Here is a 72,089-nt window from a genome sequence, read left to right as displayed (position 1 = left end):
CTCCAAATTTTTAGGGCGTGCACAACTGCAGCAAGTTCCAGATCATGTGTTGGATAGTTGACCTCGTGCTTCCTCAATTGACGTGATGCATAAGCTATGACTCTCCTTTCTTGCATAAGTACACAACCCAATCCAGTTTTAGATGCGTCGCAAAACACATCAAATGGTTTCTCGATATCTGGTTGTGCTAGAACAGGAGCAGTGGTCAACAGTTTCCGCAAAGTGTGGAAAGCTGCTTCACACTCCTCTGTCCACACAAACTTGTGATCCTTCTGTAGGAGACTCGTCATCGGTTTGGCGATCTTTGAGAAATCTGGTATAAAGCGACGGTAATAACCCGCTAGTCCTAAGAAACTTCTAATCTCAGGAACTGAGGTCGGTGCTTTCCAATTCATAACTTCTTGCACCTTACTTGGATCGACTGAAACTCCATTCTCTGACAGAATGTGACCAAGGAAAGGAACTTCCTTCAGCCAGAATTCGCATTTGCTAAACTTAGCATACAATTGATGATCTCTAAGTCTGGTCAAGACAGTTCTCAGATGCTCTTCGTGATCTTTCTCATTCTCGGAGTACACCAGAATGTCATCGATGAACACTACCACAAACTTATCCAATTCTGGCATGAAAACTGTATTCATCAAGAACATAAAATATGCGGGAGCATTTGTCAAGCCAAAAGACATGACAAGATACTCATACAACCCGTATCTGGTGGAAAATGCAGTTTTTGGTATATCCTGTGGCCTAATCTTGATCTGATGATAATCGGATCTCAAATCTATTTTTGAGAACACCTTGGCCTTGGATAATTGGTCAAACAGAACATCAATATGTGGCAAGGGATATTTATTCTTGACGGTCACAGCATTGAGTGGCCTATAATCTATGCACATTCTCAACGTGCCCTTTTTCTTTTTCTTCACAAACAAAGCTGGACATCCCCATTCAGACTTGCTTGGCCGAATAAACCCCTTTTTCGACAAATCTTCTAATTGCTTCTTTAGCTCGGCTAACTCGTCGGGAGGCATCCGATAGGGCCTCCTTGAAATCGGAGCTGTTCCGAGGACTAACTCAATTCCAAACTCAATCTCCCTATCTGGCGGAAAACCAGGTAGCTCATCCGGGAATATGTCCGGGAATTCACACACTACCGGAATCTGATGAATAGGAATGACTGTCGTAGCGCATGTAACACTTATAAGGTCTGTTCTTCGAGGCAATGGTACTTGGAAAGTACCCTCACCCAGGGGATCCTTAAGGGTAAGCACTCGACCTCCAGTATCTATGACTGCTCCCCAATCCTTCATCCAATTCATCCCTATAATGACATCCAAGACTAACCCAGGCATAACTATCAAGTTCACTCGGAACTTCCTGCTACCTAATTCAAGGGTTGCCCCTCGAACCATCCGGTTGGTCAAAACATCAGCCCCTGCTGAACTTATACGGTACCCATAACCCAATTCTGTGCATAGTTGTCCATGTTTCTGTGCAAATGCTTGACTCATAAAAGAATGCGATGATCCAGAATCAAATAGAACAACTGCAGGGTTTTCGTTGACAGGAAACTTACCAGCAGTGATGGGCTCTCCCTCTGGAATTTCATCCACTGTTGTACTATGCACTCTAGCATTATAAGTCTGCTGCTTCTTCTTAGGTGGGTACGGACAAAACCTCGAGAAATGACCGGGTTGATCACAGTTATAGCAGGGTCCTCTTACTGTCCCGGCAGATCCCACAGCTCCCTTGGAACTGCCTTGCACCGCAGTTGTGGCTGCTTTGTTGGGCTGTACTGCCATCTTGTACGGCTTTTGAGGTCCACGGAAATTCTGGCTTCTTAGCTGAGGTGGCCGGAATCTAGCGCCAGGTGCCGATGGGCGATAAGGAGGACGACCTCCCATGGGTGCCCTAGCTTGAGACGGCCCACCTTCAAAGGCTCTCTTGCGTGTCTTGGCTGCGGTGCTGGCGTTGTTATTCTTCTCCTGCTTCAGACAGTTGCTGATGAAGTCATTGAATCTGACGCGGTTGTTGGTACCAACATGCTTCATCATTTTTGGATTGAGACCCCTCTTAAAGCTGGCTATTCTCTTAGCATCTGTGTCAACCATGTCGGGAGCATAGCGACATAAGTTGTTGAAAGCATGTAGGTATTGCGTCACGGTCTTGGTGCCCTGGTTCAATGCCAGAAACTCTCCCAATTTCATTTCAGTCAGCCCGGGTGGAATATAGACTCCACGGAAGGCCTCAGCAAACTCTCTCCAAGAAATCTAAGCATTTGGAGGGAAGGTGGTGCGATGGTGCTTCCACCACATTCTCGCCGGTCCTTGCAATTGAAGTGCAGCATATTCCGTTTTCAGCACCTCAGTCATTCTCAACACACGGAATTTATCTTCCATCGTGTTGATCCATTCCTCAGCATCGAGTGGCTCTGTTGCCTCCTTGAATACTGGTGGCCTGGTGTCCATGAAATCTTTGAAGCTGCTATATTGGTTCACTCCTATGCCACCACCTTGATTGTTACCACGTTGAACGTTGTTGGCGATGGTTCTGAGAAGATCCTCCATGTTCTTCTGAGATTGTTCTGTGTTGCGCTGACTCCCGAGCAGCTGTGCGAGGAACATTTCGGGGGTAAACGGGGGAGGAGGTGGTAAATGCGGTTCATGGGGGGGTTCATTGTTGTTGCTGTGGTTTCCACCACCACCACCACCACCGGTCCCTGCACCGTTGGCACCGGGCTTAGCGGCCTCATACGTGGTTCGGCGAGTGTTTGTCATCTGCATATTTCAGCAACAAGTATGATTGAGTGAAGCTGTAATAATTGCGAGTGAAGGAAAAATTATGCCATACTGAATTTACTGGAGAGAATAAATTCATACAATAAAAACAGAGGCACAACAATCGCATTCCAATTACAACGACAGCACTCAATTGAATTACTTAAACGGCAAACATCGCGTCCATACAATCACATTGCCAGCATACATACACTGGACTTTTTATGCGTTCAGATATCGCATTCGAAAATCAAGTTCCAACCATATGCCAAGTCTCATACGTTCGAAGCAACATACGATAGGTTACATGCCAACAAAAGAAAGGTCATCGCGACAAGGCATAGATACTAGCGTGAAGCAACTAGCCTACTCCTCGAGGCCATCATCGGGATCGGAGACGTCACCATCGCCCCCAGGTGAAACTGCAGGCTCGTTCTCGTTGTCGTTGTCAACGTCCATGCCAGCGACGTTCGGTGGAGCATATGGGCCAACCCCATTGTAGAGCGCGTGAAACTCCTTGTGCAAGTAGCCGTTGTATTCCTCTAGCTCATCGACCCTCTGCAGCAGAAGGTTTCTTGCGTTCCAGGCTTCATTCCTTTCTTGAACCAGCTGTCCAATCATGCGGTCTGCATTGTTGTTGGCTTGAGTCAACGTATGCACTCGCTACATAGCTCTATCACCTCTCTCAACCGCTTGATCCCGCTGTAAGTTCATATCAGCCAATTGCTCCTGCAAGCTAGCTATAGCTCGTGCCTGTCTCTTCTTCTGCTTCTTCCCTTTGAGCTTATCCTCACTGCGCAAGCCAGTCAAAGTCCAGTAGGTACTCTCGAGACCCTCATACGCTCTGATGGCGGCGAACATAGCACTCATTGCCTGGTTGTCGCTAGCCTGTCCCTCAGCTGGACCTCTGACCAATGCGCTTCCTTGAGGCTGAACCCAAATGGCATCACGAGGATCATCCCTAGGAAAAGTACCAGCTAGAGCTGCAGCAAGCTCACTGGGAAATCTGCTCATAATGTCCCTGATGACACGGAAGGCTGCTCCCTCTGCACCCTCAGCTGGAGTGCGACCCTCAAACTCCAAATGCCAACCATCCCAATCTGGAGCATCACCAAGAGCAGGAACCGTGATCTCCACCACTGCAAGTCCATCATCTGCTAACTGGCTCTCATTCCAAGAGTACACCGGCTCTTGACCCTCTGGGTACCCCACATCATGGAGCACTCTCCAAAGCAAAGTTGGCATGCCAAACTCGCTCAAGAAGGTGTCCATGGTGCGGTGCTCCCTCAGGGCCAACGGACGTCGAGGTGCTCTTCCTCCGGTGGACTTACGGGCGGTCTGCTTCGTGCGGGCCATCTGTAGCAAAAGTTCTCTTATTACTTCGGGGAAACATATTTTTGGTGATACACTTTTATCAAATGAGATAATCAATTTATAAGGGGAGGTATGCATGGGATGAATGAGATGCACAAGTAACATGATGTATGTACGTGTCGTACGTTCTCACAAACTTATGAAATAAATAATTTCTAACGACGAATTCGGTGGCATAACAACGATCTCTCAATTACGTAGCTAATATGTTCTACACGATAGCGTTGTTATGTACCTGCAGAAGATTCATTTCAGCCCAATTCCCAATGAATGCATAAAAGCAGTAAAATTTTATCTACACGCTCTACACGAATCCCCAGATATGTGTACAACGGTAGTAACTACCCGAATCATCATCCTAATGATGGCATCGCCTCCACAGACGGAAGACCCTCACATGAGATACCTTGGTAAAACATGCGTAGAACATGTAATTACTCCAGCATCATATAAGCATTCACCCTAGATCGGCGGTGTATCCGATCATGCTCTCACAACTCACACTTACCGAGGCGTAGAGGCAATTGATCCATTCATTACCACTCAAACAAGTGGCACTCATACAATAGCACGCCGTATGAGCGACGAAAGAGAAATATGATGCAAGAACCCCAGTCAGTACTTAATTAAGCCACCTAAAGTCCTTAACTGGGCATAAAGGATATGATCACTGGCACACTTTATAGTTTTTAAAAGCACGTTTTCCAAATGCCTTTTTGTTTTAAATACACTTGTGAACAGTAACACGCTAAACCATGCTCTGATACCAGCTGTGACAGAACCGACCAATTATACGAAATTAAGTAAGAAAATCATCCACCAGGGCAGACGATTGAGCAAACTTAAGCCCGTATAACCCGGTAGTCCGTGAAATCACGAAGGATTTCAAACCAACTCGTGTCCCAGCCGTGATCGTAATAAGTTTAGCGGTCACCATCACATATTACATAAAAGTTCACATAACAGATACATCAGAGTTTCAACATAGTTATTACAAACCAGTTCGAATAAAAAGCAGCGGAAGTCTTTTGTTCAAATCACACACACACACAGAGTTGAAATATAGTGCCAGCGGATGATCATCTCCAACAAAAGCATTAGATGAGACGTAAGGAATGACCATGCCCATGGTCCTAAGCATCACCCATCGCAGGATACAGGCAGTTGATACAGTAGCCATAGTACATCTGCCCATCTGCAACAAGTGGGAATAAAACCCTGAGTACGAGAAGGTACTCAGCCAGACTTACCCGACATAACCGAAAATAATGACACCAAGGATTATGAATGGCTTTATAGTAGGGTAGCTGACTCATTGCAAAAAGAAGCATTTTTAGCATTTCAAGAACCTGTCTAAAAGCATTATTGCCAAGTTAATTATTATTAACCTGTCAACTAGGTTTGCACCTATGCTAGAGTAAACATGTGATTAAGCAGATAATGATAACCAATGATCATTAAACAACTTCCATACTGTCATATTCACTATAACTGTCCAAGTGTTCCATAACATTTACTACGATGAAGTAACTCAAGTCAAGTGCTCACTATCCAGGAGCGATGGCGATTCGAATCGATTCCTAACCAGCTGGTGATTTATTCCTTACACAAACCTCACTCACCCGCTAAAGTGAGATATTGATCACCGAGTCAACTTTCCAGGAATCTCGAGTTTGCCAGGAACCACATGTACCCGGGGGCCGACCGACTGCACTTTGGTCTTATCATCCCGCCCCCGTGTCCTACCACACCTGCTCCGGTACAGTGCGTTGCGGGCAATCTACTCGGCCCGAAAAATCTCCCAGCTTCGCGGTCGGAAGGTACTTTATCCGGCCAGCTAAATGTAAGGCATGCGTTCAACATGACTCGAGGCCCAACAACGGTCGGTCCTTAATCGACACAGACGGAAACACTACAGTCCAGAACTCTGCAAGTCTCCGTCCGGTCTCAACTTCATTTAACACTTAGTTATACCATGACTTCATAGTCATCCAAGCAGATCCAGGTAACCACCTATAGCTCGCAGGTGACAGGAAATCACCCGACTTCTACCGGTCTAAGCCAGCTCAGCATTGACTCGACTGCGGATACCAGGGTAACAAGGATATAGTATAACAAAGGTAAACAAGGTATAATGCAGCAACGGTTGCAAACAACTCCTGAACGTAATGCATTAATTAAAGTAAAGCATTTAATTAAATCATTGCAAACCGGGAGAAAAATGCTCCGGGGCTTGCCTCTCTCGAAGGAGCTCGGACGGTGATCGGGGCACTCCGGAAGTTCCTCAACGTCCTCCTCGTCGGCTTCTGGCACTTCCTGCGGCTGCACCTCGAGCTGCTCCTCTGGCTCCTCGGGTATGACGACCGGGTTCTCGGTTTGCGATCCTGTATGATGCAATGCGCGTAAGTGATTATGCAAACGGTGCGTCGAAGGAGATGAATGCAATGGATATGTTGATATGCAAGGTAGTCAACATCATCTAAGAACTATACTACAAGCACATGTCATCTACTGCATTCTCTTCTACTACTAATATGTTAAGTTAACCTATCTTATGAAATGCTTCAAAGATACACCAAAGCTTTACGACTTTCTTAATCACACTTAAAGCGACACTGGCTTAAACCCTAGTTACTAATAGGTTTGAATAGCAACCTATATTTCTGATGCTCCTAAAAATCTGAGAAAATTGCAATAGCATACTACTACCCTAAACAGACTACCATAAAAATTTCATGGCATTTGGATAAGTAAACTATCCTACACAAAAATGACAAGCTATAGCATGAAAATGAGCATGAAATTACTTTGTACTATGAAAAGTGTCAAACAACAGAATTAATATTTTTCCTAGGTTATTCATAGCATACAATGACTGTACAAAAATTACCACATGCATGTTTTATAAAAATTTTGCTCTCTAGCAAAAATAACAAAAATCAGCCATTAAAGGCACTTGAACTACACCTCCAAAGTTTTCCACAGCACATGCATGAAACATATTTTCCTTAGGAAGTACATGACATAAGAAGATGAACAAACTTGAAATCATATTTTTCTGAAGCCTATATATTTTTATACACATTTTTCAAGTTATCAGCAATTTACATGATTAAATAAAATCCTACAGAAAAGTATCCCAAAAATGACATGCAAAAATTTTCCCAAGTAGATCTGATGATAAGGAATCTAGCAAAATTTGTTTCAACAAATTTGGAGCAAGTTTGATCATCCAAACATTTTTCAAACCATTTCTATTTTCAAATAATAAAGAATAAACTGAAAACAATTCTTCAAAACTCTACTGGGCCGGCCCGAAGGGAACAGCTGGCCCATGGCCATCACCGGCCTGCGCGGCCCGAGCGCGAGGGAGGGGGAAACGGCCCAACAGGCGTCAGCCCCCGGCCTGGCTCGGCCTGGCCAGCCGAGGCGAGGCGCCTCGCCGGGGCGCGCGCTGGCGCGGCGGCGCGGCTCGGCCAGCGGCCAGCGGCCGTCTCCGGCCACGGCAACGCCAGCGAGCGAGCGCAGGAGACGTGCGAGGAGAAAGCGAGCTCGGTAGGGTAGCTATGCGAGGCTGGAGAGGGAAAAGAAAACGGATTCCATGGCGGCCGTGCACAGCGGCGCCATGGCCGTCGGCGGCGAGACGCGGGGAGGCCCGACCTGTGCTCGGAAGGCGGAGCAAGCTCGAGCACGACTTCGAGGAAGGCGAGGCGGAGCTCGGGGCACGAGGAATTGGAGAATGGCGCGGTGGTGCGGGAGTTGGACGCCGGCGGAGCTCGAGCGCGGCGATGGCGGAGCTCGAAGCTCGCGGCTTTGGAGGAGAAGGGGAGGAAGTGCGGGCGCGAGTGAGCGAGTGCGCGGGCACCAGCAGGTGAAGGCGGGCGCGTGGGCGCGGTGCCAGGCCACGGCTGCCGCGCGGCGGGCGACGCCGGCGCGGAGTCGCCACGCGGCGGGATTCCTCTGTCGCGGTCGGGACGCGCGGCGCGGCGCGTCAGCGAGCAGGCGCGCGGAGGCAGGCCAGCGCGGCGTTGGGCTGGGCCGGGGCGCGGTGGAAGCGCGAGGCGCGCGGGGGCTTCGCTGGGCCGGCTTGCGGGGCTGGGCCGGAAAGGAGGCAGCGGCCCGCGAAAACAGAAACATTCTTTTCAATTTCCATTTTCAATAAATTTTCAAATAACAGTTTTCACATATTATTTTGAGCAAGAAAATGACCTCTTTTGAAAATGTACCAAAAATGAAAGTTGCTTAGAATTTAATTCCCTACAACTTTGCTTTTATGACCAAAGTCCAATTCTATCTAGATTTTAAATTATAGAATCAAAGTTAAATTTTAACTCAAAACCCTAATTTTGGGAATTTACTTTGGAAGCAAAATTTGGAATTAATTTAAATACAAACCTTGCTCCAAAAATTGTGCTAAACAATTCTAGATGATTTACAAGCATAACCAACAATTTCTACTACTCAACTAGCAAGCAAGAATCAGAGCAAAACAACTCTAATAAGTGTATGCATCATTTTCTTTTCACAAACATGTTTCGTATGTTTTGAAGTAATGTTTCAGTTGTTATATGCAAGATCATGCATGTAGGATTAGGATGCTTGATGATGCATGACATGTATGATTAGCAGTGCCTATATGTAGGCATAACACCGGGGTGTTACAAAGGTCACACAAACCTATGTCACTAGTACTTTAAGCAACAAGGGAGCTCCTACACATGCTCGTAAGCAAAAGCACAAAGCCACCTAATGCTCACTAACAATGCTCAATAACAAGGCAACCAATGCCAAATTGGAGAGCATAATTACTTAGGTACTCAAACTAAGCAATGTGACTAACAAGGTCACACAAACCAAATTAGCCATGCAAGGAAGCTACTTCTATGCTACACAAGCAAGAAGGTAACTAGTAAGCTACACAAGCTAACTAATTACAAGAGCAACTACACAAGCACAATGTATATAAAAGTAATTACAAGCTTGTGTAACGAGGATGCAAACCAACGGGAAGAACAAGATTGACATGATGATTTTTCTCCCGAGGTTCACGTGTGTTGCCAACACTCTAGTCCCCGTTATGTCGACCGCTCACTTGGTGGTTCGGTGGCTAATTGGCATCACCCACCAAGCCCGCGCGTCGGGCACCGCAAGAACCTACCCCGAAAGTGAGGGTAGCTCAATGACACGCTCAACTAGAGTTGCTCTTTGCGGCTCCCGCGGGGCGAGCATAATGCCCCTCACAAAGCTCTTCTTCGGAGCACCGCACAAGCTTCTTGCGGACTTCAACGGAGACCACCACCAAGCCATCTAGGAGGTGGCAACCTCCAAGAGTAACAAGCACCACCAGCTTGCAACTCGATCACCTAGTGCCACTCGATGCAACCTCACGATACAATCGCACTAGAATCGCTCTCTCACACAATCGGATGATCACTATCTAGCATATGTGAGATGGAGGGCTCCTAAGCACTCACAAGCATGGACACAAAATCCCTTTAGGTGCTTAGCCCCAGCCATGGCCGAGGCCACCTTCTATTTATAGCCCCATGGGCTAAACTAGCCGTTACCCCTTCATTGGGCAAAACTCGGGACGACCGGATGCTCTGGTCCGATCGACCGGACGCTGGACCTCAATGTCCGGTCGTGCGATGCATGCCACATGTCCCCTTCTTCAAATGCTGTTCATCCGATATCAACGGTCATCTGATGACCGAACACAGTAGCTTGAACTGACTGGACACAGCAACCCCAGCGTCCGGTCATTTCCAGTAAGATACCAGACATGACCGGACGCGTTCGGTCGGTCGCGATCGGACATAGCACCAATGTCCGGTCACTTCCAGCTACTCTACTCTGCCTGCGTCACCACACGTCACCCTGACCAGACGCACACAGTCAGCGTCCGATCACTTCTAGCACCAGCGTGCGGTCGATGACCGACGCCTGCACGCTGTCTGCCATCACTGACCGAACGCTGAAACCCAGCGTCCGGTCACTGCGTGACCAGAGTCCAATCCACTTTGTGGGACCTCTCTTTTCTGTATAGGGCATCGGTGGTACCGTCGGACTGTCCGCACTCTACGGGCGGACACTCCGTCGGTGGAGTTTCGAACCCTTCTTGCCTTCGTTCCATCGCCAAGTTGATCCACATCAACTCTAACTTCATCTCCTTTATAAATGTGCCAACACCACCAAGTGTACACCACCATGTGTATGTGTGTTAGCATTTTCACAATCATTTTTCAAAGGATTAGCCACTCAACTTGCCACACCACTCAATCCTAGCGATGATGTAAAGTTAGATCACTCAAGTGGCACTAGATGACCGATATGCAAACAAGTTTGCCCCTCTTGATAGTATGGCCATCTATCCTAAACCCGGTCATCAACTTCTCTACACACCTATGACCGGTGAAATGAAATGCCCTAGTTTATACCTTTGCCTTGTGCATTCCATTCCATCTCCTTCAATGTCGATGCAACACATGCACCAACATGATCAATAATGATATGATCCACTTCATATCATCATGTGATCATATTGGTTCATCAATCTTGACTTCACTTGCTTTTCACCGTTGCCTTCATCTATTGGCGCCAAGTCTTGCTCAAGCTTCACTGCCACGCGGTCCATCGCTCCAAAGCCTCTGACTTTCCCTTCATGCTTGCAATCGGTCCATCAAGCCAAGTCTTGTCTTGATCTTCTCTACCTTGATCACATGACTCAATGTCATGTCTCATGTGCAATGAGCACCTTCATCATCACATGTGTGAGCTTTGCAACATCTCCAAGCCATTTTCACCTTCATGGCATATGTTGCTCACACATATGTACTAGTGGACTAATCACCTATGTATCTCACATAAACACAATTAGTCCACCTAGGTTGTCACTCAATTACCAAAGCCACATAAGGACCTTTTAAGAGTCTCCACCACTAGATTGTCACTGGAGAGGGGCTTCCGCCGCACCACTACTTCTGGTACGTCCTTCAGGACCTCTCGTAGGATCTAGAATGTCGTGGTGGTGTTCTAGCTCAAACTGGGGCATCGAGTGAGCAGAGAGACGCCATGTGATGTTGTCCTTTTAGGCACGGTGGGGACCAACGTCTCCTTACTGTTGAAAGCTCTAGTTTGGTTTTGGTGAATTGATAAAACCCTAAGTGCTAATCTAGTTTATCAAGTGATCATGATATAGGTAGCACACTCCAAGTGGTGAAGCAAATGAAGATCATGACATGATAATGGTAATGCCATAGTGATGATCAAGTGCTTGGACTTGAAAAGAAGAAAGAGAAAAACAAAAGACTCAAGGCAAAGGTATAAATAGTAGGAGCTATTTTGTTTTGGTGATCAAGACACTTAGAGAGTGTGATCACATTTATGTTCGATAGCCGTACTATTAAGAGGGGTGAAACTCGTATCGGAATGCGGTTATCAAAGTACCACTAGATACTCTAACTCATTACATATGTATTTAGGATCTAGTGGAGTGCTAACACCCTTGAAAATGTTTGTGAAAATATGCTAACACATGTGCACAAGGTGATACACTTGGTGGTTGGCATATTTGAGCAAGGGTTAGAAACTTCATCGGCGCCCTAGACAGAAAAGACGGAGGTCACTGTAAGTGACCGGACGCTGGTCTCAGTTGGACCGACGTGTCCGGTCAGTGGCAGCAGAGGGCGCGCAGCGTCGGTCTCTAACCGGATGCTGGGTCACTCAGTAACTGGACGTTGATAGGGTGCGTCTAGTCCTACTGACATGGCAGTGGACAGAAGAGTCACCGAGTGACTGGACGTTGGGTGTGTCCGGTCGAGCATGACCGGACACGTCCGATCATGAAAAGTCATCTCTGGATGCTTACTAGAAATGACCGCACGCTGGGGTTCAGCTATAACGTCCCGCCTCTACAAGGCTGGGCCCGCTTACATCTGATAGCTTTTTCTAGGACATAGATTGCCCTCATAGACCCACACAAGTCTTTTCTGCGCACTTTGTCCTCACTCATGCGCACCCGGGAAGGACTTCCCGGTCGATCACCCATCCTGAAATTGCTCTAGACCAAGCACACTTAACCTCAGAGTTCTTTAGAGATGGGCTTCCGGAAAAGAAGTTGTAACTTGTTGGTATGAGTATCCTATTAATCCTGTTAAGCCCTGGGCCGAGGTGTTACATCAGCGTCCGGTCACTTTAAGCTGTTGCGTCCGGTCGTCACTTGACTATTGAGATCGGGCAATCAACATTTGAAGAGAGGGGACATGTGGCACACATTGCGTGACCGTACGTTGAGGTCCAGCATCCAGTCAATATGGCTAGAGCGTCCGGTCACCCCGTGTTGTGCCCAGTGAAGGGGTACAATGACTCTATTTTGTGGGGGCTTCCATTTAAGTCCCATGGCTGGCTCAAGCTCACTCTCTTGGCCATTCATATTGACATAGCAACCTTGTGAGCTTAGCCAAAGCCCTTCCACTCATCTCCATTATTGATTCATCATCTTTGTGAGATTGGGAGAGAATCCAAGTGCATTGCTTGAGTGTTTGCATCTAGAGGCACTTGGTGTTCGTGTTTCGCTGCGTGATTGGCTTGTTACTCTTAGTGGTTGCCGCAACCTAGACGGCTTGGAGCAGCGAGGATCATCGAGCGGAGGGTGGTGATTGTCTTTGGCTCCGATCGTGGTGATTGTGAGGGGTTCTTAACCTTTCCTCGGCGGAGAGCCAAAAGGTACTCTACTGGATTGCTCGTGGCTTGTGTGATCCTCATCTTGTGTTGGTTGCGAGGCACCCTATCGAGGGTTTGGCGTGTGATGCCAATTAGCGCGTGAACCTCCAAGTGAGTGAATCACCACAACGAGGAGTAGCTTGCCGGCAAGCAAGTGAACCTCGGTAAAAATCATTGTGTTCATCATTTGATTCTGAGGTGATTGGTCTTTATTGGTATTCATTCTTGTGATTGTTTGGCTCCTTCTTCGACATGGCGGTATAAACAAATTGCTCACTCTCTTTACATTACCGCAAACTAATTGTCAAGCTCTTTAGTGTAGCTAGTTGTGAGAGCTTGTTAGTTTGGTTAGTGTAGCTCTTTAGTTAGCTTTTGAGAGCACACTGTAATAGAATTAAATTCCCATTTTTGAGCCATTTAAAAGCATTTTCACAAATTGGTGTAAAAATGAAATTTGTTCCATTTTTCAATATCTACAACTTTGATTTTATGACCAAAGCCAAATTCTTGATAGATTTTGAATTATAAAATTAAAGTCAATTTTAACTCAAAACCCTAATTTTTGGGAATTATTTTTAAAGCAAAATTTTGAAATAATTTGAATACAAACTTTACTCCAAAAATTGTGCTAAATAATTCTAGATGATTTACAATCATAACCAAACAAGTTCTACTAACCTAGCAAGCATAATCAGGGCAAAACAACTCTAACAAGTGTATGCATCATTTACGTTTCACAAGCATGTTTTGTATGTTTCGAAGCAGTGTTTCAGTTATTATTTACATGATTAGGCATGTATGATTAGGATGCTTGATGTTGCATGATATGCATGATTTGTAGTGCCTAAATGCTGGCATAACACCGGGGTGTTACAGCCCTCCCCCCTTATAAAAATCTCGTCCCGAGATTTGGATTACGAACCATTTGTTATAAAAATCTTCATAAGCTTTTTGTAGATACTCTCCCGTTTCCCAAATTGCATCTCCCTCATCATGATGATCCCACTATATCTTGTATGTTTTTACCACACTATTCCGAGTAGCACGTTCTTTAGTGTCTAACACCCGGACTAGTTGCTCACGATACACCAAATCTGATTTGAGTTGGATACCTCGAGGTTCTATTCTTTCCTCCGGAACACGCAAACATTTCTTGAGATGTGATACATGGAAAACTGGGAAAATGGTACTCATTGTCTCAGGTAACTCTAACTTGTAGGCTACCAGACCTCTTTGTTCCAAGATCTTGTATGGTCCTACGAATCTCGCGGCAAGCTTTCTTCGGACTTCGAACCTTTTCTTCTTCATTGGCGTGACCTTCAGATAAACATAGTCACCAACTTCAAACACAAGGGGTCTCCTTCTTCTGTCTGCATAACTTTTCTGATGTGATTGGGCCACCTTCATATTCTGCTGAATAATATGAACTTTCTTCTCAGCTTCTTCTACAAAGTCAATGCCATAATACCTTCTATCTCTAGGCTCGACCCAATTCAATGGTGTTCTACATTTTCTGCCATATAAAGCTTCGAATGGAGCCATCTTGATGCTTTCTTGATAATTATTATTATAAGAAAACTCAGCTAATGGTAACCATGACTCCCATGATCCCTTAGAAGACAATACACAGGCTCTTAACATATCCTCCAAAACAGCATTCACTCGTTCAGTCTGACCATCTGTCTGAGGATGATAAGCGGTACTATAAATCAAACTAGTTCCTAAGCCTTTGTGTAAATGTTCCCAAAAGTGTGCCGTGAACTGTGAGCCTCTATCAGATACTATGGTCTTTGGTATACCATGCAACCTCACAATTTCTGTGATATACTTCTCGGCATATTGAGGTGGTCGATAAGTTGTCTTGACAGGTAGGAAATGAGCGGTCTTAGTAAGACGATCCACAATCACCTAAATCGAATCATGTCCTTTTTGAGTAGTGGGCAAACCCGAGATAAAATCCATACTGATATCATCCCACTTCCAACTAGGGACTAACAAGGGTTGTAACATACCGGCAGGTTTCATATGAATGGCTTTCACTCGACAACATGTGTCACATCTGGCAACATATGCTGTAATTTCTTTCTTTATTTTGGTCCACCAATAACGAGACCTTAGTTCTTGATACATCTTACTACTTCCGGGATGGATAGATAGCTTAGAAAGGTGAGCTTCATCCATGAGTTTATTCCTAAGCTCTCGATCCTTGGGAACCACAAGACGATCGTCAAACCACAACATGCCCTGTTCATCCATTTTAAAGTGCTGAGATGACTTTTCTTTTATTTTCTCTTTGATGTGGAATATTTCCTTGTCGGTTTTCTGGCCTTCTATTATCTTACTCTCCAAAGAGCAACTAATCTGAATACTATGTAACACAGCAGGATGCATCAGATCGAACCCATCTTCAAGTAATGGCTCAACATTCAAGTAATGTGACTTTCTGCTCAAAGCATCTGCCACTACATTGGCTTTTCCAGGATGATATTGCACATTCAAGTTGTAATCCTTGATCAATTCCAACCATCTGCGCTGTCTCATGTTCAGCTCTGGTTGGGTAAAGATGTACTTAAGACTCTTATGATCTGTGAAAATGTTGCACACATTACCAAGTAGATAATGTCTCCAAATTTTTAGGGCATGCACAACTACAGCAAGTTCAAGATCATGTGTTGGATAGTTGACCTCGTGCTTCCTCAATTGACGTGAGGCATAGGCAATGACTCTCCTTTCTTGCATAAGAACACAACCCAATCCCATCTTCGATGCGTCGCAAAACACATCAAATAGTTTCTCGATATCTGGTTGTGCTAGAACAGGAGCAGTGGTCAACAGTTTCCGCAAAGTGTGGAAAGCTGCTTCACACTCCTCTGTCCACACAAACTTGTGATCCTTCTGTAGCAGACTTGTCATTGGTTTGGCAATCTTCGAAAAGTCTGGTATAAAGCGATGGTAATAACCGGCTAGTCCTAAGAAACTTCTAATCTCAGGAACTGTGGTCGGTGCTTTCCAATTCATAACTTCTTGCACCTTACTTGGATCGACTGAAACTTTTTCTGACAGAATGTGACCAAGGAAAGGAACTTTCCTCAACCAGAATTCGCATTTGCTAAACTTAGCATACAGTTGATGATCCATAAGTCTGGTCAAGACAATTCTCAGATGCTCTTCATGATCCTTCTCATTCTCGGAGTACACCAAAATGTCATCGATGAACACCACCACAAACTTATCCAATTCTGGCATGAAAACTGTATTCATCAAAAACATAAAGTATGCAGGAGCATTTGTCAAGCCAAAGGACATGACAAGATACTCATACACCCCGTATCTGGTGGAAAATGCAGTTTTCGGTATATCTTGTGGCCTAATCTTGATCTAATGATAATCGGATCTCAAATCTATTTTTGAGAACACCTTGGCCTTGGCTAACTGGTCAAACAGAACATCAATGTGAGGCAAGGGATACTTATTCTTGATGGTTACAGCGTTGAGTGGCCTGTAATCTACACACATTCTCAACGTGCCCTCTTTCTTCTTCTTCACAAACAAGGCGGGACATCCCCATTCAGACTTGCTTGGCCAAATAAACCCCTTTTTTGATAAATCTTCTAATTGCTTCTTCAGCTCAGCTAGTTCATCTAGAGGCATCCGATAGGGTCTCCTTGAAATCGGAGCTGTTCCGGGGATTAACTCAATTCCAAACTCAATCTCCCTATCCGACGGAAGACCAGGTAGCTCATTCGGGAATATATCTGGAAACTCACACACTACCGGAATCTGATGAATAGGAATGACTGCCGTAGCACATGTAACACTTATAAGGTCTGTTCTCTGAGGCAATGGTACTTGGAAAGTACCCTCACCTAGGGGATCCTTAAGGGTAAGTACTCGACTTCCAGTATCTATGACTGCTCCCCAATCCTTCATCCAATTCATCCCTATAATGACATCCAAAACTAGTCCAGGCATAACTATCAAGTTCACTCAGAACTTCCTGCTACCTAATTCAAGGGTTGCCCCTCGAACCATCCGGTTGGTCAAAACATCAGCCCCTGCTGAACTTATACGGTAACCATAACCCAATTATGTGCATAGTTGTTCATGTTTCTATGCAAATGCTTGACTCATAAAAGAATGCGATGATCTAGAATCAAATAGAACAACTGTAAGGTTTTCGTTGACATTAAACTTACCAGCAGTGACGGGCTCTCCCTCAGGAATTTCATCCATAGTCGTACTATGCACCCTAGCATTATAAGTCTACTGCTTCTTCTTGGGCGGATACGGACAAAACCTCGAGAAGTGGCCGGGTTGATCACAGTTATAGTAGGGTCCCCTCACTATCCTAGCAGATCCCACAGCTCCCTTGGAACTACCTTGTACCACAGTTGCGGCTGCCTTGTTGGGCTGTACTACCATCTTGTAAGGCTTCTGGGGTCCACGGAAATTCTGACTTCTCTGCTGAGGTGGCCTAAACCTAGCGCCAGGTGCCAATGGGTGATATGGAGGACGACCTCCCGTAGGTGCTCTAGCTTGGGACGGACCACCTTCAAGGGCTCTCTTGCGTGTCTTGGCTGCGGTGCTGGCATTGTTATTCTTCTCCTGCTTTAGACAGTCGCTGATGAAGTCATTGAATCTGATGCGGTTGTTGGTACCAACATGCTTCATCATTTTTGGATTGAGTCCCCTCTTGAAACTGGCTATTCTCTTAGCATCGGTGTCAACCATGTTGGGAGCATAGCGACATAAGTTGTTGAAGGCATGCAAATATTGCGTCACGGTCTTGGTGCCCTGATTTAACGCCAAGAACTCTCCTAACTTCATCTCGGTCAGCCCGGGTGGAATATAAACTCCACGGAAGGCCTCAGCAAACTCTCTCCATGAAATCTGAGCATTTGGAGGGAAGGTGGTGCGATGGTGCTTCCACCACATTCCCACTGGTCCTTGCAACTAAAGTGCAGCATACTCCGTTTTCAACACCTCAGTCATCCTCAACACACGGAATTTATCTTCCATCGTGTTGATCCATTCCTCAGCATCGAGTGGCTTTGTTGCTTCCTTGAATACTGGCGGCCTGGTGTCCATAAAATCTTTGAAGCTGCTATATTGGTTCACTCTCATGCCACCACCCTGATTGTTACCGCGTTGAACGTTGTTGGCGATGGTGCGCAAAAAATCCTCCATGTTTTTCTGGGATTGTTCTACGTTGCGCTGACTTCCGAGCAACTGTGCGAGGAACATCTCGGGGGTAAACAGGGGAGGAGGTGGCAAATGCGGTTCATGGGGAGGTTCATTGTTGTTGTCGTGGTTTCCACCACCACCACCGGTCCCCACACCGTTAGCACCGGTCTCAGCGATCTCATACGTGGTTCGGCGAGTGTTTGTCATCTGCATATTCCAGCAACAAGTAATGATTGAGTGAAGCTGTATTAATTGCGAGTGAAGGAAAAATTATGCCGTACTGAATTTACTGGAGAGAATAAATTCATACAATAAAACAGAGGCACAACAATCGTATCCCAATTAAAACAACATCACTTAATCAAATTACTTCAATAGCAAACATCGCGTCCATACAACCAAATTGCCAGCATACATACACTGGACTTTTATGCGTTTAGATATCGCAGTCCTAATCAGGTTCCAACCACATGCCAAGTCTCATAAGTTCGAAGCAAAACACATTAGGTTACATGCCAACAAAAGAAAGGTCATCGCGACAGGACCTAGATACTAGCGCAAGGCAACTAGCCTACTCCTCGGGGCCATCATCGGGACCGGAGACGTCACCATCGCCCCTAGGTGAAACTATAGGCTCGTCCTCGTTGTCGTCGTCGATGTCCATGCCAGCGGCGTCTAGTGGAGCATATGGGCCAACCCCATTGTAGAGCGCGTGAAACTCCTCGTGCAGGTTGCCATTGTATTCCTCTAGCTCATCGACCCTCTGCAGCAGAAGGTCCCTCTCGTCCCAGGCTTCGTTCCTTTCCTGAACCAACTGTCCAATCATGCGGTCTGCATTGTTGTTGGCTTGAGTCAACGTATGCACCCGCTGCATAGCTCTATCACCTCTCTCAACCGCCTGGTCTCGCTGTAAATTCATATCAGCCAACTGCTCCTGCAAACTAGCTATAGCACGTGCCTGTCTCTTCTTCTGCTTTCTCCCCTTGAGCTTATCCTGACCATGTAAGCCAGTCAAAGTCCAGTAGGTACTCTCGAGACCCTCATATGCTCTGATGGCGGCGAACATAGCACTTATAGAATGGTTGTCGCTAGCCTGTCCCTCAGCTGGACCTCTGACCAAGGCACTTCCATGAGGCTGAACCCAGATGGCATCACGAGGATCATTCCTAGGAAAAGTGCCAGCTAGAGTTGCTGCAAGCTCACTAGGAAATCTGCTCATAATATCCCTGATAACACGAAAGGCTGCTCCCTCTGCACCCTCAGCAGGAGTACGACCCTCAAACTCCAAGTGCCAACCATCCCAATCTGGAGCATCACCGAGAGCAGGAACCGTGATCTCTACCACTGTAAGTCCATCCTCTGCTAACTGGCTCTCATTCCAAGAGTACACCGGCTCTTGACCCTCTGGGTACCCCACATCATGGAGCACTCTCCAAAGCAAGGTCGGCATGCCAAACTTGCTCAAGAAGGTGTCTATGGTGCGGTGCTCCCTCAGGGCCAACGGATGTCGAGGTGCTCTTCCTCCGGTGGACTTACGGGCAGTCTGCTTCGTGCGGGCCATCTGTAGCAAAAGTTCTTTTATTACCCCGGGGAAAACATATTTTAGGTGATATAACTTTTATCAAAAGGAGATAATCAATTTATAAGGGGAGGAATGCATAACATGAATGAAATGCATAAGTAATATGATGTATGTACGTGCCATACGTTCTCTCAAACTTATGAAATAAATAATTTCTAACGATGAATTCGATGGCATACAAACGATCTCTCAAATACGTAGCTAATACGTTCTACACGATAGCGTTGTTATGTATCTGCAGAAGATTCATTTCAGCCCAATTCCCAATGAATGCATAAAAGCAGTAAATTTTATCTACACGCTCTACACGAATTGCCAGATACGTGTACCACGGTAGTAACTACCTGAACCATCGTCCTATTGACGGCATCACCTCAACAGACGGAATACCCACACATGAGATGCCTTTGTAAAACATGTGTAGAACATGTAATTACTCCAACATCATATAAGCATTCACCCTAGATCGGCGGTGTATCCGATCATGCTCTCACAACTCACACTTACCGAGGCGTAGAGGCAAATGATCCATATATTACCACTCAAACAAGTGGCACTCATACAATAGCACGCCGTATGAGCGATGAAAGAGGAATATGATGCAAGAACCCCAAGTCAGTACTTAATTAAGCCACCTAGAGTCCTTAACTAGGCATAAAGGATATGACCACTGACACACTTTATAGTTTGAAAATCATGTTTTTCAAATGCCTTTTTGTTTTAAATACACTTGTGAATAGTAACACGCTAAACCATGCTCTGATGCCAGCTGTAACAGAATTAAATTCCTATTTTTGAGCCATTTAAAAGCATTTTCACAAATTGGTGTAAAAATGAAATTTGTTCCATTTTTCAATATCTACAACTTTGATTTTATGACCAAAGCCAAATTCTTAATAGATTTTGAATTATAAAATTAAAGTCAATTTTAACTCAAAACCCTCATTTTTGGGAATTATTTTTAAAGCAAAATTTTGAAATAATTTGAATACAAACTTTGCTCCAAAAATTGTGCTAAGTAATTCTAGATGATTTACAATCATAACCAAACAAGTTCTACTAACCTAGCAAGCATAATCAGGGCAAAACAACTCTAACAAGTGTATGCATCATTTACGTTTCACAAGCATGTTTCGTATGTTTCGAAGCAGTGTTTCAGTTATTATTTACATGATTAGGCATGTATGATTAGGATGCTTGATGATGCATGATATGCATGATTTGCAGTGCCTAAATGCTGGCATAACACTGGGGTGTTACACACACTAACTTAGTGTAGTGCCATAGCTATTGTGTGGATAGAAACTATATAAACTAGAATTGTGGTAGGTGGCTTGCATTTTTAGTAGGCTAGCGCAACACTTGCTTCGTCTTATAATTGTCTAACCGGTTTGTTATGTGTTGTTGTAGAAATTTTTAATAGGCTATTCACCCCCCTCTAGCCATTAGGACCTTTCAACTATGCACCTTTCTCAATATACTCTCGGGGGTCAGCTCGGAGTACGACTCCGATGAGGCCGACGGCTATTCCCTGGGGCACGAGTGCTTCCACATCGACGGGGATCAAGTCATCGATGACAAACGTCGAGGTTACGCCACCGGACCTGAGTCCGAGTAGCCATGCTACCTACCTCAAGGAGAAAGCCGAGGGCCTCAAAGCTTGGCAGACCGACCTAGAGGCTGAGCATCCCGAGCTCAAAAGAAGGAAGGAGGAGATTGAGCGCCAGCAGACCATCCAGCGCTAGCCACTGCACTATTGCTCGCCCATGCCCACGACCGCACTAGGCCTACCCTAGCTCGCCAGTCTCTCCTTGTGCTCGCGCCAGGCCCACGCCGCCGTGGTGAGCGAGCATGGCACGAACAAAGAGAGATGGAGAGAGAGGAGATCATCTTCCTGGAAGACTAGTGCCGTTCTAGGGTTCTTCTGTTTGGGTAAAGACCGACAATCGGATTTTTGGGGAGCATCTTTCACGTGACTGCTCGAACTTCTTTCTACTAATTCCAGACGGCTCGACGATTGTGGTGGTGATCGGCACTTCATCCTTTCTGTACGGCAATGAGCGGGACGTCTACCTCAACAAACACTATGTCAACTAGCGGAAACTATTCCGGTGCTGCTAGGTATGCAACTGTAGCAATTTATATTTTTCGTAATTGAATACATGATTAGTATAATGCTTGTTAACTTACTTGCGACTAGATCACACATGCAACTCTCTGATGTCACAAACATGCTATTAGTATTTTTTGAATTAAATTAATACTAAATTTCATTTTCTTATTTTTCTCTTTCCTTATTAACTATCATGCCACATCATGTTTTTGCTCCGATGACACTCTATTTACTTCTTGGAAGCAGGGGCTCGAGCTGCTCTTGTCGGTGTGACTACTAACCAGTGCTAAGTTTGACAGAAATGCCCCTATTATTTCCGCGTAGTAGAATATTTTCAGGCAAGCCAAAGCCGAAGCTACTCCAAATGTGGGTCTCTCGGTCAAGCTCCTTCGGCATTTCCAACGCGTCAGTGCGTCACCCTTTTCCTACGTTGGTCCACGGTTTACTTTGACTCGCCTTTCAATTCCTGCATTTGTGTCAGCAAATCTGGTTCACGTTTCCTACCTGGAACCAGTGATCACCAGTTTTACTAGCTAGGACAACTGGAAAGTCGCTTTCAGAATTAAGAGGATCCTTGTGTAGCTGAGCCAAGAGCACCAAAAACCTCTTTGACCCGGCCCCTGGAGACTGCTAATGGAAACCAAGGTCGATTTGCAGTAGCACACAAAAAAATTTTCAATTTCCACATAAAACCTGGGAGAATTTCAGAATTCTAAAATGTTCTTCTCATTCGCTATGTTGGTTTAAGAAAACTATTTTTCTATCATAAGTTTAGAACATCACAAAACTTTTTTAAAAAAACTCGACCAAACTAAATTCGCTCTCACCGGAAACAAATCCAAAAGTTGTGGATGCTACTAAAGCACTTGTAACCATTAGGCTACAAACTCTTATTACCCATCACAAAGCTTTCATGGGGATGGCTTTACATTTTATGATTTAGTCATCAATTATGCTAAAGTTGTCCTTGGTTTGTGTACAATGTGGCATAGGAATCTCACTTAAACATTGAGGGGCTAGGATGAATGGATGAATAACCATTTTCTAAAAACTGCCATCTGTATTCCCATTTCACTCGGAACAACCTCCATTCCATGACCTTCTCCATGTGCTAGTCTTTTTTGGTTTAGTGTGAAAGTTTGCTCCTTTTTTTATGAACCGTTCTATTTCTAGTGAAACTACAAAATTGCTTAGTCTGTTGCAAATCTTTAAAGTTACTCTATTTTTAAGAGAAACTTTATAGCTGCTTAGTTGCTAGTAGAACGTTAAATATGCTCTATTTTTAGCCATAGTTCAAAACTGCTAATTCTTTAGTGGAACGTTATAGTTTCTACATTCTCAGGTATTTATAAAGTTACTCAATCTTTTTAGTGAGAATTTAAAGTATGCTATGTTTTCATTAGCAATTAAGTGTGAACATTTTTTTCTAGAATTTCGAAGGTACAAAATCTACATCCACAGAAGAATGCAACTATAAAGTTTGTGTTGGTCAAACTAGTGTAAGTTTAATCAGATTTATAATAAATAGTGCTAACATTTGTACCTTCAGTAAGAAATATTAGTTATTTTGTATCATGAATGTTAATACTTTTTTACGTAATTTAGCCCAAAGTTTATACGGATTGATTTCTCCAAAAAAACAAAAATTACATTCTTCCATGGACAAAGCGAATACCAAAATAGCTTTGACCAAATTCCTGCTAAATCTTTATGCTACCTATAGAGCACTGCACAACCTTAAACATTAGTCACTCATAATTAGCAAAGATAAACCACGCAAAACTCAAAGACGAAGAAGACAGCTTTTGCCTGCATTTGTTTAAAAAAAAAGAAGCTTTTGCCTGCAAAACACGAGAGCAGAAAGTGCTGGACCATTTTGCAAAAAAAAACTGCCAAGTTGTCCTCAAATTCTATTCTCTTGCGGGCCCCACGGCCCAGCCTTGCTCGAGGTTTTTCAGGCTTTCCGCTCCCAATAGCGTTTTGGTCTCTCACTCGCTCAAGTCACACAGCAGTAGGTGGTGTTGTACGTTATCGGTCAGTCAACGCTGGACCCAACCCAAACCCAAGAGAAGGGGCACCACCAGAAACGCCTCAACAAAATCGTGAGCAGACTTGGGGTCTCCCTCTCCGAAGCACAACACTTCTCATTCCCAACAAAACCCATGGAGGAAGCCATGGGCGGGCACACCCAGCACTCAAAATCCTAGAGAGGGGAAAAAAGATCTCGTCCTTTTCTTCCTTCCTTCCCCTACTACTGGAGCTGGTGGAGGTCAGCTGGGATTGAGGAGGAGGGAAAGAGGCGAGGCGGTTAATCAAGCGGGAGGCCAACAACTGGGGGGATGGCCATGGTGGAGAGGAGGTATGGTCCCTGTGCCAGCGATGGCTTCTTCCTCCTACGGCTGCTGCTGCCGTTCTTGTTCTTCTTCTCCTTTATTGATGTGCCACCGGCCGCCGCCGCCACCACCACCACCACGCAATCGCCTCCACTGACCGACACGCAAAAGTCCATCATGAATGATATTGCGAGTCTGGTGAACTCTGAATCCGCTTCCGCCAACACCAGGTGGAACGCTGCAGACAATCCATGCAACTGGACAGGAATCAGTTGCAGAAATTCCAGTTCTTTCTCGGCCGTCACTAGCATCAGCTTGTCAAACTATGGCCTATCCGACTCCTCCATCTTTGCCCACCTTTGCCGGCTCGACACCTTGCAGTCCCTTGACCTCTCCCGAAATTCCTTCACAAATTTGTCCGCCCAGTTCTTCGCCAATTCTTCTTGCTCCATGAAAAAAGGGTTGCAGTCACTTAATCTGAGCACCAATCAGTTGGCTAATTCGCTCAGTGATTTATCCCACTTCCCCCAGCTAGAAGTTCTTGATTTGTCCTTCAATTCCTTTGCCAGTAGAAATCTCAGTGCAGACTTGGGTTATTTTCCCAAATTAAAGAGCTTCAACGCTAGTACCAATAAGTTGAGTGGTGATGTTCCTACCAGTATGGTCGGCTCTTTGCTGGAGTTGGTATTGTCTGGTAATCAACTGAGTGGTTCAATCCCTCTGGGTTTGTTTAGATATGAAAATCTTACTCTGCTAGATCTCAGCCAGAATTATCTAACTGGTCCTGTCCCAGATGAGTTCATGAGTCTCCCCAAGCTCGAGACTTTGCTTCTTTCAGGCAATAAACTGATCGGGGAAATACCAGCGAGCCTCTCAAATGTGACAACGCTGTCTAGGTTTGCAGCCAACCAGAACTATTTGACTGGTCCAATAGCCAGCTGGATTACCAAGCACGTAAGGATGTTGGATCTGAGTTACAACAATCTGAGTGGGACGATCCCCTCAGATTTCCTCTTGCATCAGGGGTTGCAGAGTGTTGATCTTACTGGCAACATGCTTCGCGGAGCTATTCCTGGCACCTTATCTCAAAGCCTCTACCGCTTGAGGCTTGGTGGAAACCAGCTTGGTGAGAACATCCCAGTGTCAGTTTGTGATACCTTGAGCATGATTTCTCTTGAGTTGGATGGTAATCAGTTAATAGGAAATATACCTCCAGAGTTTGGCGGATGCAAGAGCTTATCGTTGTTGAATCTGGCATCAAATAATTTGAATGGTTCAGTGCCTGATTCCATAGGGAAGCTTGACAAACTGGTAGTGCTGAAGCTTCAAAAAAACAACCTCAGTGGTCCAATTCCAAGTACATTTTCTGATTTGAAAATCCTGAGCACATTGAATCTTAGTCAGAATTCACTCAGTGGAGAGATACCGAGTGGAATTTTCGAGCTACCAAAGCTTTCGAACTTGTATTTGCAGGGTAACAATATCAGCGGACCTATTCCGATCTCAATCAGTTCATCGAAGTATCTAATCGAGCTCAATCTGGGTGATAATGCTCTGACTGGTACCATCCCAACCATGCCAACAACTTTGACTACATCTCTTCTTAATCTTAGTCATAACCATCTTAACGGGCACATTCCTTCAAACATCAACTCTTTAAGTGAATTGGAGATTCTTGATCTTTCACACAACTACCTGTCTGGTGATGTGCCATCTTCACTAGGGAGCCTGCAAAGCCTGACACTGCTGGAGCTTTCTTATAATAATCTGTCTGGGCATGTTCCTAGATTCCGCCCAAATCAAAATTTGGATATTGATGTTGTCGGAAATCCTGGTCTTGTAAATGGTACAGAAAACAATAATGACACTCCTACTACTGGTAAGAAAAAAAGGCACTATTTTGTCATCATCATCTTCACTATTGCCGGTGCTCTTGTTGGATTATGTGTGCTTGCTGTTATTATTGTGATGTCATTGTCAAAGAGAGTGTATCGTGTTGAAGATGAAGGATTACCAGCTGGAGAATCGGTACCGCAAATAATTAGTGGCCGTCTCATAACTATGAACAGCATCCACACCTCTGCAGTTGACTTCATGAAAGCAATGGAAGCAGTCGCCAACCACCAGAATATCTTTTTGAAGACCAGGTTCTGCACCTACTACAAGGCTGTAATGCCTAACGGCTCAACATACTCTGTAAAAAAGATTAACTCTAGTGACAAGATTTTCCAAATTGGTAGCCAGGAGAAGTTTTATCGTGAAATTGAGGTTCTAGGGAAATTGACCAATTCCAATGTCATGGTTCCATTGGCCTACATCTTGAGTACAGATTGTGCCTACCTAATCTATGAGCATGCACACAATGGCACAGTGTCTGATTTGCTACATGGTGGAAAATCAGAAGTTATAGACTGGCCTTCACGATATAGCATTGCTTTGGGGGTGGCCCAAGGGCTGACATTTCTTCATGGGTGCACTCAGCCAGTTTTGCTTCTTGATTTGTCAACAAGGACCATCCACTTGAAGTCAACAAATGAGCCTCAGATTGGAGATATCGAGCTTTACAAGATTATTGACCCTTCCAGGAGTACTGGAAGCTTTTCAACCATTGCTGGTACAGTTGGTTATATTCCACCAGGTAAGATATACTATTGTGATTCACTGAGTACCTGAATGTTAACTTTAAGCTATAACTGTTGATAATTGAGTAGTTTTGTGCCATTCTTTCTTGATATCATATCATTTTATCTCAGGCTTGAGTATTGCTAAACTTGATGTATTCTTTTGTACTCTTTAGTTTACTGCACTGCAGTGATCTTGTCTGACCGTATTTGTTTGGGCATATATTGTTCCTGTGCTTCAAGAACAATTTTCTAATTACATATTTGGTAATTGTGGCAAAACAATCCAATTTGTGGCAAAGTGATCCAAAATTTGCTTTACTGCCTGTTTGTGTGGCATCTGCACTTCAGTTAGCCCAGAATACCATCCAAAGCTGTTAACACGTAGTTTCCTCTTTTAATCTAGTCAGACATCATTTCTAAATAGAATGTCTTTCTACTTCTGGTCAAGATTATTAAGGATAAGGACTCTGATCAGCTATAGAATGGAAGAAGATTCTAGTATTTATTTTTTCTTTATATAAGCTTGAATAATTTTGTTTAACAATTTTGAAAAACTGTGATTGCCAATACACTATGCTAACACTCACTGAATCATGTTTGCAGAGTATGCTTACACTATGAGGCTGACGATGGCTGGCAATGTCTATAGCTTTGGAGTCATTTTACTGGAGCTGCTGACAGGAAAACCATCGGTCAGTGATGGCACTGAGTTAGCCAAGTGGGCGCTAAGTCTTTCAGGCAGGCCTGATCAAAGGGAGCAAATCCTTGATACCAGGATCTCAGGAACCTCAATTGCTGTTCATAGCCAGATGCTGTCGGTCCTGAACATTGCTCTCTCTTGTGTTGCATTCTCTCCAGATGCTCGGCCAAAGATGCGCAACGTCTTAAGGATGCTCTTCAATGCAAAGTGAATCAGCAGCAGCCTGTAATCATATCATAGATAAATTTTGGGTGGAGTTTCAGGCTTTCAGCTTGGTTTAGTTTATGGATGTCAGTAATCAGTATACCGGCTGCCCTTGTATAGTTCTATAGAAGATAGAACCCTAGCTTATGGTAGATCATTATATGTTTGATGAATTAGGTAATTATAGGTATCTGCTTTGAAGTGAGTGGCAATATGGTTTCTATGCTGTAACATGCAGAGATGGTTATAAGCAAAGCTTAAAGGTTATGGGTATGTGTTTTCATAAGAGATCATCCATCTTTTTGCAATGTAGACTAGTTCAACCAATCTTTTGCATTAATCATAGGTAGTTTATTTAACTAAAAGAGAAGAACTCCTCGTCCTGAAAAACTGGACAGTAAATCATAAGCTAATGCTGCTGTCTAATGTGAGAAAATTGTGCGACATTTAATCTTCATTGTGTAAAAAAGTTTTATATTGTTTTCTGGTTTGGATGAAAGACCTCCTCATGCATCCTAGTTCATCTCAGGTTGAGCCATCTTCAGCTCAAAGTTGGGTGCATATTTTCTTCCTAATGAAAACCCTCCTAATTCCTCTCAGGTTGGAACCCGCTTTTTTTTGTCAAAACTATTTTGCTCTTGTGCTTCAATTTGCATTAATTTATAATAATGTGCATATCTCAACATTTCCATATTGTTTTGCTTATTTAAAGGTTTATTTGTCACATAATAATTAATATATGAGGTGTATCAATTTTTTAAGAAAAACAGGTTACATTTGTAATGCTTTAGTCTACGGGGCCGTTTAGATCCTTTTATTTGGAGAAATTAAAATCTACTTAATAAAGTATGCTATTTGGCTTGAAATTTGACATTTCAACACTTTCCTAAAGTTCACATATAAGACTATCTCAAATTCATAGGGTGAGAGATGAAAATTGATTCTATAAATAACCTATGCTATGTTTCTATTTTGCAACTTATAACACGCTCTTTAATTCGCTCTCCTACGATAGAAATGCAATACATAAGTATCTCTCTCGTATAGCCAACAATAGTATATAAATATAATCCATATACAACTATATTAGCTTAATTAATATGTGTCTAGATTATGATTATTAAAATGAATTCAGTTCCAAGGATCCAAACTGGGGCGTTTGGAAAATTCAAGGAAACTTGATATTCCATATAGAGAACAAGATGTTCAAGATAATCGTTCAATATTTTTTTTGTCATTTCATCCCGCTTTCTTTTGCCATAAAATCCTGGAGAATTATTGAACTCAGATGGTTGGATTGTGATCCAATGTTTAAAAAAAATCAAATGATTTAATAATGAAAAATAGGAACTTGCTATATTTAGGTGTCTGAAATATAGTATGTTTTCAGGCAACGATCTTCACCGTTGGCTTATGAGCATGTAAGGCTGAGATTTAGCTAGATGGAGGAAAAATTAGGACAGGCGTGGATACGGTATAACCTGAGAACTCAAGGCATCTGAACATTAGGAAAAGTGTGAAAAATATCCTCCAAATGGTAAAACATATGGTCCCTTTGCATCTTTCCTGCTTTATTCTGAATAAAAATAAATCTACTCAAATAAAAATTGGCAACAACACAAAAAGGAGCAACATCAAAATAAAAAATATAGAAGTTTATAATCAATAAGATATATATTAGTAACCCCAATACTGTATTGGTATTTTTAGAGAAAATAAAATGCTTCTTTTTAATTTTGAATGAAATATAGGTATCTCAGGAAAACAAAAGGGTAAAAAGTATTGGCGCAAACCTTGGGCTTGTTGGAGCAATCCCCAAAGCAGCAGGAGCGACGAGCCCAAACCTTTCCACCCCTCGTCGTCCTCGGCAAATCCGCCGCGCCTCCGATACTCCCAAGGCAGCAGCGCCCGCCAGCTGCAACAACAGCAGCAGCGAGGGAGGAGTAGCCAAGCCAGCACCATCTCATCAGACTCGTCTCAAATCCTCCCCGCCACGCTCCCTTTTCCTCCCCTCTCCCCTCCCCCACCACCCCGCAATGGCCGGCCTCCTCCACCTCCACCTCCACCTCCAGTCCACGCTTCTCCCCTCGGCGTCCGCGCTCCGCCGCCGCGCGGGCGCGCCGGCGCCGTCCTCGTCCCGCCGCCGGTGCCGTGTCGAGGCCAAGATCCGGGAGATCTTCATGCCGGCGCTCAGCTCCACCATGACCGAGGGCAAGATCGTCTCCTGGACCGCCGCCGAGGGCGACCGCCTCGCCAAGGGCGACCCCGTCGTCGTCGTCGAGTCCGACAAGGCCGACATGGACGTCGAGACCTTCCACGACGGCTTCCTCGCCGCCGTCCTCGTGCCCGCCGGCGAGTCCGCGCCCGTCGGCTCCGCCATCGCGCTCCTCGCCGAGTCCGAGGAGGAGATCCCGGTCGCCCAGTCGCAGGCCGCCTCCTTCTCCTCCAGCTCCCCCTCGCCGCCGCCTCCGCAAGAAACTGCTGCTGAAGAAGCGTCCCTTACGCCGCCGCCACCTCCTCCCCCGGCGGCCGGTGGCAGTCTCTGCTCCCGCGCCGCCTTCGCCAGCAACACAAGGCGGGGGGCGCGTGGTTGCTTCGCCCTACGCCAAGAAGCTCGCCAAGGACCTCGGCGTTGATCTTTTCTCGGTCACGGGGTCAGGCCCCGGCGGGCGAATTGTGGCCAAGGATGTCGAGGCTGCGGCTGCGCCCAAGAAGGCCGCACCAGTGACTGCTGCACGGCCGGATGTGCCGTTGGGGTCGACGGTACCATTCACGACAATGCAGGGTGCTGTCAGCAAGAACATGGTGGAGAGCCTTGCCGTCCCGACATTCAGGGTCGGGTACACCATCACGACTGATGCTCTTGATCAGCTCTACAAAAAAGTGAGCATCTTTTCACAATGTTTAGGACCATTGTCATATGGATTTGATGATTGGATAAAGGGGTAAGCTTTTCTCTCTCTCTTTTTTTAAAAGATTAAGTCAAAGGGGGTTACAATGTCAGCACTGTTGGCTAAGGCGACGGCAATGGCTCTGGTTCAGCATCCTGTGGTGAACTCCAGCTGCAGGGATGGGAAGAGCTTCACATACAGCAGTAGTATCAACATTGCTGTGGCAGTGGCCATAGATGGTGGGTTGATTACGCCGGTTCTTCAAGATGCTGATAAGGTCAAACACTTTACCATGCACAATGAATGTTGATGTTTTTGATGATTTGTTTAAATAAATGGTTACTTACTGGTTTTTTGCAGCTTGACATTTATTCATTGTCAAGGAAATGGAAGGAGTTGGTTGATAAGGCACGGGCAAAGCAGTTGCAGCCCCATGAGTACAACTCTGGTATTTCTTTGCCTCGTACACAAATCTCAATATGTAGCACATTGTTGTGTATCTTTTCTAATGTCCTAAATAAGATAGTATACTTATAGAGATTAACTTTTTATGGTGGCTGAATAAAAGAATGTGGTGGATGCTAGATATTCTTGTGATGCTGTTTAACCTAGCTATATTTGCTATAATAAGGTCAAAAAGGGTGCAATCCCCTGTGTTCGTATGCTTTGTGACTCGTATCATCTATGATGCCCTTAAAACTGTACAATTACCAGGATACATATGAATCCTTCATTATCTGTATTAACACTAAATATAGTTTCATTCAGTGTAACTTCAGTCATGTATAGAAAAGGTGTAGCCCCCTCTGTAGTAGGTCGCCCTGATTCTTAAGCTTTTCCCTATAAACTTTGAATATGTATCTGATACCATCACCTACATTGCTCTGCTACACCTTGCTACAAATTGGAGATTTGGAGCTGTCTTGGACTATTTTATATCACAGCAAATGATTGCCTAATCCTAATACAGCTCTGATGCTTCCTGTTCATTACTTGATACAAGTGCAATTCTCTTCATGTGGATAGGAAAGGAATTGACTGCTACAAATTGCTTATGACTACCTGAATATATGTCTATATGCATGTTGTCATAAGCGTTTTACTTTGACAATATTTTGTACCTGGTAAACATATAGGTTATAGAACATGGTGATTGGTATTAATGTTAAGGATTGTGCTCTTTATTAATCATAATTTCCGTATCATGTAAATACTATGATATCCATTATGAAGGTCTAATTTGGATAATTTATTAGCAATGTTCAAGTTTTCTTTATGCTTCTAGTCTAACCAATTTCCATTCTCCTAATTCAATCACAATTTTGTTAAGTCAGTAGGCCAGAAGTGTTTCTCCTAGCTGTGACTTCTGTGCGTTTCTTTGATACATATAATCTCCTAAACAATGATGGACGAAGGTAGAGGGATGTATTTTAAATATTTGCAAACAAGTATATTACCTAACAATGATGCATATAATCTCCTAAAAAGTTAAAATTTATGCCATGTTTATTAGACTTGAGTATGCTCTGATTTTTCACCCGTTGCAACGCACGGGCATGTTTGCTAGTAAGATAAGAAATTCCTCAAGCCCTGGCCAGTATCCAGCATGCCAATGATATCATGTATGGGATTCATTTGATTGTCAGCTTTGTCAAATGGGATGATCTTAACCAGTCCTTTTTGAATAAGTTGATGTTCTTTCCCCTTCTTTTAAAATATAATATTAATCCAAATGGTGGTGGTAGATTGCTTCATGGATTTGTTTACTTTCCTTATAAAAATACCATGTTTGAAATTCTGAAATTAAAATCATGAAGTAAGGATCAGGAATGATACATTTGATTCACCTTTTAATGTGCTGTTGCTTTAACATGCATTGATGTTTTATCTTAGTCCTCTGTTGTCTCAGTTTCATAGCTAAAAATTTGACTGATTGACTAGGTTCCTATATTATCTAATATCTATTGTTATTTTTATTACATTTCTAGTGCTCTGGGTAGGGATGCAAGTTCTATTTGTATTGGTTCATTGTGTCAACCCAAAACTTGCTACAAATGAACTGAAATAATATTCCATGTAATTAATTTAGGGAAGAAATGAACTAAAAATGGCACGGAGCGTAATTTCTGACACAGAAAACACCATTGGGCGTCCACCTGTGTTCCTCGACAGCCTCTTGGTGTTAACCACGCATCAAACATGTATGATGTGGTGACCATGTCATTTGTGTATGCTAAGAACTACTCATGTTCATTCTGCAGGAACGTTTACTCTTTCGAATCTTGGTATGTTTGGAGTTGATAGGTTTGATGCAATACTGCCACCTGGAACTGTAAGATGAACAATTTATTTTATTCTCCATTTCTATTTTCATGCAATGCTGCGTACCTTACTGAAATATGTGGGTTACTGAAAAAAGGGATCCATCATGGCCGTTGGGGCATCAGAACCGACCGTTGTTGGTACAAAAGATGGTAGAATTGGGATCAAGAACCAAATGCAGGTAAGTTTCTTGTGTCTGGTGGAACTTGTCCTTTCGCACCAACTATTTTTTGTTTGATGAATTTCTTTTTACTTGATTTGATAATTTCACTCACTTGATCGATACATGTAGGTAAATGTTACTGCTGATCATCGGATTATTTATGGAGCCGACCTTGCTGCTTTTCTGCAAACACTTGCCAAGATAATTGAGGATCCCAAGGATCTCACGTTTTAAATATGCCAAGTGATTGTTTTTCCTTGAGGCAATCACAATCGGGTGTTTCTCACCCATCAGTAGATGTGTAGTATGTCTTCTTGTAATGTGAATTAGTTGATTTAAGCTGTCACCAATGTCAGCATCAGGTAACTATCCTTGTTGGTTACCTTATCATCATTGGTTTGTTTTTTAATAAATTCTTTTTTGTCTTTCATGTTAATTCAAAGTAGGTGTGTGAGGATGGGTATATCTATCATTTACCAGAGTTTTCATGGATAGTCGATTTTGTTGAGCACATCAATGTACCGTGACCTTGAGATACAAAGAATGAAATGTACCTTGTACCACCCTGTGGTTGATTTCACATGCCTGTCAAACAGAAATATGGTTGATGCCCTTACAAGGGTGCCAACATGAAATCTTCAGGGAGATCTGTAAAAACGGGTCACATATCTGTTTGTTTTACATGTGAAGGAGATGGACCATGATTTCTCCCAACCACTCCCATGATGTCAAGGCTGTAGAGTATCAGATAACCTGACCTGTTTTACATTCCTGGGACAGCTCAAGATAGCGTCCTCTATTTTTTGTGCAGAAAGCATTACTATTTCAGCTCGCTTGTACTCTTCATCTTCTCTACTTGAAGGATCCTATTAGGTGGGATGTCCAGTGTCTTGCTTGCTGGCATAGGTCATCCTATCCGCTATTGTAGTGTTACCGAAGCAAAGCCACAATAAAACCCCATCCAGCAGCTCTTGTTCTTGCCTCCCACTCCCTCGTGGCGCAGGGAAGCCATCCTTGCAAGCTTTGGCAGCAGCGGCGGCATGGCGTCGGACCGTGGAGAGGTCGACACCTCCCGTGCCTTCCGGTCTGTCAAGGAGGCGGTCGCCGTGTTTGGGGAGCGCATCCTTGTCGGGGAAGCCCAGTTCAGGCCAAATGGTGGTGCGCATGGCGTCCGTCGTGTTGGCAAGGAGGTGAACTCCAGGGTGAATGCTGTCGCCATTGCCGCCTCTGACGTGAAGCCGCCTAACCGGAACGATGGCGTCATGGAAAGCCACTCCAAGCCAAGTGTTGTCACCTGCAATGCCAAGAAAGAGTTGAGTAGTCGCAACAGCAAACCTGCTTCAAGCCTACTGCCGGTGTCCGTGCCAAGGCCGCCGGTCGCAGAAGATGTGCCAATGTACCTGGTTCCCTCCTCGCCGCCATTCTTTGCGTCGTCGCCTTCGCTGGCCAACGACGACGAGGACGACGAGCAAGAGCGCAAGGCGGCCGACCTCATGGTCATGAGCTCCATCAAGAAGCTGGAGGACGAGGCGGCCAGGACGAGGCAAGAGGTGTCGCAGCTCAAGAGGAGGCTGGCCGAGATGGAGCTGTCCATGGCGACCCTGAACGCGAAGCTCCACCGCGCGCTCTCCAAGGTGTCGCACATGGAGGCCGACAAAGCGGCTGCGGCGCGCGCCAGCATCGAGAGAGGCGGCAGCCGCGGCGGCGGGGACATGGCGCTGGCGATCTGGGCCGAGCGCTGCGCCCCCAGCAGGCCGCAGTTGGGCCACCTGCTGAGGCTCGGCGAGGCCGACAGGGAGGCGGTGCTGGTGTCCGGCGGCGGCCGGGCAGCGGCGGCGACGGCGAGGAGGAAGGATGCAGAAGCAGAAGCCGATCATGCCGCTGGTTGTTCCGCTCAATAATGGCGTCCTCTTCTCCAAGAAGAGGAGGATGAAGGACAAGGAGAGCGTGTACATGAAGGAGCTTTACAGCTTGCTTAGGCTGAGTTGATCATGGCTGCCATGCTACATCTGTGGATGTACTTGTGGACAATCATCTGCACTGAAGTTATCTATCTACCAACTAATTTTTAATTGTTTTTATAGTTTGTGTGAGTGGATCGTGGAGTGTGAGACCGCAATTTGTAAAAATTAATGTAAATCTAGTATTAGTGGTTATTTGTAATTCAAATCAAGTACTTATTGGACAATAGTTGCAATGGAGGTACTTATTTATAAATTAATAAATCTTATTGCATGAAATGCACGGCTATGCTATTATAGGGTGTGTCCTCAACTGCCGCTCCCTAGTTTTCAGTTACCCTTGTGTTGAACATTTCCATCTTCCTCTCAGACATGCTCACAAAAACAACTACACCAACAAAGATCAAAACTTTTTGCCTTTTTTGCGATCATCGGCATCCAAAGAATAGGAGACACAAAATCGATTAATCGATGATTTTGTAAAGATCATCTGATCTTGGATGAACAGCGTCCTTGGTCGCGCGCAGTTCATGATCAGGTTCTTGGCATTCCCTGTGATCTGACTGAGCGGTCTCTATCGGATCGGTCCCGATCGAGAGGCCGGGATCGATGGGACCGCCGCAGAGGCAGCAGCCGGACCAGGCGCGGCCGCCGGCGGGGAGCGCGTGCGTGTGGGTGGTGGCGGTGGTTCTGCTCCTCGCCGTGCTGGCCGGCGGCGGGTGCCTGGGGCTCTACGTCACGCTGCCGCCGTCCGAGGTGCCGCAGTGGCTGCCGGCCACCGGGCTCGCGCTCGTCGCGCTCCCGTGGGCGTTCTGGATCACCACGTGCGCGTACCGGTTCTGCTGCTCGTCGGACGCGGCGGCAGCGGCTCCGGCGGTGGCCAATATTGTGGAGCGGCGGTCGTCGTCGAGGGCGGGCGCCGCCGCCGTGGCGCCCATGCCCAGCAGCAAGAGCCTCAAGAGCGCGCGCAGCACGAGGCACGCCAACGGGTCGCCCGCCTCGGGGTCGGGGTCGGGATCCCCGACCGCCAGCAGCGCCGCGCGCCGGGTGCGTTTTGGAGACACCACGGTTCTCGGGGAGGACCACGCCGCGCCGGAGAATGACGACGGCTCGTCGGTGCACTCGAACGAGAGCGAGGCGCCTCTCGCATACAACATGCAATCCTCGTGATGATGTCTTCCGCATCATGTAGGGCAGGTAATCAACAAATAGATCGTTATCAATAAATAAACAGGCACATGTAGAGATTTCTATGTCACACCATGGAATGCAAAAGTTTTCGTTTTCCGTACATAAAAAATCACCAGAGAATTGTGTGCACTTTCCTGGTTTTCTTCCGGCTCTGTTTTGTCTCAGCGTGTCTATTCATGGGATTTGTTTTTATTTTTAACCTTTTTTATTTTGACGGGAATGCTTAATTTCACGCGGCAAAAAGTTTAGCCCCGTCACATCAAATCTTTGGTACTAATTAGGAGTATTAAACATAGATTAATTAATTACAAAACTAATTACACAGATTGGGGCTAATTTACAAGACTAATCTATTAAGTCTAATTAGTCCATGATTTAACAATGTGATATTTGCTAATTATAGATTAATTAGGCTTAATAGATTCGTCTCGCTAATTAGTCTACTCCTGTGTAATTAGTTTTATAATTAGTTTATGTTTACTCCTCTAGTTAGCATTCAAACGTCCGATGTGACATAACTAAACTTTAGCTCTGGATCCGGACACAGCCACCAACTATGTGCATAGATAAACAAGAAAGAAAAACAAAAGGAAGAAACTCACTGGCTGCCACCAGAGACGATGAAGTTTGTCAGTGTTAAGGTTTCGGGGTTGGGTGAGGAGTTCCATAGTTTCTGGGCTTGGTCTTTTTCTGTTGGTGATATTTCGGCTAATTTAATAGTATTTCTGTGAGGGAGAATAAACCGAATAAGCACAAGTCGGCTGGAAAGTAGATGAGTAGAACAGGGTATATAACCAATAGTTCTAAAGAAAAATAATTGGTAAATTCATGAGTTTTTTAAGTGGCTAAAAAAGTGAGCACATTTATTGGACTCCTCCAACAATTTTCAAATTCTCTATCCTAAAATATATGACAATTTTGCATCATGAATCTAAACTATTTGTATTGGTTTACTCTTTATCCACATCCATATGGATACGCACGTATATTTCCGAGCGAGTGAGTCGGGTTTTCCAAGCACGAAAAGGTTGGAGTTGATATAAAGAGTTGTTAGAGAGTTTTTTTCAATCCTTCCAAAAAATCAAGTGAGTTTTGAAAAATCTTGGAGATGCTCTTAGAAGGGGATGTGCATACTGATGGTGGTGGCTTAGCCGAGACAAAGGTAGGGCGAGATGGTGGGAAAAATGGTTGGGTGGTGCTAAATGGCAAGTGTATCAGCCAGAGAAGATGATGGCATCTGTGACAGGCAAGGGTGGCAACGGAGGTGGTGGAGCACCGCTAAAGCCGATAGGCGGCAAGAGGCGGTGGAAGCCCATGGTGGTAGGCGGTAGAGGGGAGTGTTGGATAAAGATGAGAAAGGAAAGAGACAAACAAGTACTAGCTCGAACTTGGACCGGCGAATTACGCTGGTCAAGCCTTCCCCAACGAGGTGGCTTTACCTGTAGCTCCAAGGTCCACATAGGATCGGATACAAAAAAAAAATAGGTGCTCTGCAGTTGTCGTAGTAGTGTGCAGAAGCTATATATGCTTAGGGAGAGAAGGTGGTCCATGTAAAAAAGAAGAGGGAGAGAAATAAAAATGAGGCATGATGAAAGGAAAAAGATCATGTTGAAAACTACAAGTAGTGATAGTTTGTATTGTATAAATAGTAGTCTCAACATTTACTAGTCTATGTGGACCACTTTATTTGTATTGAAACCATCGAGAGTGCTAGCCTCCATTTTTGGTGCCCTGATGGTCCTTTTTAAAACTACTCTTTCTATTACAAAATATCCACACGCCTAGATTTTGAGAGAGCAACTTAATATAAATGGCAAATGACACTACTACCCTAATGAACTATGAAAAGTACATCTTTCGTGCTCCACTGCACATGAAAATTAGAGTGAAATCATTGAAGAGCCTGAAATTAACACAGAGAATAACACCTCTGGAGCCAACTCCACACCCGTAGCCCTGTCTACGGGCACCTCAGGGGCTAGCTCCCCGCCATTAGTCCTATTACTACCATGTACCTGAGGGTTAGGTCCACACTGACAACCCCGACATGGAGGTGGCTCCTAAGGTGGCCATGGACGGGGCTATCTGCGTGGATCTGACCCTTAGGTGTAGGGCAACAAGAGGCTGATGGCAGAGAGCTGACCCCTTAGGTGGGTCGATGTTGAGCTAGCTGTGAAGGATGTTGTTCTCTGTGTTAAATTTACGGTTTGTTTGACTTTTCATGTGGAGAAGCAAAACACGTCAAATGTACTTTTCACGGGGTTCATAACTAGAGGCAGCAGTGTCATTTGCCATGTATACTAAATTGCTCTATCAAAACCTAGAAATGTGAATATTTTTGGACAGTGAGAATATGCAAGTTCTCCACGGAAAGATAAGCTCCCGTCAATTTTTCTTTTGTTTATGGCAACTTTTTTATTTGATCTATCTCAAGGTGGTTCACAGGCCTGTAGCTCCCGGCTACGCTCCGTCATCCCCAAAAGAATGTCATCCTTTGAACTTAGTTACAATTTTTAAACTTTAACTAGATTTATATAAAATATTATAAACATTTATATTTTTAAATAAGTTTATCATGAAAATATATTTCATGATGCATCTTACATATCATAAATATTAATAATTTTCTATATATTTGGTCAAACTTGAGATTTCTTTGACTACTCAAAAAATAAGATTGACATTCTTTTCTGAACAGAGAGAGTAGTCCATATGTAAAACTGGATCTTAGGACTCTATTCCAGTACATATTTTGAAATGCAATAGTGTATTTATTTTAGGACGGAGGGAGCAACATTTTTAGTTGTACTATCATCATGCCTGGCGTGGTAAAGCCACGTTGTCACGCCCTTTCTGTTTTGTAAATGTGTTCCGCCACAAAGCTTAATTATATATGCTTTTACTTTAAACGAAATTACTCTCCTACGCCATCTTGGGTTAATTAATATGATGATTTGATTTGATGGTGCATAGCTTCACAAGAATATTTGATTCTAGTCCGTCTCTCTTGATTGCCATGCATGGCAGCAGGCGCTGCGTACTTCCAGGGTCATTTTTGTTTTGGAGTCTATTCTCATCTGACCAGCTCTTCCGTTCAAATCTGTGGTTTTCTACGTGTGTCTCCTGTGTATGAAAAGTCTCCAATGATCAGTTTACTTTGATGCAATAGTTATCCAAGGATTTTGTCCCTTGCGACATCTACTACTATAGGTTAAGGTGCACAAGTCTTATAAACCGTACTATTTCAGCGAACGAACAGTGTTTTTCTCTCACAACAAATCAACGAATAATACTTTCAACCATGGCTTTTCCGCAAAGTGAACATGGCCTTAGGCAGTGATCCATTAATGCATATTACCTTTTTTGCGATGTTTTAAATTATACGACGCTTTGACTTTTCTAAATTCATAGTTTTTGCTACATATCTAGATATAAGTTATGTCTAAATATTTACTATATATATCAAGAAATACCAAAACATCTTATAATTTGGAACGAAGAAAGTGAATTATGATTGCTTGATGCTAGCGACTAATACATAAGCCGATTGAGCTATTTTGTTGCAGGTTTTGAACCTGTACTCTTTCAAAAATTTTCTAATCTTTGGTCCGATAAAAGCGACAGTGGTATGTTCATGCGAACATTCGGTTCCTGTATTAATCAAATGTGTTTTTACCCCATCGTACTCAAATTTAATTTTGTGTCTTGGGACACTCGCCCTATGAACCTATTTCATCTAATCCAGGTTCTGAAATCCTTTGTGTGCAACAATTTGATCTCATGTGCTTGGTCCAAGTGGCAATTCTCTGATGTCGTGAACATTGAAATCATACCGTGCTAACATGACCCTAAACTAACCTTTCGTTAGAATATAGTTCTATTTAAATGTAGGTCTCCAACCTTCATGTAAGGTACTACTTCCATTCCAAATTGAGTGTCACACCCAATTTTAAGGATAAAATTGAATGCACTAAATTCATGTGTGTCCAGGGATCAGTCACACACATAAGTTGATAAATTACAAAAGTATCATCACAGTGTGTCTTACATCACAATTAATACCATAACATAGTCTTACACAACACAACGGAAAATAAAAAGATAACTCTCTCATAGAAGTTTCAACACAGGGACGGTCAACTGGTTGACCACAAGCCTAATAGTCTTCAGAAAAATCCTCATACTCGTTGACATCTGTTACCCATCCGGGATTTTTATCCAAATATAGAAAGTAAACAAGCGTAAGTACTTCCCGTACTTAACAAGATAACATGTGGTTATGAAAACTCAAAAAGGTTGACGCTGGTTTACTGTAGTTAGCACTTTTAGCGAGTCAAGATTTTATCATCAACTATTATCAAGTTATGCTTAAGCCCCAATTAATCCCACATAATCAGATAGCAGAATCATTTGTATCATATTATCATCATAGAACATCATAAATGAACAACAATAATTAACCATTTATTCCGTGAGTTTTTCGGACCGCTCGTGACCGTGAGCACGGCTGTTATAACAATTTGTAACCCTCTACAGAGGTTGTGCACATTCACCGCGAGTCGTGATTCCCATATGCCCAGGTTAATTACTCCTATATCACTGCCAATATGAGCGTGCAGGGTACACTATGAAGCCATTTTATAGGTTTCTCTAACAAGTTAGGGCCGCTAGGCTTCCTCGGCAGGCAGATGTAGGAACCCCCCTTTCCTATGACACAAATCCTTTCGCGATTATACACATAAGAACAGGGGCAGTCCTATACCCAACGTGGTAAGCCCCTTTTACGCCATAAAGGTAACCTCTAACAAGCTAGAAAAGGTCCTATTACTAAGCTAAAGTCAGAGCCATGTGACCCTCACGGTTGTACTATCAATCCCAGCTTTTGCCGACAGATAAGTCCTTATGGAGGGCCAAGAGCATCATGATCGAAAGTCATTTGCTCCTTCACCCTATAATTCAGTTGTTTAAAAGTCAATTTTACCTTTTCGTTCCATAGAACCATTATTTCATTATGTAGATCATGTATAGTTACTTTGAGCGCTAGCAAACTACCTATATGCATATAACCCATAGGAGAACAAGGAACAGGATAATCAATCACTAGGATGTCCTTATGGGTATTAAAATTAGACACATGCAAATGAGTAATTAATAAATGTGAATAGGCATCAAGGTAGATCCCATGCTATACTTGCCTTGGTTAGTAAACTCCTGCTGGTCCTACTGGTCGTCAAAGAACTCTTGATCTCTAACGTTCTCTTCACTGTCTGAACACGGCCAACACGGCAACATACAATATTTCAGGAACATTCATGCAAAGCAAACAAACCTATTATTAGAACAGTACACCAGCAGTATAGAAAACAAAATAAAATGTTTATGAAAAGAATCTACGTCTCGCTACGATCACGTCAACGTGAAGTTCACGAAAATCGGAGCTAAAACGCGAAAGTTATGAATTAAACGGGATTTCCTATAGCAATTTATTTAATTAAACTTAACCATGAAATTTAAAAGTTGCAAACATGGTTAATAGTGGTACTAACATGTAGAGAACTTTATTACGAATCTAACGCAATTTGAACGGGTCAATTCGGAGCTAAAACGACGATTTTATGAGCAAAACAGTGTAGTGGCATTTCTGTAAATAGAAGGAACTATTTTTGAATTTAAATAAAATTAAATATGGAATTAATCAAAATGGCCGAGGACTGTGGGTTCTATTTGTCCAAACTCGGGGGTCTCTTTAGCAAAATTACCCGCGAAGGGGTATCGGCCTCTCTGGACCATTGATCATGCGATGGACGACAGAGAAAAGAGATGGGGGAGAGAGAAGGAGGCCGACGGCCGGGAACAGTGCTTCCGGCGGCGGGGCACCATGGCCGGAGGCAAGGAGGTCACCGGCGCGCGCGGGTTGGGGTCTACGAGCCACGGTTCAAAGAACCGAGGGCACCGGGGAAGAGAGGGGGTGCACGCGAACTTGCCTAGGCCGAGAAGGCGGCCGGAGGACACAGTTAGCGTGGTGGCGGCCATGGCCGGCGGCGTGAAGCATGTCGGCGCTCGCGGGTAGGGCCCTAGAGGCCACAAAACTCGAAATAAATGGCACGGGAAGAAAGAGGGAAGCAAGGGGGTCTCACCGCGGGAAAAACGGAGGCGGAGGCAGCTCAGGAACGGCTGTCCTCGCGGAAGGGCAGACGGCGGACCTCGGCGCTCTTCGGCGCGGCAGTTGCTCGTGCACGGGCGAGCGTGAAATTGGAGCCGGGAGGCAGCAGGGTGGGCGGCTACGCGTTCAGCTCCCTTTTGTAGAGGCTGGGGCGCGGGGGAGGATGCTCCCACGACCGAAGTGGGCGCGGTGGTGGTTTTGCCTTGACCGGGTGCGGACGCAGGACGCGCGGGAGGTTGGGGATAGCGCTGACGCGTGGGCCTGATCGGGCAGCGGCTGAGGCGCGGGGAAGGGGCGCGGCAGCGGCGGTTGCCAGCCGAGCTGGGCCAGCCCAGGAAGAAAATGGGGAAGGGGGGAAAGGGGGAAGGCGAGCGGGCCGGCGATGTAGGCCGCGCGAGGCTAGGCTGGTGCGGAGGAAAAGGCCAGCGGGACGAAATAAAGAAGGGAGAGGAGAAATGAATTTCCTTTTTTTCTTTTTATTTTCTAGAGTTTTAGCAAACCATTTTCAAATTGATTTTGTATCCAAATTCAAATTTGATCAAAACCAATCATTGCAAAAATAAAGGTGCAGTAGCATGTATGCATCAAAAGGTTACTAACCTTATATTTGATTTTAATTTTCCAAAAATTATTAATTTCCTATATTTGAATGCACACATAATAACATAATTAAATCAAATTTACTTATTTTAAAAGAATAAAATTTTTGGGTGTTACAGCAAGTTATTCTAGACAACTTTTGATACGTAATAAGCTACAGAGTGACTTACAATTTGGAAAGAAGTAACATTTATTTGGACACATACTGTACTTCATATCAAAATCGATCCTCGCAATAATGATTCACCTTTGTGAAGTTATTACTACCCCTATCAAAATGGTGGACTTCTCCTAGTGTTTTTAAGTAGTAATAAAACACTACCACTAGTCATAGCACATGATAATCTTACTAGAAGGCATTTAGTACGGAAAATTTATACTAAATTTTGAATGCTAAAACACTATGAGAAGCCCACCTTACTGGAAGTCTAAAATTCTAGTTGTGTACTATGTAGCTTTGATGAGCAATTTGAAACGATCTAGCACTTGTATTAACCCTTCAATAAAGGAACTCTATTTTATAGGTTTTATACCTCATTAAAGGTAATGAACTTTACTGCCCAAGGCTCACTCTTCACACAATTGGCTTGGCAATTTATTCATTGCAAACTTGCTATTGCGCTACCTTCGCTTCGCTCAGAATTGATGATGCTTTTGATTCATGTGCCAAAGCAAAATTCTTTATTCTATGTGGCACACACACTTGTGTACGGATCAATATGTTTACGTGCTTATTCCAAAAAAAATCTATTTGTGTTTCTATTAAAACCACTAGTACAAAAACAGATTTCTAGAGGTGGTTAAAATAGGTTTTCAGGGGCGGTCGTTTGACAAACCGCTATAATGCCACCGATTATAAAGATAGAGCGTTTATAGCATCAGTCATTTAATCATCCATGGAAAAGCATTTCTAGGGGCCGTTGCAGTAAGCACACCAATCCTGTAAATACATTTTCAGTGGCGGTTGCTGCATTGCAACCGTCCTTGAAAATGTTTTTATCAAGGACGGATGTGGCAATGCAACCGTCTCTGAAAATATATTTGCAAGTGCAGTTCACTGAACCGCCTCTGAAAATTAGTTTCAAACCTTTGCAATTCGAAATTTCCCACCATATTTAAAATCATGTTTTCACACCAAATTTCAGAGCTGGTTGCAATTAATTCAAATTAACTTCATATATACATACTAGTGAACTAGTTAACTAATACACACATGAGCAACAAAGTATTTGTAATACAATTTCAAATACATTACAAACTACAAATTAACATTAATTGTGCTTCTGCCTAAAAATGGAAGGAAGGGATGTTCGTTGCGCGAAGAGACACAAACTTGGGATCTGTGGCATACTCTGAGTCACGATCAAAGAATAAGCCCCCCGGTTTAACAACCTCCCACATCAAGAACTTGCAGAAATCATATTTGAACTTCTTGAATATCATTTGGTCAACTTTACGTGAAGCCAAAAATGACTTATGCTGCACGAAACAAAAGGGGCACAATTAGCTAGATTCATATTAATGAACATATGCATATGATATGGTTCGATAGATCGGCTTACGTCTTCAGGGTAATTGTAGTAATACCCATTGGTTCTCAGCCATTGACATACAAAATAGCCACAAAGCTTGCTTCCGGGAGGCTGTTTCGCGCACTGCAGGTTCAACTTTGATGGACTTGCACTTTGATATTGATCTTGTTCATGGCATATCCATTCTCTATCACCACCACCATTGTTCCTAAGCATATTTCAATATTAGGTAGCAGCCAATTCTTAGTTTTATCATTATGCAAATGTAGGAATGGGATCACCTTATAATCAATGGTTGTATCTGAAGGTGTCATGTCCTTATCAATACCCACACTATAAGAGAGGAGGAAGCACCCCGCCAAGGGGAGTGGTCCCACCTGTCATTGGGGTGGTCACCGAACCACCCTCCTCACTCCACCACCTTCTTGCATGCCTCCATGCAAAGAAACACTACTCATTAATCCATATCTCCACCCTTGATTTAATGATAGTTTGATCTAATGGAGGGGGATGGAGAGCACATGGATCCATGGGCCCACCTCCAATGACTATAAATAGGGGTACCCCTCGCTCTCAATACACACCATAAGGAGCAAGCCTCTCCACTTTCCCAAATGTAGTAGTAGTGTTAGTAATAGTTGGGAGTTAGAGGAGTCTCTTGTTTCCCTATCTAATCTTCAAGGTGGCCTGGTATTGTAGTTGGTTCAAATTATCCATTAGTTGTCTACAAACATTTTAGATTCATATTTTTAATATTATGGTTCTTTGGAACACTATAGTTTTTGGAAAGCTATATTGAAGTTAAAGAAAAAATTGTTGGGAGGCTGAAGAGGAGCAATGAACAATCAGTACCGTATGACGGTCAAACTGTTGAAGCTATTCTTAAGGCTCTATGCGAGGAGGTGAATAGAGTTGTAAACGTGCAAGCTAAGGAAATTATAGCATCGTATGAACACGCTATGGTAGAACAGTGCATAGTGAATGATGTATGTGTTCAATATCAAGAATGAGAACCATGTGATGCAACCTATTTTAGTTGTTGAAATATGTTGTTCTCTTTCTGTATTTTAATCAACTGAAGCAATACATTGACATGCAGGGCATGGCAACCGTTACTATGACAAAGAGAGAGAATGTGTATGTAGTTCCTTCGTCCACAAGAATGCCTATATGTTGTATAGGAGGGAAGTAGAGAAAATTGTGATATATTGGTGATAGAGGTAGAAAGGACTTTTTTTGTTCTTTGATTCAAAAGTACAAAGGAGTTTGTGCTCAGCAGAAGTACTCGTAGTTAGGCTAAAGCTTGGAGCTCGCTGTGACGATTGTGTTACGAGAATCTTTGGCAGTCTAGCATTTTCCACTGGTATTTTTATCCACATGTGAACTCATTTCATGCTCTGATTTGGGTGTTAGTGTTCTAATTTTAGGCATGTTTCTGTTAAAATTGTATGTCTTACCTATCCTCAATGTTAATGTGGTTAATTTTCTTTGTCCATCCTGTCACGGCATGCATCCATGATTGTGTGGAACGCACGGTGGCAATGAAAAGTCTAATTCAGCTTGATTCCTCTGTTCTTGCCATATTGACTTCCCTTCTGTTTGATACTGAAATACATCGGGATTTTTCTTGATGTAAATTGAATAGCTTAATCCAAATCAGAAAAAGATAAGAATAGGAATTGAGACAAATATTAAATAGACCTAGGTAACTCAAAAGAGGGCTAGGGATCCAAATGAGAAAAGACACCCAGTCAATGACCTGAGGCTTCACCGATCACGCATAAATAGAGGAGGAAAAATAGAAAGATTATTACATATACGTCAACATATGGAACGGGGTAGCTGGAAAATAGGAGACAGAAGGAAATTACCAAAGCAGATATCCAGATGTGGTGCATGGATGCAGGACACATAAACATGGTAATGTAATTAGCTGGCAACCTGGCATATGTGACCAGTTATTGGACCGAACAGGTCTAGGACTCTAAGACCTGCAACTTGACTCGACCGATGTAAACCAAACTCAACAAACTCGAAATAAGTAGTACCGATAAAACTAGAAAAAATGTCTATGGGATCATGGAAAATTTACAATCTTTTTGGCTATTTTTCTAGATTATACAAAAATAACAGCAAAAAGAAATTCTCTCACCAATGAACTTATGCTATTTATATCACTTCATTTGGGTATGTGTGTCATGATGTTTCAATGGAGAAGGATAACTTCGGTTTTGACTAGAGTGATGTTCATGACACGACTACAACTTTCCACAGACGTTGCACTCTAGCGATTGATACATCAACTCCAACGGTTGTTCACGATCTTGTGGGGCTTGACCAACCAAACCACTTGTAACATCCTAGATGTTAAAAAGCAATTAAAACTTGATCATAAGCATTATTATGCATAATCACTGAGCATTGTTTCATTAATGCTCTTTATGTTTCAATAGTAGCATGTCCATGTTGCATATGTGATGTTTCATATGTTGCATTGTAGTGTTTCATATGTTGCTTATAATATGTTTCACATGTTGAAATGATATCAATAATAGTGTTTAATGTTCTTCGTGATTTTATATATATGAAATTGATTAAACAATTAAAATTTGGTTCATATAAACTTTGTTGTTTAAAATGTGCTCTTTAACATAGAAGCAAAGTTGGGAAATGTTTTCAAATTAAATATGTTCAAATTTGATCTCAAAGATTGGATTCAATAATTGTTTCTCAAACTTAGCCATTTCTTCCTGTCCATGAAAATAATTATTAAGTTCAATTGTTGGTGATTTATTAAAACAATTTTCATAAATAAAATTGGATCAACCCTTGCTTCATTGCTTGGTGTAATGTTTGATCTATGATAATGTGTAGATAGTTGATGTGTTTGGTTCATGGTTGATCACTAATTAATTGCTCAAAGTTGCTAACCCAAAACTTCTTTTCAAAATCCTAACTTAGTTCTGAATTCAGTTTCATCCTATCTCTGTTCTTCACCCTTGATCTCTCAAATTAGTCAGAATTAGAGGTCAAGCCTATAATCAAAGTTGAAGATCTCCTGTTGATGAACAAGTTTTGTTAAAGGAGATGACCGAGCTGATACACAAAAACGGGAGGACAAGTGAGCTGAAGATGGGGTTTTCAGTCTTCTACAGTATCGCCGGAAGCAGCTGCCACGCAGCAGCGTCCCCGACGGCCACCGCCCATTTTGCCGCCTCTTCGCGCCGCTTCTCGCGCACCCGGCACGCAGCAGCTTGCGTGGAGGAGCTCAAGCAGATTCTGGCAGCCGCGGACGCCTCGCCCACGCCTATAACTGACCGAGCCGCCGGCATCCCCTCTTTTCCCTTTCCCTGCTCGCCGTCGGTGATCTCGACACGCCGGCAAAATTCACCGCGCTCGATCACCCTCTGTCCAATTTCTCGCTCTCCTAGCATAGCCTCGTCCTTTATCATCCGCTCGACCCACTCGTTCCCCCTCTCTCCATCAGAATCACCCGTGAGCGCCGATCTCGACGCGGCGGCTCGCCATGACCGCCGTGAAGCAGCTCTCCGTGGCCAGCCTCCTCCAGAGCTACTCTCGCCATGAAGTTTGCTGTTTCAAACTCCTTGTGCTACCGTGATGCTCATAGTTTCGTCGGTTTTATCTTTTACCCACCGGACGCTCCGAAACGCTGTCCTCGCCGCCGGTCCGCGCCGCCGCAGCCGCCCCCGACGACGGCAGCCGCCTCTGCTCCTTCTCCGCGTCAACCATAAGGTTGTGCGTCACCGAGGTGATATTCTGGTAGTGTATATCATCTCCGTTTTATTGCTACCACGCTGTCATCGCTGGTCCGCCGTCGCGCCGCCGAGCCGCCATAACCACGGCCAAGCTTGCTGCGAAGCCCCGATCGATCAACCAATACCCTGGAGCGACGCGTGAGGTCTTCCAGAGTGCTTATACGCCCTTCCCGTAGCCAGCGAACTCACCGTTGGCAGTCCGCGTCTCGCCGGAGCGTTGCTGGCCGCCATGCTCGCCGTCGAGTGAGCTATAGTGCGGTAGAGGTTCAACTGGTACCCTAGATCGATGCGTATAGTCGCGAGGAGCACGCCTGTGTTCTTCCCGTCGCCGGATACCTCACCAGCGGTGAGACCCGTGCCTTACCCACCGCCCAACCCGCGGTCAAAGACAGGCTGGGTCAGTTTGACCCCGGGCCCCGCACGTCAGCGACTGTGGGTAGAGTAAAGGTGGGTGCAAGAAGTTCTGGTGCAGTTTTTGTTTTATTCTTTTTCAGAAAAAATGTGAATATGTGCTGATCTTGTTTATTTCATAATTAATTCCTGGAGCTTGATAAAATTGTGAAAATTGTTGTGTAGCTCTTTTATCTTGTACTCTACCTAGGCAAAAATATGAAATGGACTATTTAAGTAATTTTTCTATGCTTAAAAATTACCTCTTTTAATTAATAAATATACATTCCATGATTTTTATAAGCTAAACTAATAATCCTTTTATCATGAAACTTTTTTTATGATTTACATGCTTATATCTGCCTTCACAAAAAGTTTGGTAATGTTTTGATAATTCTAAATTAGTTAATTAATTTAAATGTGTTTAAATACCTTTTCCTTGATTAATAAATACTAAAATAAATTAGGAAAATATTTAAATGACTTTGGTGTATTTGAACATTTTTTGTGGACCTTGGACACACTCAAACCCCTATTGTTCCTTGGCAATGTAATTAGTTGCTTGATATGCTTTTGAATCTACTTGTTTATATAATTATTAAAATGGTTTAATGAAATGCTTAATTAATAGATGCATGTATATAAGCCTTGATTGCTCCTTGTATGCAATAGTTGAGTAAGTGGTTATGCTATGTATATGCTTTTCATGTTAATCGTGCTAGTACATGTTAAGTTAATCCTTTTTCATGTTAACAACTAATTAACTTAATAGCTAATTAACTAAAATGCTTTTATAGTTATAACCCTAGTTTTTTTGTGAAGGAAAGTTGTACTCAACTTTCTTAACTTTGTTTATCTTCTGTTATGCACTTATATGTCCTTCATCATGCACTATGGCATGCATTCCATCATGTTAAGCAAAGCATCATTTATTACGTGTAGTGCACGAGAGAGAAGATTCATGTTGATCAAGTTTCGGAGAAGGTGTATCCACCATGGTGGATCTTATGTGGAACTAACCTTCTCTGCAATGCAGGCAAGCCTCAGAGCATAAATTCTTCTCTAGTATTTATAAATCTTTATTTCACTTAAAATCTAGTGAGATGTGCATTAAGTAAATAGGAGTTGGTTGAATAACCGCTGTTGCATGATTACCTTGTTATTCAGGCATTCCTAGTTGTTACCCCAGTAGCATGTGTAGGTTGATATCTCTTATGCTTAGTGATGCTTAGACTACGATAAGAGTCGAGTGGTGAGTTCATCATTCGCTATGATCGTATACTCAAGGAAGGCCCTAAGGTTTAATAATGTATATGAATTTAATTTGAGACCGGGTGGACTCTTTGCTTGCGTCAAGAATGGAGTCTTGACGTAGTGCCCCACCTGTGTCGATTAAGGACCGTACCGTTGAAGACCTATTGTGAGTGGATACTTTACAATACTGGCCACATACTCTGGTAAGCCTGATGCCTCGGCTATTCCATTATGTGAAAAGACAACTGTGCACTGGGTGTGGGAGATGGTGAGAGTAGCGTGTACCCATCCTATGAATCCACCAGGAGTGGCACAGGGAGGTGGAATACTATGCTCTTAGGTAGCGCAGACCGGTTCTCATTTTGGAGGATTCGAGTGAAGGTTGATATATGTAAGTCCGAAATCGAGACCTGCATATGTCGTGTGGTAAGGAAACCCTAGCTAGGCCTAATTGATTCAAATCGTCGTGCTCCTCGGTTATGGAGACTGGATTCTCTACTCTACATGGAAACATAGTTACTTATGGATATGAGATGAAATGAGATGTGATGATTAATGAAGTGATTGATTTAGATCAGGTGTAAACTGGATACGATAATGACTTGCTGCGAAGCTAAAACATTGAAAGTAAGGATCCACTCATAGTATGTTTTTCTACAAAAGTTACTTCTTGCTTCAATCTTTTCTTTAAGCCAGCATGCCCTTGGAGTCTTTTCTTTTGGTCGGGTAAGACTTGTTGAGTACCCTCAAGTACTCAGGGTTTGTTAACCCCTGTTGCAGGTGCTGACTAGTGTTGTTAATCAAGGTCATGTCAGTGGGCTTGACATGATCTAGCTATCTCTTACACCTTAGACGTTTCACCTAAGTCGCTTCCACTAATCTACTCACCATTTGAACTTAAGTGAGGTTTGACTTGAACATGCTTTGTAATCTAATTCTATAAATCTTTCGCACTCTGATGTATGATATTTTTGTACCAAATGTTGTCATATTGTGGTAACTCCATATTGATCATGTATGAGTTGTACAATGTGGATGATTCAGGGTTCCTCAAGGACACCAGATAGACTACCAGAGTTATCTGGTTCTCGTGTGCAGCAGTCAGAGGTCTTTAAGACAATGATAGGTGCACGTGGGCCATATAATTAGGGTGGTTCTACCACACTAGTAGGGTTATTCCTATAAGTAATTGAAGAACAAGAACTAAACTACAAATCTAGATGAAGGTTTAGATCTAATACACACAAAGTTAGGGTTTTGAATCAAGTAGGACGGATGTCTAGCTAGCACATGTGTCTATAAGAAAGTAGAAGGAGCTAAACTTACATCAAAACAAAAACTAATCTATTCTTGATAGGTCTAGACACATATAAGTAGATAGGAGGATGACCAACGACGTGTTGGGATTGTGCTCCAGCCCTAGCTACGGTGTGTCCCTAATGGACCCAACATGATGCACAGGCCATCAGACCAAATTATGGTGACACAACACTGTTGGTTGAAAGGTCTCATTATGAAAACGACGATTGCATCCGAATCTGATAAGATACGAAGATGAGTGTAAATCCATTGGAAAGTAGAGTTGATAACCTTTTCATAGTACTAGAATGTCCCAATTGGAGTCAAGAACCAATGGTGACATTCGCATGGGTAGTTCTGTAGTCTGAAATCCAACTTCCAAAATGTGTCAGATTTGGACTTTCTTTCCTTGTGCCAAAAGTGTCATGATGTTTTTGTTTAGGACATTAGGAACTTAGGATTACTTGGACCTGGTCCACAATCAATTTCATTAACCATCCATGCTTTCAATATGTAATCAACCCTTCTCTTGATCCATGTAACTACTTTTGAAAATGAAAATTTACATACTTCAAAGTGCTGCATCAATTCATCTCTGGTTGCAATGCCAAAGTGGGCAAGTGTCGGTGGGTCCTCGTGCAGTGTGACTGTACCTGTGCTCCCTCTGATAGCATAGGTTGGGGAGATGCGGTAGTGTTATCATGAAGGCTTGAGGTCAAGATTGAGCTCTTGCATCAAGTCTTGGCACCATCTTGTCTTAATCAATTTGACATTTCCTCTCGCATGTCATTATGCATGGTAGGAATTGATGACTTGAAATTTTCATTGTTTTAGGTCAGAGGGGTTAGAACAAATCTCATAGTTAGAAAAATTACATTCATGAAGCATGACCTTTTTTATCATGAACTTGTGGTTCAGTTTAGCCTCCAATTCTCAAGTTCTGTCACGTAGGATTCAACACTCAAACTAACAAATAATATGTGCCATGTTCAGGCAACGTTACATGCCAATGGCATTGCACATTGGAGTGGAGGAAAACTCATTTGTGAGAGTGTCCGAATGATGTTAGTAGTTGCGGCACCATATCTTCATATGGTCATGGTTGTATGCCAATGCAAGGGAGCCTGCTGGTTTTAATGCCTTTGATTGAGCCATTCAATGTTTAAACATGGTGTCACTTTTGGTTTGTGCATGCATATTTGAATTCAAAAACTCTACTACATGATGGGTCACGCGATTGGGGAACACATGACCCGTTGCCCTCCTCACGCTCGCCTCCTCCCCCTGAGCTCCTCCCTTCCTTCCCCTTCCACACCCGTGACCACACCCGCGTCGGAGACAAAGAAGATGATGTCGATGGCTCCATTGACCTTGTCGGTCTCTCCTCCTCTCCTTCCCAACTCTGGTAGGTATAGAAGGAGGTCGGGCGGCTTAGGGGCCCTGGCGGCGGCGATGGCGACTAGGCCAGGAAGGGGTAGAGGCGCCATGGTCGGAGGGTGAGGGGAAGAAGGCAGCCACCATGGGCGCTAGGGTTTGCCAGAGCTCTGGCAAGCTAGGGCTAAAGCGGTGGTTAGCGGCGGGGGCAAGTACGATGAGAGGAGAATGTTGGGTGAGGAATGTAGAGACAGAGGAGCGAGCATGACGTAGAAGATGAACAGGGCCGCGTAATACCTGAGTCCACGATAGGTCACACTTTAACCTTTCCCATATGAATTCATACCAAACATTGATAGTTTACTGATTATTTTTTGCAGGTCCCAATCCCAATTGCCCAAAGAGATTGCTAATGTTAGTTGATGTTGAGTTTTTTGTACTTTCATATAGGTTGTGTTTGTTTTCTTTGACAAAAGTTTAGCCCTGTCACATCGAATCATTGGATACCAATTAGGAGTATTAAACATAGGCTAATTACAAAGCTAATTACAAATATTGAGGCTAATTTGTAAGACAAATCTATTAAGTCCAATTAGTCCATGATTTGACAATGTGATGCTACAGTAAACATTTGCTAATTATGGATTAATTAGGCTTAATAGATTCATCTCGCTAATCAGTATACTCCTGTGCAATTAGTTTTATAATTAGCTCATGTTTAGATCTCCTAATTAGCATCCGAACATCCGATGTGACATGACTAAACTTTAGCCCCTGGATTCAGACACAACCATAATCATATGGTTAGGCTTAGGGTGTTTGGCACGGCTCCTCCCCAAGGGTTACTTGTTCACGGTCGTTAATATCAATCATAAACCATCAACATAACCTGCATATATACTTAATTCCATCACCAAACATAGGTCTAGGGGTTTTAACTAACAAACTCCACGAGTTTTGGTGAATTGGTATTTTTAGTAGGGTTTAATTAGAAAACAACTCAAGAAGATTCTAGAAGACTCTAGAAGGCAAACCACGAAAGAAGAGCACAAGACCATGACATGTCGGGCTAGCTAGCCCCACCTGTAGGTCAGCTAGACCAGTGGTCCCACCTCTCAAGCCCTCCTTCGTATGTCGATTTCCTACCGCCTCTAGGGTTCAATCTCCATCGCTGCTTTAAGTCGATTTGATCCAAGGGCTCAGAATTGATTGTTCCCCCTATATATAGCAGCCCCTACACCTCTCCCAGCGGCCATTCTAAAACTCTAATTCATGTCCTCCTCATCAGGATTAGAGCCAGCTATCAAGAGAAGAATAGTCCTAAATAGGATCTAGTCTTGTACTAGAAATAGAGAGATAGAGTGTGAGGGAAGAGTTTGGAGGAAGTACCGGCCTGTCAGTGCTCTCTCTATGGCTTGTACCTTTGCGGAATCAAGTTCTTCATGAGCTTGCTTCTGAGATTTCTCTAGTAATTGTTGATGACAGTTAACAACCATTATAAACCATCAATATAACATATATAAGGGCATAAATATAATCACCAACGAAGGTCTAGGGGTTTAAAGTAACAAATTCTACGAGTTTTGGTGAATCTATATTTTCTGCAGGATTTATCTAGAAAACCGTCAAGGTGGACCTACATGTCAGAATTAATCGTGCTTATCCACAGTGAAACAGACACTAGAAAACTCTAGAAGACTCGAGAGGACTCCATACCGAGGCAAAGCCCGAGTGGCTGCCACCTATAGGCCACCTGGCCCCTAGGGCCCACTGTTGGCCTCCGCATCACAATGTCAGTTCTCCACTGCCTTCTAGGTTGCATCTACGCCATCTTTTAAGTCGGTTTGATCCAAGGGCTCAGGATTGATGCTTCGGCCTATATATATTAGCCCCAACCACCCCCCTGAGTCATCCCAAATTGATAAGTCATTTGAGAACATAGAAACCCTAATTATCCTCAGAACTCCATCATATTCTAGGGCATAGCTAGTTAGGCTAGGTCTAGAGGGAGGCAAGCAGGTTTTGTTTGGATTCCTGATCGTGTCAAGAGCATGGTTTGGTATAATCTTTGTACCCCTTTCTTTTGTATCTCCATTACTTTTATATGCTAGCTACAATTGTTATGATAATATTAGTATTCATCTTATTTATGTTCTTCATTATAATGTTCATCGTCTACTTTGATTATATACTTAGTATAGCTAGTTTATCAATATGTTTATACATAAGTTCGTATAACACTCGCTCTTGTGTACATGGGGTGAGTGGTCGACATTGTGTAAGCGTGGTGCTTATACGTTGTTTACCTGCTGATACATCCTATATTCTAGGTCATGTGGTAGATCGTGGATATGACACCCCCATTGAGTCCTTTGTAGTCCACTCCCTGAATATAGATGCAAGTAGGGTCCGATTACGAAGGAAGAACAAGCTTTGTTCTTAATCTTCCTTAGTAATATCCCTTATGTGTAGATATAAAGATGACCTTAGCTATGACTACTAGGTGTAATTGTACTAATCAATGCATGCTTTGACTTATAATTAAGAATGACTTAGGAATTATTCCTCTAATATTTTACTTAACCATGCTAATACCATAGAAAGGAGTACTCTGAGTGATTTATCATTAATCCATACTTATCATATACATAATTTATCCTATGACTTACCCCTGTTGTGAGTAGAATATTAGTTATGGTTTATTTCTCCATCAATAGTATAAGTTATCAATACATGTCTATGCCAGATCTTCCCTGTGGTAAAAGTATAAATAACGATACCTGGAATACTCTCGGATAAAGTGCTATAATGATATATTATCTATGCACTTGCAGATTCCTTTCATTTATATATATTCTTTCTAGTCACATGAAATATTAAAGTACTTTTTAGTGTCATTCTAAAAGTGACACTAGGTAGTACCAACAAGCATTTCTGGCACCAACACTAGGGATGACAACCTAGTAAAAGATGCTAAGGAATATAAACAACATAGGGTGACTACTTAAAACAAGTGGCACGTTAATAAATACTAACAAGCATTTTTGGTGCCGTTGCCAGGGAAGATAGCTAGGCAAAGGAAGTATTGATAAACTTATACTCATTGATGTGATCAAGAAAACCATTGACGTCTGCTCAAGTAGGATTACGCTTGTTTTATCTACTTGTGTATCTTATGTAGAATAATGTATGACTGGTTTTGACCTTCCGACAAACTACATTGATGATCCAGAAGCATTACTCAAGAGAACTAAGGCTAAACTCAAGAAAGTTTTAGCTTTAGAGTTGGATGACAACCATATAAGGCGAAGCTTATCACCTGAATTTGAAGCCATGACTAACAGGACTTTGTGTGAATTCTCTGCTCCTACTACAACCAACATTCGTACTGGACCAATAGTCAATATTGGATACAATGGATTCGAGCTCAAGCCAGCCCTCATCAACATGGTGCAAACAAGCTAGTTTTGTGGAAAGGCGCATGAAGATGCGAGTGCACATCTCCAACACTTTCTAGAGATCTGTAGAACTTTCACCATCAAAGGAGTAACCCAAGATGCCATATTACTTCGCCTCATCCCATTCTCACTCTTGGGGAAGGCAAAGTAATGGTTCTACGCCAACAAAGATAGAAATACTACATGGGATAACTGCTGCACTGTCTTCCTAGCAAAGTTCTTTCCCATAGGCAAGACCAATGCTACACGTGGAAGAATCTCAAGCTTTTCAGCAACAACATGATGAATCTGTCCTTGAGGCTTGGGAACGCTTTCAAGATTACATATCAGAATATCCCCATCTTGGGATGGAGAATTAGCTACTCATGCAGACCTTTTACCATAGGTTGACCAATAGTACCCGTGAGACTATGGATACTGCTGTTGGAGGTGCCTTCCTGTCACTCACCATACCAGCCGCAACAGCTCTTGTGGAGAAGATGGCCTCCAACCAAGGTTGGAATGATGAACATCTTCAGACCCGCAAGAGAGGTGGAGGTATGCATCAACTAAAGGAGGTAGACATGCTATCTATCAAGATGGATCTGCTGATGAAGAAGCTCAAAGATCGAGCCAATGAGAAGCAAGAAGTCATGCATATTCATGATTACCGCATGACGTGTGAAGAGTGTGGAAACACTGGACATTTAGGGAGCAACTGCCCTAAAATTCATGCGAATGTGAACTTTATCAACAATACTACTCTTGTCCTCAACAGAATCAAGTATGGAATCAACAATAGAGACCAAACTACTAAGGTAATTACCAAGGTAACTATCAAGGTAATAATTTTAACAATTTTAGTCAACCACCCTTGAGAAAATTAATTGCTGACCAATCTAAACTTATGGAGGAATTATCTAGTAAGGTAGCTACCAATGATAAAATTCTAGAGAACATAAATAATAGAATGGATAGCTTTGCTTCTACCATTAAGAACCAGCATAGCTTTAATAAAATGGTAGAATCACAAATAGCTCAACTGGCAGCTGTTGTTCCTCCGTCCGACAAAGGTAAGATTTCGGGGCAACCAAAATATCTAGAAACTACAAATCTTGTCAATATTCATAATGCAGTGTACTACTGTATACAACCATCGACGGGAAGGTGGATAGATTATACCTTGCTGGAAAAGAAGAGCGATCTAGGAAGACCTGTCATCCCCATCGCCATTAGACCGCACATTTTCCAAGAAGTTGTCTATGACTTTGGAGCAAGTGTCAACATCATGCCTAAGGTAATCTATGATAAAATTAATGGAGATACTTTGTTCTACATAAATATGTGTTTGCAGCTTGCAGATAAGTCACTCTGCTACCCCAAGGGAGTTATTGAAGACGCTATTGTTCGAGTGGGACAATCATATGTTCCCGTAGATTTTGTGGTTTTGGAAACAGGTAGAGACATAAGGGCACCCATTATTTTGGGCCAACCTTTCCTAAGCATCGTAAAAGCCATCATCTATGCAGATAGAGCCAAGATCTGTTTCACAATCAAGGATAAAAAGGAGAAGTTTTCTTTCAAGAATCATATTTTTGCAATCTCCTGGACATCCACAAACACCATACCTGCCCGAAGAGACAACAATGACCAAGAAGAAAAACAACAGAAGGAGGAAGAACAAGGCCAGGCAATCACAAGAAGAGTTAGTCAACATGATCAACACACTCAGATCAGAGTACGACCACCTCGTTGCTAAGAAGGATGATCTAGGTGTACCAATGATCGAGTGTACCATTGGACAAAGAAGCTTCCATAAGACCTTCTGTGACATTGGATCGGGTGTCAACATAATGTTCAAGGTAACGTATGAATATTTATTAAGTGATGAACCTTTGTTTCCTACATATATGCAATTGCAGATGGTGGACCAATAAATCTGATTTTTAGAGGGAATAGCAAAATATGTCATGGTAAGAATACACGATCAGTTTGCCCTTGCCAACTTCATAGTTCTAGACATGGGTGGAGAAGAAGACGATACACCTATCATATTGGGAAGACCGTTCCTCAACACTACCAACATGATCATCTACGTTAGATCTAGACAAGTCCACTTCCAATTCCCTGGAGAAAAGTTATATTGTTATTTCAATAGTTATACCACTTATGAATAGCCGAAAAAGAGCCGCTATAGGAGGATATGTCGATCATCCTAAAACCAAAAGAATCAACTCCCAAAGAATGAATGGGAAGAAGATGAAGAACCTAAGAAACCTACTCTGCCTAAGTCAAGTCCATAGACCAAGTAGGTGTGGAAGGAGAAGGTGACATCACCATTAGAGAAACCATCACAAGATGTGCAACCATCTGGGTCTCCATCGCTGAGACTAGATGATCCACCCAAAGAATAAAGGGTTTTTCTCTAGTAAAGTCCTGTCCGGAGGACTCAAAATTCCAAACCCTCGCCGGGAGATAACATCGGTAGTTATCCATATTTACTTTCTAGCATTGCATGGATTATTTTTCACTTTTAGCATATTTACTCTTCTGCATTTAGTATTGCATTAGTAAAAAGAAAATAAAAATTGCATCATTGCATCATTAAAGCCTAAAGCCCCATGTGAAAATTTTCTCAGTGTCTAAAAGCCCAAGGGAGTATTCACCGTGGTGGCATAAAAAATAAAAATGGCATACATACATATTTCTTGCATGCATATAAAAATGGAAAATCCAAAAAGATATTAGAAAGACATCCTGTTAAAATTCTATCACCAAAAAATCTATCTAAACTTACAAGAACAATGAATCTCTGAATGGCTTACCGCTAACTCCTTATCCTAAATCATGCCACAAGTTTTGGTGTTCTTGTTGGTATTTTACAAGATGACACTTGAGATCAAGAGCAAGTTCACCTGGTTGTCTTCACTCCATCCGAAGTACATCTTCCTGAATCAACTTCTGGATAGATGAGAAGGACATTTGTTGGCGAACCCGCTCTAAGAAGGATCATTCAACTTCAACATTCAACCATGACAAAATCTAGCTTGGGGGAGGAGCATCCCCCATGCATCTAGCTAAGTATTTCTTTCCCTTTTGTTCTATTATTTCTAAGTCATAAAAAGATGCATGACAAACTAAAAGCAAAATAGAAATTTATATTTGTACTAGCTATATATATAATAGTAAGGTGTGATCTTAAAAATGAAAACAAAATAAAAAGTGGGTGTCTAGTTTTCTATTTTTAAGTAACTCTGAGGATAATCTCTTGTAATGGAAATGATGAATAGTTGCTCTATTTTAATTCCTTTTAAGTAACTAGTTTTCAGCCTTGAATTCTCCCGAGTTTGGGATACGACTGTTTGATATAAGAATTTACTCTAAACTTGGAACTCGTGGATAGCATATGCTTGATCTAAGTCTAGGTAATTGACGGATATGATATGAGAAGGTCTAAGCTGTTGTTTATCTTGTTCCAAGTAACACTAAATTTCTAGAGATTTATCTTTAGAAAAATATGAAAATCCTACATGATGAGCTCCTGTATGACAAAGCTTAAATTCCTACCAAAGCCATACATGGTATTTAGATTAGAAAAACTTCAACATATATGTTGCTTGTTTTGCATTGAGTTTAGTTAAGCTTTGTTGACCCTTATGAGAGGTTTGTGATGCTCTTAAAATCAAGATCACGCACACACCACCCAAATATGCACTAACTCCTACACTGGGGGTAAGCACAACAACATGCCATTCCATCTAGATCCACCCAAAAATATTTTACTCCTACATTGGGAGAAAATACAAAAAAATATTCTTGATAGGACATCCACCAAATAAATGCTCCAAGTTCTTGTTACTATCTCTCAAAGGTTTTGTTGCAGAAAAGAGACATGGGGCTATGCAAAAGTTATTCGTTAAAAAAAGAAAAAGAGATGAAAAAATGGACAAGTGTCCAAGATATTTAAAACAATGGGTACTTAGATGCCCACCTGAAAAAAAGAAAAGATGAATAAGATGCCCGCCTGAAACAATGTGTACTTTTGAGGAGTGAAAGCATTGAAGCAACTCTTGATTCATTTACTGAGTTTAGCTTTGCTAAGGGACTAGCAAAGGTTAAGCTTGGGGGAGTTTATTGATGGTAGTTAACAACCATTATAAATCATCAATATAACATATATAAGGGCATAAATATAATCACCAACGAAGATCTAGAGGTTTAAACTAACAAATTCCATGAGTTTTGGTGAATCTATATTTTCTGTAGGATTTATCTAGAAAACCGTCAATGTGGACCTACATGTCGGAATTAACCATGCTTATCCACAGTGAAATGGACACCAGAAGACTCTAGAAGACTCGAGAGGACTCCATATCGAGGCGAAGCCTGAGTGGCTGCCACCTATAGGCCACTTGGCCCCTAGGGCCCACTGTCAGCCTCCGCATCACAATGTCGGTTCTCCACTGCCTCCTAGGTTGCATCTATACCATCCTTTAAGTTGGTTTGATCCAAGGGCTTAGTATTGATGCTCCAGCCTATATATATCAGCCCCTACCACCCCCCTGAGGCATCCCCAATTGATAAGTCATTTGAGAACACAGAAACCCTAATCATCCTTAGAGTTCCACCATATTCTAGGGCATAGCTAGTTAGGCTAGGTCTAGAGGGAGGTAAGCAGGCTTCGCTTGGATTCCTGATCGTGTGAAAAGCATGGTTTGGTATAATATTTGCACCCCCTCTCTTTTGTATCTCCATTACTTTATATGCTAGCTACAATTGTTATGACAATATTAGTATTCATCATATTCATGTTCTTCATTATAATGTTCATCGTCTACTCTGATTATATACTTAGTATAGCTAATTTATCAATATGTTTATGCATAAGTTCGTATAGTACTCGCTCTGGTGTACACGGGGTGAGTGGTCGACATTGTGTAAGCGTGGTGCTTATATGTTGTTTACCTATGAATACACCCTATATTTTGGGTCACATGGTAGATCATGGATGTGACACTCCCATTGAGTCCTTTGTAGTCCACTCCCTGAATATAGGTGCAAGTAGGGTCTAGTTATGAAGGAAGAACAAGCTCTGTTCTTAATCTTCCTTAGTAATATCCCTTATGTGTAGATATAAAGATGACCTTAGCCATGACTACTAGGTGTAATTGCACTAATCAATGTAAGCTTTGACTTATAATTAAGAATGACTTAGAAATTATTTTTCTAATATTCTACTTAACCATGCTAATGTCATAGAAAGGTGTACTATGAGTGATTTATCATTAATCCATGCTTATCATTAATCCATGCTTATCATATACATAATTTATCGTATGACTTACCCCTGTTGTGAGTAGAATATTGATTATGGTTTATTTCTTCATCAATAGTATAAGTTATCAATACATGTTCGTGTCAGACCTTCCCTGTGGTAAAAATATAAATAACGATACCTGGAATACTCTCGGATAAAGTGCTACAATGGTATATTATCTATGCGCTTGCAGATTCATTTCATTTATATATATTCTTTCTAGTTACATGAAATATTAAAGTACTTGTTCGTGTCATTCTAAAAGTGGCACTAGGTAGTACCAACAAGCATTTCTGGCACCAACACTAGTGATGACAACCAAGTAAAAGATGCTAAGGAATGTAAACAACATAGGGTGACTACTTAAAACAAGTGACACGTTAATAAATACCAACAGTAATCAACTTCTAATTCAAGGAAGTCACGTGTTTATATTGTTCTTCAGGTTTATGACTCTTTTTAGTACTTTAATCCTTGTGATTCCTGGGTTAAAGTAGTATTCGTAGCGTAATTATTGTGCTTAGACTCGGTTACTCATAGATGTACCCTATATTCTGGATTGGTGGTAGCTCACGAGGGTAACTCTAATAGCCTCATTGAATCCTCTATAGTCCACCTCCCATTTGTAGGCCTAGCAGGATTTAGTTACTATAGGAAACATACTCTACTTGTGTTTCCCTTAGTAATATCCCCAGAATTGAACAATAGAAGACATAGCTTACTGAAGTTAAAGCCAGAAGACGTTTTAGAGAAACAGCTCTTCTAGGAAAACATTTGGCAGGGCTCCTCTGGAGAAGCCAGAACCAAAGCCGGAGAGGAGCCCTGCCAAACAGGTTGTAGGTACCTTTCACTTCTCCAGTTGATGCGGTAAGTAGTTCAAGTTCGCTTTAACTAGGGGAGAGCCCCTCCAAGTCACGCCACAAACTAACGCATCGCCTTTGGCTAACCCCTGCCCCTCTCCCAAGTTTTCCCTAGCAAAGGCACAGACCGCTGAGTGGACCCCACTATTGCTATCGTGACCAAGCCATCATAGTAGTCAACATGACAAGATGCCCCCCTACACAACTACATAAATACATGTGATCCCCACTCGCAACGCTATTCTTTTGCCGGTCTCTACCAATAGCTCTGGTGTGTGCTTGGCAAGGAAGCCACGATCGAAAGAGTTGGGTGTATGCCGTAAGGAAGCCAATGGACATCCCTTTGTCTTGAGTCTTGACTACTTCGCCCCTCGTAGCTCCCTCAGTCATCTTGCTAGCCACCGATGAGGCGCAATGGAGGTAAGCAAAGTGATTGTGCACGTATGCACGTCGTCTGGGTGCAAAGCTTGTGCTCGTGATCGATCATCAATTACAGTACTACATGTCTACGTACTAATAGTGTACATTGCTTGCCGTGTAGCTCGTTCAGACGATGGCAGCCGCCGGGTGGCAGTAGCACCGGATATTAGTGTTCAGCGACTAGAACTACAACTACCCGCACGTCTCCCACAATCTTAGTGGCACATTTCCCTTGAGTCTACCAATATATTTGTAGTTGGATGGAAGAAGGGGATGAACAAGGAAGAGGGGTGGTTTCAGAGAGCAGTGGGTGAGCCTCGCTTTGGCTTCTCCCGATGTAAGTAATGGTGATATGGGATGATGTTGGAAGTTGGGACATTGCTCAACGGTCACATTGAATTTTGACCGCCGGTCCACCGTTGGTCGTTGGAGGCCGGCGACCATAACAGATATCTCAGTTGGCTTGACATTCAATACGATAGAGAAAAGAAACCCTAATACCATCAACCTAGAGAGCATAGTCTTCCACACAGTTTGGGGGAGGCAAACCGCTACTCACACGGACTATTTAGCGCAAGGTCCCCCAATGCCATTGGTTTCAAACCTTCTCTATGCTTGCCTTCTCACACTCTCAGATACGCACTGCATCTGCACTCTTAGCCACCACAACACCCGAGACTTCTGCCAAGCGTGCATAGATGGAGGAGGAATTGGTGGATGAAGCCGAGCGCGTACTGACAAAGGAATTGTATGATGAAGCCGTACCCGACAATGTTAACGAAGATCCATTGAATCCCTTTAGGGATGGAGACAAGTGGGCATTTATCCTCTTCTAGAAGACTTTCTTTAGGATGAATGATATGCTAACGGAGCTCGGTCTACGCACCGTCAACATGACGAGAAAGTGCCCAATGATGCCTATGCTTTTCACCTACTCGCCCATAACTTGGACAAACTGTCGGGCACCCTGAAGGCGCACTCCAAGGAGGTGGCAACCAACCACCTCGTCGCTGATGAGGTGGTTTGTACCGACAAGAAGGGAGTCTAGTAGACATGTAATTATCTTATATTATGTTAATTATTATGATAGTGAGACTTTGCTTAGCCTAACTGATACACTGCAACCACTCTTCATTTATATAATTTTTGGCACTAGTAACCTCTAAGGGATAATGGGATGTAGAGTGTAGTATATATGTAATACGTTGAATATTGAAAATGAAACATCTAAGTATTATTATGGGTTAGCAATTAGTTAGAATAATATTATTGGCAGTCTTTCTCCAACATTGGTAAAAGTTGTCACTAATTGGACATTCATACTACATTTTAGGCTATCCTACTCCTGCAAGGTCCTAGGCTGTCATACTACATTTTAGGATATGGAGGTATGTGTTTGATCTGCTGCTGCCTGCGTGTTTGGTACTGCTGCTGCCTACATGTTTGATCTGCTGCTCTCTCTGTGTGTTCATATGAATCATATGATTCTTCCTCCAATACAAGGCAGGATCTTTAGTACATATACTGCTACTTGTGTGTTCATATGATTGTTGTTCCTCCTGTACAAGGCTGCACTATTTGAAAAAACCAAGGGTATAATACATCCTGTGAAACTATTAGTTATGGTGCACTCATAAATGTGTATGTTTCTGGCACTACATATTTAGTATTTACACACTGATGGTTATTTTATTATTTATATCAGCATGTATAGGCTATGTTTAATTCATCATCTTATATGTTACCCTCCAGTGCCAGCCTATATACTAAATCTGTATATTGCTTTGAGTTAGGTACTATCAATTTACTTATTTATTTCATTTACAATGGTTTGGGACATTGAACTTTCCTTTTTATGAAATTTGGTTGTTAATTTTAGAGAACCTCTTGGAGTTGATCTTATTGGTTGTCTTTCTCCAACTTTGGAGAAAAGTTGTCGCTAATTGGATATTCATATTGCATTTCAGCCATCCTGCAAGGCCTAGGCAGCGTACCTGTCGACAAGTTAAAAGTGCTCATCGAAGCTATGCTTTGTTCTGAACCTATTAGAGATAAGACTACGAGCTCACTATTAGTGAAATTTGAGCAGTGAGCTTTAGATGTAAGTGAGCTAAGCTTTTGGTTACTAAGTTGTGGTTGTATGACTTTTGGTCACATGAGATAGAGGGTAGGGATGTTGATGGCTTGCGCATGCACAAACTTCATGTCTGCGAGCTTCTAATGTATTTTGTACTTGTATGATTTTGAATCTGTCTAGCCATATATTGGGCTAGCTCATATATGAACGAATCAATGTCAATGTTTTATGCTCATATTAATCAATGTCCTTGTATGGATGGTTAATGTATATTGTATTGAATGTTTGTGCGTTGACAATAGATAATTCAGGATTCATTATGTGATGCTGATTAGGAGCATATATATTGTATCTATGTGAATGCTTCGCGTTGGACTGTCAGTTTATAAAAGTATTTATAGCCTCGAACTATGTGTTGGTATTTATAGCCCCTAAGGCATTAGACTGTCGGTCGCTAAAAATATGTTGGTCGGCATAGGCTATACCGACGCCACTTTCAGCGACTCCAAGCAAGTGTCGGCATAGATCTATACCGACCGATGGTACGTTGCTATTCTAGGGCTGTGGTGTAGTGATTATCATGCATGTCCATTGCTTTATTATCATTTTAGTTATCATATATGTGCGCCCATACCTATAGCAACTCATGGATCTCTTTCTTTCTTCGTTAGTTCAGTTTTGTTGTGGGTCAAACTGCCACCGAGGCGCCGCTAACTGCCGAGCCCAGAGTTGGGGAATAGGCCATGCGATTCTAAGTCTATTCGAAACAGATAGTCCAGATGTATCATAGTATTAGTAGGGACAAAGGATGGCCTGGGATGAGTTCAACAGTGGTTGTATGAAGGGGAACATTGCCACGATAACAAAGCCGTATCATATGACGGTTAATATTTTTTGTCATCATAAACATTAATATTTTTTTGTTAATTCTTGATTGTTCATCAAACTTACATTTAGTTGACTCAAGGAAGTTCGTAGAGTCACCTGCTTTGCTTTGTTGAGTCATGAGTTAATGAAACAAGAAGATTTACTCAGAGTTAATCTCCTTGGCTAGTGTAGCCAAGGCAAATACGACACATGAAAAATAGAGGGAGTAACAAGCATCACAACCATTGAGTTATTAATTATTTTTAAGGCAAAACTATATATAAACGACATAGTAACAAGCATCACAACCACATGAGAAAAATTTTCATTGATAACTTTAGTTAGATTCCACAGTGGTATAATAACAGAGACCTATCGAAGACTATTGGGTGTACAATAACAAACACCTATACTCAACTACGACCTAGCACTGCATAGAAGGCAAATGTATTTGTGCAAGAGAAACTAGAGGAGAGTTCACATACACAAAGCAACACTCCACCAGTGCCATAGCAAGGACTAGACCATGGACCCAGAGAACAAGGACAAGACAGCACATCACAAAACTTCCACTAGTCTCAATGAGGTGCTTTACCTTCCTTGCACCTCTCTCAGTCAAGAAGGAAGCAGAGGAGGCGTGGGGGAGAAGCGCTGCCATCTCTACTACTCTAGAGGAAGGAGGATCGCCAAGGCACCAAAACTGATACGTTGTGAGATTACCAAAGTGTATTCAATACCCTTGGCTTTTCCAAAATAGTGACCCCTTTAATCACAAAACTTCCATTAGCACCTAGATCGAGCAGCCCCCACTATGCCTAGGTGCCGGTAGTACCCAATCTTGAAGGCCTTCTCCCAACATCGCTGCTGCCGACAGAGGAGTTGGAGGAGTACCATGGCGATGAAGAAATAAAGATAGTTGGCTCAAGAGCTTTATTTGTCTATATCTATTCTAAAGGGTTGAAGGAGAAAGAGTGTGTGGTTTGAGCGCATCCAAATCTGGCTTAAATAGGCCAACCTTTAATATGGAGAAGCAAAAAAGAGTAGTTAAAATTCATGATCTACGCATCGTATCACATGTGTAACAGACGTATCAGGGAAGACAAGGTACATGGGTTCCTGGTGGACGTAATGGTGAAGGAACGATGTTAGTAATTGGGATAGTCGCGTTCAATGTTAACCATCGGACCACCAGCGCTCGTTTAGGGCCGGCAGCAATATTGGCTATCTCAGTTGGATTGTGGCGGAGAAAATGAAGTTCAATATAACCGCTGGATTTAACAATCGACTGTCGGTGATAGTGGTTTGTCTCCGCCGGTGTGTCTACATCTATGAAACGGCGGTGAAACTCACCACCGCCGCTCCCTTACCAATCGACGGTGATGATCCCGATGGTGATAACTCAATTTGTAGGAATAAAAATGATTATATATGAGGAATCAATATAGATGTCATTTTGCACTAGCCAATTAGAAATTTGTGCTACAAATGTAACTATGTTTTTCCTAGAAGGATTTCAATATTGGGGTAGCATTGAACCTTCTAACCAATAATATAATTTCTTGACTTCAAATGGAATATAAATTTATTGTGTTATGCATCTATGGAACTAGAAGCATACCCCGCGCGTTGCTACGGGAATTGCGGATTAGTGAATTGCGTGGTATGATGATGTGGACAACAAAATACTTATGTGTCTTGCTGATGTGGACATTACAGTTGAATGTGCTAGTGGATTTTAATTGTATGTGATAGTGCATTGCCTAGTTGCCCGCTTGCATGTTGAGATAAATAGCTAGTAGGGTTTTGCTTAGTGGATTTTAATTGTATGTGAAAGTGCATTGTCTAGTTGGATAGCTTGCACATTGAGATAAATAGCTAGTGGGGTTTTGCTTTATAAGAGTATAAGATAAGATAAGATTCCATGCATTATATATATATATATATATATATATATATATATATATATATATATATATATATATATATATATCATCCAAATTAGTCATGATTTGAGTTTGTATACAGAAGATAGCACCATGCATTCTACATGTATTTCATTCCATTAATAGCATTTTTATAATAAGTACTTGTGTTCTCCTCACTTGTGCTATATAAGATCCACTTGTTGGCTAATATTAAAGGGCTTGTAATATTTGTTTTTTCCTTTGTCCGATGAATGCAAGAGACAGGTATGAGAAATCTTTAGTCAGGGATGTTTTCTGAGAAGTTAAAGAAACATGTGCTAAGAGAAAGGAACTATTGTTAAGAGTTGAGATGGTTAGGAGGGCTTTGCATAGGAAGCTGCCTTAGCAACATATTAATGATAAGTTCATAGGCATGACATGTAAGTTTGATCTCGTATTTATGTTGAGTGTATTGACATAGTTATATGTGTCACAGAACCGACCAATTTATAAGAGCACAAGTACAAAAATAATCGCCGAAACGATCAAATTCTCGAACTTGAGCCCATATAAACCCGGTAGTCAACTGAAATCTCGAAGGATTTCAAACCAACTTGCATACAACCAAGATCATAGTAATTCAACATAACATATCGTACGTTACAACATTTCACAGACGTTCGCAAATAAATTACATCATCACAGAGTCATTGTTATTACAAAACAAGTCTTGTAAAACATGTAGAAGCAAATAGTTTCACTCACACACCCGAGTTCAAATACACATACTGGTTTGCTAATCACAGCCTGCAAAAGCATTCAGATAAGAGAACAGAGATCATGCCCATGATCTAGTCTTCATCACCCGCCAGGTGGAGACAATACTTATAGAATCCCTGATATAGAAGGTCATCTAAAACAAGAGGGAAATAAACCCTGAGTACGAGAATGTACTCAGCTAGACTTATCCGTCGAAAACCAAAACAAATGACACCAAGGATTATGCATAGCGTAATGTAGTGGATCTGGCTGACACTTTCTTTTGCAGAAAAGCATAAGTAATATGATCAACTCTTAACCTAAACTAGCAGTGACTTTTAGCCATTAACCTGTCATCTACATTAGCACCTGTACTAAGCAATCATTTTATTAGGGTGCAAACATTAATAACCATATCAGGTATTTATTGTGGCAACCTCATCATCATCGTCCATTTAACCATAACGTTAAATTAATTGAATCTACATTGCCGCTGCTCAGTCAAGTTCTCACTATCCGAGAGAGACGGCGATTCGAATCAATTCCTATCCAGCTGGAGGGGTATTCCTAAACACAAACCCTGCTTCCCCCGTCAGGGTCACAAACAAGTCACCTTTGGTACGATTTAGGAGTCGCGAGTCCGAACAGATCGGCATTCTTAGAGAATCACTCTGCCAAGGTTGTTCGGGACTCTAACCCACCTTGGACTTATACCAATGGCTCTCCGCACATCCTTACTACCTCCAGAATGCACGCCACTACTCGCGTCCCCGGCTTGAGTTGAGCTACTAGGCTTCACGGTTGGAACGACTTATCCAGCCAGCTAAGTGTTAGGCTGCGTTCAACATGACATAAGGACGTACAACGTATCGGTCCTTAAACAACTCAGACGGAGTCACTATGTTCAAACCTACACAAGACCCCGCCTGGTCTTAATTCATTATTCACATGGTTCTTTTCCACGATAGCAAATATAGCCAACCGTGATCCACCTCATCCTAAAGCTCGTAGGTGACAGGAAATCACCTGACTTCTACCGCACTAAGCATGGCTAAGCATTTAACCCGTCCTGAACTTAAATAGGATTCCAGTGCGATATCTAGACAAGGAAGGATATATAATGCAGCAATTGGTTCCAACCAATTCCTATACTTAATGCATCATCAATGAATAAAAGATACTTAATGTATTTGTGAAAACATGGGAGGCTTAATATGCTCTGGGGCTTGCCTTTCAGGAACGAGTAAGGCTGGTGGTCAGGGCACTCGGGCAATTCCTCCGCGGCGACTGCTTCGTCGGCTTCCTGCACTTCGGGTTCCTCCTCCTAGTTGGCTCCCTCGAACTCCAGCAACGTCACTCCCTCTGGCACACCTATTGCATGAATGCGCAAGATAAATATCATGGATGCACATGAACGAATGTCAGGGATGCTCGGGGAATGCGCACGTTCGCTGTACTTTGCATATTCCAACTTAAGCCCTATTCAAATCACTTTACTTACCAAGTTTATACAACCTAATGTATAATTGCTCATCTTCAGTTAATGACCTAGCACCTGCACCTAAGCATATTCTCAAGTTAGGCTAACCCCTAACAATCAACGGAAACATTGCATCAAGCATACACTCAAGCATTTGTATTTCAGCAAAATGAAGACTATGTAGCGGTACAGTAAACTAGCCATAACTAGAGATTTATAAATCCAATTGACACGAAACAAGCCAATCTGGAAAGCTTATGAAATTGTCTACAATTCATTTTCAGACCTCAAAGCATGATTCAAACCTTTACTAGGTCGAATTCATAAATCAACAGAACTCTGTCCTCACAAGGCAGAGAATAAGCAAAAACTGGAACCTAACTTTAAGCAGCTGTAGTTTCTAAACTACTCGGCCAAATACCCTCAAATTTGTACAGGAGCTAGATATCTAAATTATCTACAACTCTTGTATTCACCACATCCACAGAAAATCAAAATATCATGGGGAACTTTCTAAAGTCCCCCGATCTGTCCAGAGGGACATAATGCAAACGAATAATTAATAACTTATGATGTAAACACACAATTGGACAAAACTTGTCACACATGTCACAAGAACACCAGAAAGTAGGGTGTTCATCACCAAAACATTTCCTCTAATACCTTTCTTAATTTATTTAATTAATTAGAGGAAATAGTAAACATATATGAAAACTACACCATTAAATCTACAAAAATTACAGTAGACACTACATGCCCTAAGTAGACTACCATAAAAATTTCACACCATTTGAGTAAGTATAACAGCCTACACAAAATTGGTAAGGCAGAATGGCTTAAAATGGCATAATTAGGAAACCTTAGTGAAAAGTGTCAAGCAACAGATTTCATATTTTTTCAAGTATCCTTAAGGTACTAATATACTACCTACCAAGTTTTATGGCCATAGGATTCCTAGATAATTTACAAAAATTCACACAAGTATCCACCAATGATAAAAGGAAAATCTATAACTCAAAAACTACACATGCAATGACTCTCAAATTTTAACCAGAGCTTCTACTAAGCAATACTAGCTTACCCACAAAATTTCACAATTTTTGGATCAGAGAAACTAAAGATATGATTTAAACAAGTTTGCATGCATTCAAAAACACTTTTCAAGTTCCTATTTAATTCATCCAAAATTTCTACATAACGTGCTCAAGACATATTTTTCTTAAATACTAGACCTCACTGTGAGTCTAACAAAATTTGAATCACAATATTTGGATCTACACATTTGGAGTTACAAAATTAACAAAACAGCAGTCAAAACTGAAAATTTGAACTATCTTATGAATACAAAGTCACTGATGTGTGGGACCCGGTTGTCAGCCGAACCCACTGGTCAGTGAGACGAAACAGGGGAGGCAGCAACAACGGTGCTGACCATGGTGAAGCTCGCCGATGGTGACTCCTCCGGCGAAATTGACCGCACCGGCGTGCTCCCCAAGGTCCCACACGTCGATTGACCCCCTATGTCTAGGCCCTAGCGGCCCCTAAGCACGTCGGCCATGGCGCATGGTGGCTCGTCCATGGCGCATGGCGGTGCGCGGCCACGTTTCGGCAAGTCCGGACCGGTGTGGTCGGTAACTTCTTCACAGGAGCAACTACACGTGATGGAGAAGACGAGACGAGGGCTAGGGATGGAGGAATGGTGTGGTGGCGCGCTAGCCAAGGTGAGCGCCAACTCCGGCGAAGCTCATCCGTGGCGGGCGGTGGTGGAAACGGCCAGAGGCCATCACCTAAGGACGATTGGCTCAGCTGGAAGGTGGAGAAGGTCGAGAAGAACAATGCAGAGCTACGGTGAAGGCGTAGCGCGCGTTTTTGCAGCGGTGCGTGAGCTCGGCGATGGCGCAGTTGGATTGGCAATGGCGGAGCGGCTTGAGCTCGCTTGCTACGCGGTGGAGGGCGAAGAAAATGAAAAATGGACTGACGAGCTGGTCGGGCAGGTGCGTGGGGGTGTTCATGTCGTGGCCGGCCATGCTAGGACGACCGCGGCGCGTGGCAGCACGGTCAGCTAGCCGGCGACGGGTGGCACCACGCGGCGTTTGTTTTCTGAAATGGTGATCACTGTAGCTTGCCTGAAATGTTGATTTAGTGATCCATCACCCGACTGATAGGCGATGTTTGACAGGGATTAGCTCCTAAACCATGACATATTAGTGGAAGCAATGAATATGAAAGTTTTAGCCCTACCTTCCATCTTCAACTACTATTCAAGGATCATAGTCTAATTCCCCACGAATCAGGAGTTACATCAAGCCAAAGTTGGCTCGATCAAACTGGAAATGTACTTAGGACTTAGAAAAATTTTCAAGTGTTGAATCCACCTTCAATGCTGACTTGTGGGTCCTTTTTGAACATGTTGTGCACATTTTCATGACTTGGCTTCTAA

At 42.8% G+C, this 72,089-nt stretch overlaps 3 protein-coding genes, 1 non-coding gene and 1 pseudogene across 4 annotated transcripts in view; 3 read left to right on the top strand and 2 right to left on the bottom strand.

Annotated features, from left to right (window-relative positions):
- LOC136503259 (uncharacterized) overlaps positions 1–17,105 on the bottom strand; it is a 20,172-nt gene extending 3,067 nt beyond the window's left edge. The window contains exons 1-2 of the mRNA XM_066498394.1: positions 17,069–17,105; positions 7,501–8,289 (exon numbers count right to left, since the gene is read on the bottom strand). Coding sequence (XP_066354491.1) covers positions 7,501–8,289; positions 17,069–17,105 — 826 coding nt within the window. The remainder of the gene's footprint in view (positions 1–7,500; positions 8,290–17,068) is intronic.
- Positions 17,106–23,856: 6,751 nt separating this feature from the next.
- Positions 23,857–27,900, top strand: LOC136504191 (leucine-rich repeat receptor-like tyrosine-protein kinase PXC3). Its single transcript, XM_066499042.1, has 2 exons — positions 23,857–26,722; positions 27,312–27,900. Exons 1-2 carry the CDS (start codon positions 24,091–24,093, stop codon positions 27,617–27,619), a joined length of 2,940 nt encoding a protein of 979 aa, XP_066355139.1. The 5' UTR covers positions 23,857–24,090; the 3' UTR covers positions 27,620–27,900.
- A 1,498-nt stretch (positions 27,901–29,398) lies between these two features.
- LOC136505031 (dihydrolipoyllysine-residue acetyltransferase component 5 of pyruvate dehydrogenase complex, chloroplastic-like) lies at positions 29,399–35,242 on the top strand (annotated as a pseudogene).
- Positions 35,243–35,324: 82 nt separating this feature from the next.
- LOC136502524 (uncharacterized) lies at positions 35,325–36,276 on the top strand. Its single transcript, XM_066497794.1, has one exon. It carries the CDS (start codon positions 35,559–35,561, stop codon positions 36,117–36,119), a length of 561 nt encoding a protein of 186 aa, XP_066353891.1. The 5' UTR covers positions 35,325–35,558; the 3' UTR covers positions 36,120–36,276.
- A 19,949-nt stretch (positions 36,277–56,225) lies between these two features.
- LOC136506269 (small nucleolar RNA R71) lies at positions 56,226–56,335 on the bottom strand. The gene has a single exon (XR_010771492.1). It is a non-coding gene; the product is annotated as a small nucleolar RNA R71 (small nucleolar RNA).
- Between the last annotated feature and the right edge of the window lie 15,754 nt (positions 56,336–72,089).

Source organism: Miscanthus floridulus, chromosome 14 (genome assembly GCF_019320115.1).
Source record: "Miscanthus floridulus cultivar M001 chromosome 14, ASM1932011v1, whole genome shotgun sequence".
Classification (NCBI taxonomy): domain Eukaryota; kingdom Viridiplantae; phylum Streptophyta; class Magnoliopsida; order Poales; family Poaceae; genus Miscanthus; species Miscanthus floridulus.
Note: the sequence above shows the minus strand (reverse complement) of the source record. Positions and strands in the feature narration are given on the sequence as shown.

Coding starts and splice junctions, on each gene's coding strand:
- LOC136504191 (XM_066499042.1), top strand. CDS start 24,091: ATGGCCATGGTGGAGAGGAGGTATGGTCCCTGTGCCAGCGATGGCTTC. Junction 26,723..27,311: donor AGTTGGTTATATTCCACCAG/GTAAGATATACT, acceptor TCATGTTTGCAG/AGTATGCTTACACTATGAGG.
- LOC136502524 (XM_066497794.1), top strand. CDS start 35,559: ATGGGACCGCCGCAGAGGCAGCAGCCGGACCAGGCGCGGCCGCCGGCG.